Source organism: Haemaphysalis longicornis, unplaced genomic scaffold (genome assembly GCF_048455015.1).
Source record: "Haemaphysalis longicornis isolate Haplotype H1 unplaced genomic scaffold, Haemaphysalis longicornis Haplotype H1 scaffold_13, whole genome shotgun sequence".
In the NCBI taxonomy this organism is placed as follows: Eukaryota; Metazoa; Arthropoda; class Arachnida; order Ixodida; family Ixodidae; genus Haemaphysalis; species Haemaphysalis longicornis.
The window spans coordinates 55,417,008-55,489,096 of NW_027526233.1; positions in this window are offsets into that span (position 1 = coordinate 55,417,008).

Below are 72,089 nucleotides of genomic sequence, written 5' to 3' on the forward strand. Positions count from 1 at the left end.
ACAACACGTAAACACGAGCACCTCCTCGTTATGAACAGTGTTAAAGACCCTGTCTTCGCTTCCTCTTGCTATTTTGTGTTACCTTCTCCCCCTCACCATGTAGTGCATTCATCTCACAGGGCGTTTGCAATGATCTGAGCTTTTTAATCATTTTTTTAAAGGCTGTATGCTCCTCCTGCAGAGGCCATGAATCTAAACAGTATTTAGTTCTCCGTAAGGTTCCCACTGCAACGTTGTTTTTCTATTTGACTTGGGTGAACTCACTTGATCGTTTTTTCTCTGCAAATTCTGTGGCTAATAATGCAACCTAGAAGTTGCACCTTCGCTTTCAAGATCCCTGGCTTCGTTTTGTATGGGATCACTCCCTCAAAGCATACCCAGCAAATGGTTTATGGACATTGGTCTATAAACATCCCTGATCTTTCGTACAGCTAGCTTGCTGTAGAGCACTGGTATTCGACAGAAGTCAAAGGGCACTGAAATGGAGGAAGACTGTGGGACCCATAGAGTTTGCCACATTTTATTACAGAGGAAATCATATGACGAACGCAGTTTACTGCCTTCGGGATATGAAGGGAGCCATACAAAGGTTCTACACAGTCTTTCTCTGGCATCTAGACTGGACGAATGGAGCGCGGAAACACCAAGGACACCGAAGACAGAAGAAAACCGATGGCCAAATTTAATACAATGGACGCACACAGCAATAACATGGTAATAAGAGTTTTATGAAAATCGAACCGAAATTATTTGATTCGGCCGTGCAGTATGCGCTAACCTTGCGAATGACTGAAACTCGCAATGAAATAAAATCGTTATGCGTACACACCCCGTAACAGGACAAGACAGTCACATGAGTCACGAGACTTTGCAGAAATATGGCAATACCCAACGGTATGCTTTTTCATATTTATTTAGATGTGAGGGAATGCCAAGTTTACAAAACAAAAGAAAACGCCTTCACTTGGCGGTAGAATACACCGTGCACAGTTAGTTTAGATATATTTTGAGCTCTTTCTCGATGGCCTCAGTCGTCGAATGAGCCCAGACCAAAAACGTTTCAGGTACCTAAACCTCTCACCACTGTGTGTAATGCTTTCTGAGTGGAGAAGGCGTCCTGGCAATGTAACAATAACGTCAAAAGTTCGTTACACACCACTCTGTATGTCACCGCAATGCAACTGCAACGTCATATTTCTTCCTTTGTAGCTGTAAAGAAACATAAATAATGATAGGTATTTCTGAGGCAAGTGAATGGCGACAAAATTAGCTTCCACTTGTAAAAGTTGAAAAAAAATCGTGAAAACAGTTTTTATATTGATTCTCAAATTAGAGAAAAACGCACGGCTTATCTAAAAAACTGTGGTTCACAAGTTTACCATTATTTTTCGTTGGAACAACGAATGTAAAATGAAAACGCATCATAGAAAAAATGGAACTCCCTAGACTACTTAGATACAGAAAAACGGGATTTTTGAAGATGTGTCGTGTTTGTGTGATTTTATCAGAAAGAGATCGTTATGAAAACCGCGAACAAATGCTTGAAATTGTTTAAAATAAGTCCTGTCTCTTAGAAATGATTTTGGGTAGCGCAGCTATCTCTGGATATGCAAAGCCACAGCTTGGCGCAATCTGGTTAAGTCTTGGTTCCACTTGTTTAAACTTTGATATTTAGCCGGAAATATGATAATATTGGTCGAAAGCACGCCTTTGAGTATGGTTGTCCTCCTACTACTGGCATTTTTCTAGCCGAACGGGTTGCTGTTTCGCAGCTTCCAACGCTAGCTGCGCATGTTTGGCATTCTTTCAGTGTGGTATCTTGCCCGCCTATTGGCCGCGAGGCCCACCACTGGAGAGGCTGGCGCTGCGATCGTTTTGACGTCACTTGTAGGATCACCGCTCCTACCTTGCTGCACAGTTGGCTTGCAGCGCGTGACACTTAGCTTAGGACGCGCGTTCTAAAAGTATTTTCGTGTTAATTTCCGTCGTTTGAAGTTAATTCTCAGTGCGTCAAGCGCAGTTTGACGTCATGGGGATTTCGTAACCGTATCAACTGTGGTACATTCTCCGCAAACAACTTGAGCGTGGTGGCGTACGTGTCCGAGCGAAGCGTAAGCTGCGGCTCGTTTCCCCGATCAACAATGTAGACTACGATGATTGCCAAGCTAAGTTTCTAGATTTCTCTTGTTTGCAACAAATGTTTAAAGCCAGAAATCATGAAGCGTTTACTGCTCGCAGAAACGCTCCGCGCACACACCGCCGTGCCTGCCCGCACGGCCGACGGAGCAGCTCGAACGGGCGCAGGTCGCGGCAGCAACAACTTGTCGCCGCTTTTTAAAATCAAGGTTAGTTGTGGAAACGTAATTCGACAGCGGTGAATGTGGATGTTAGAGTGGTGAAAAACTGTGCTAGGTAGTGTCATCAGCTGTGGTTTTCAAAGCGATGCTCAAATATCTGCCGCGATCTACGCCGACCGTCCCCGAAGGTCAGTCCCGGCACCGCCGGCCCGTTCACGCGCGGTGCGGCGAGCGGCCGAAGGATATGTGCCTGCGCGCAAGCATCGGCCGGGGCCGTGGCAGGCTCTTGATCATCCATCGCTTAAACAGACGCGGATACAAAGTTACACATACAAGAAAGAGGGTGACAGTGAAGTGAAAAGTTGTATTAGGGACTCTCATTCGCAACTGTAACGATAGCGGCGAAGAAATACCTGCTGCGACGTTTAGCCTAAAGTTCCCAACATTCGATTACGTCCATCCGAAGCCGGCGGCGAGTGGTTCGAGAAGACCCTTTCGTCGCGCGCGCTCGTGTTGCGTTTAGGTTCCCCCATCACTTTGGGGGGCCCCCGATGCTCGGTTCTCCTATTTTAAAACTCCCAATTACCCTAATTAATTAACGACGTGTTTCGCCTCGTACACAGCCTCGCCTTCTGTGAGCAATCGTGTTTCATTGATGCTAGAGGAAGGCAGGCTCACTCTAAACAGGCTCTTAAGAGCCCACGTTACAATTGTACATTCCTACGCCGAAGTCCTAATGAAAGCTAAATATAGCCATGTCTAACCCCGCTCGCAGGCGTTGAAAACTCGCGTTCGTATACCAGTTTTACATTGCGGACAAGTTGTCGCGAAAAGTAAACATATCAGCCGTGCAGAGTACAGGGTACGGCAGTGATCGTTAGTCAAATCCGGGAATAACTATGAAAAACATTGTAGGGGCAATAGGCACTGCAGCCAAACTGCGCATCTTAGCAGTACTTTTAAGCATGCGCAGCGAAGCAATCCGATCACCGTTCTCACGTAGTCATTCATTTACCACGCAAGGCGAGCAGTAGGCGCGGTGAGATCACAAGTGAGCGACGCGCTTCCGTCGCTGTTATAAGGTGTTTCCTTGCACACACAGTCTCGTACTTGTCACGTCGCAAGTATTTCATAATGAATTTACAGTGTACTTTTCTTGGCATCAGTTGCATCGTCCTTGGCGTTAGCTGGCTGCGTACGAGCTGTGGGGCGCGGCGGTGTCACCGGGAAAAAGCGAGTCGCTGATTGCTCGCCCGGATTATTCGGGTTGCAGACAACTTTTTTGGGTAATTTGCATCAAATTTACAATTGGGTACGGTGGCCACAGACATACACACCCACACACACACAAAAACACGCGGCCGCATACGCACAGGAAATGGGTTGTTGCAGACGACAACCCGACCCGTCGTCCAACAAGTGACGTCATTCGTAGGTGGCGCCACGGTATGTCCTCGGGGCCAATATCCCAATGGTGGTCAGACGGCACCTACCGACGTTAGCTGAATGCCTGAATCTCCCGCGCGATGCTCAGAAAAAACCAACGACCAGCATAGGAGAGCGCATGCGCCAATCCTGCACATGCGGCTTCATCAGTGTCCAGGGGAAGCGGGTTTGTGGCGGACCTCATCTCGGCGAGTCACGCTCAGCGGAGCCGCGGTTATGGAAGCCCAAATCCCCCGCGATTGCAAAACCGCTGCCAATGATTAGTACAGCTTTTAGATGCAACGCATCTCATGCTCGCCCCTTTGTTCCTTCCTGCATCTGTCCGGCGTTGTCCATACAGTTGCGCCTCTCCTCCTCTCCTCTCTCTGATAGCTAACACTCTCTCCCAAACAGCTGCGGGTTGGCGCAGCGCGCTCTCACTCTTTTGCTGGGCGCCTGTGGGTGGCGCTGTGCATGTGCATTACTCTCTCTCTCCGCGCTCTCCTCTCCTTTGGGTGCTGTGAATATAAAGCGGCATGCCGCGCTCCGACGGTCTCAGCCAACGGTCGTCCGCGTTACGCTTGCACTCTCTCGCAGTACGCCCACCACCCGCGAGGGGAGGTGGGCGTAATTTTTATTTAAACAACAACCGGAGTAACTCTAATAGCGTGTGCTCTACAGAGGTAATTTTTTTCGAATTCACAACGATATTTCAACATGTCTGTATTACGAGTCGGTTCGGGATTGTTTTTAGAAGGTAAGGTTTTTAGCGCGGTCAAAGTTGTATCTATCTCGCTGTGCCATACAGGTATCCATCCCTATTTACTAAAACAAATCTCAACTCACGAAACTTTCACCATCTCTTGAAAAAACACCTCAACTGTAAAGTTAATGGGGAATCATCGCCACTTCGTCCGTTTTCCAAATTGTGTGGTCAACTGGTATTTCCTCAAAGATGTCTCAGAAACTGCAGGGTTGAAATTCGTAATTATTGCCTCCGGGATCTCAATGAACTGCTAAATATTTTTATGTCTTTTTGCTGGTAATTTAACTCCCTGAATCGTTTAGGTATGGGATTTAGTTTAATCACAATTAAGCATGAATGAAGAAAGAAATGCATTTACCAGGCCGGAACCATATCCGAAACTGCACTTTTTGTTCGAAAGAGTGTTCTAGAATTCGTACGCAAAATAAAAGCCGTTAGAGCGCGAATTAACTTCGCAACACTGCTCCTAGCATCTTCAACCCTCACTTTGTCTCTAAGCCATGGGCACGGTAAAAGAACGGGGGGGCATCTTTATGATCGCTTTTCTTTTATGGGACCGCGAGAAAGGGTAAGGTAAGAAGCAAGCATTTAAGATGAAGCTTCGGGATCCAGTTAGTAAATCAAACCGTTTTGATATTGTTGACTGTAAAGTTTTAACTTTTGCGTAGTTCTGGGCGGACAATGACTGCATAGCTTGTGGTACTCGTTGAAGGGGGCTGGTTTCACCATGTATCACGGTCTTGAAAGGGTCATTGTATTCATTGCGACGATGTGTTTCCTTGCTCGAGCATGTCTTTTGCGGAAATTCAGAATGTCCGCCGAACCTTTATCTGGACACGATATTCTATTGGTACCTTGTGAAAATTCCAAGGAGCAAAGAGGGATCAAACGGACAACAACACGCATCGCAACAAGAACATTGTATCGAGAACTTGTCCTTTGATTGTTTTATTTATTAAAACGTAGCCATTGCGTAGCTGAGTCGTTTCCTTTTGGACGTTTTGGCTGGCGCCTCGTAGGTGTTGTGAAATCCACCCCCCCCCCTCGCTACCCCGAGACGGCCGCCGCGAGAGCAGACGGTTTTGATTTTGCCTAACCGGCCAAACCGATTCCGCTCACTGACTAGCCAGAGTCACTGTTACTTATTGATAGTGACGCTGGCTAGTCAGTCAGCGGAAGCGGTTTTGCCGGTTAGGTAAATTCAAGACATACTGATCACTTGCAGTTGGGAAACGACACCAGTTAGGATTGCTGTACTGGATGGGAGCAGTCTGTCTTGATTTTACCTAACCCGCCAAACCGCTTCCGCTCACTGACTAGCCAGCGTCACTATCAATAATTAACAGTGCCTCGGGCTAGTCGGTGAGCCGAAGCGATTTGGCCAGTTAGGTAAAATCAAGACAGACGGCTGTCGCGGCGGCCATTATCCGGTAGGGGGGGAGATTTCACAACACCTACGAGGCGCCAGCCGAAGTTTTGAGCATTTCTAAACACTAAAACTTGTAATGGTTTAGAACAGAAAAGAGCTGTATATTTTTCGACATAATAACTGGAAGCCGTGCAATTACGCATCAACATAGACGCCCCCCCCCCCCCTCCAAATCCTACAAACTGCTACGTGTTCGTTCGCCCCACTCAAGAAAATATCCGAAGTCTATGCACCTATCAAAAAGCGGATACCGTCGCCCAGGGGACACAGGGGGGATCCCATCGGTGGAAATATTTTTCTTCTTTTTCTGTCACCCTCAACGTTTGGACTGCCCCCCCTACAGCTAAGACACACCCAGCCGCAATCTACCGCCGCAACGTCAGCGGACAGGCGCGGCTGCAGTTGTGTGTTCGTTAGTACTTTTCAACTCCTTCACGAATTGGCAACTCACCATTAGTATACGTCTTGTCCTGAAAAAAAATTATTGTTGTCATTGTCACTTACAGGTATAACACAATTACGATGTCACCAGAGATTTTTACATTAGTTTGAGAGACATAGACAGCATAAATTGTTGGTAAGCTACGAGAGCTTTGGCTAACCTATGAGTGCATGATATAACATTGCGGAGCATTCACGCAGATCAACAATGAAATACTGATTTTACATTGCCTTTTCACGGTGCCCAAAAAAGGAATTTTTTTTCTCCTGTTACAAAGGCAGGTACAAAACACTCGTGGTTGTACTTTTCCGCGTACACATACTCGGTCCGTCCGTTACATTCCAGGACGACATCGCTCCTTGCTGTTAACAATGCAGATACTTTCCACAAAAAGAGGCAAGAACTACCACAGTATGAACACAAATACAAATGACGTACATTTCTTAGTGAATGAATTTTGAACTGAGAAGACAGCCATTGTCCTGGGGGGGGGGACCACTCCGTTCTCTCACGCACCCGCTCCTTTTTAACAAGATGTTTCATTTAAACAGGGCCCACCTTGCTCCTTACAAATACCGAGCATTCGTGGTTTGTTAGCTGTACCACATGCACTGATTTAACCCACCTTGTCTGCCCAAACAGAAGACATCATAGGTGAACGTGTGATGCAGTAAGTGATCCCAAAGAAATCAGTTTAAACAATGTTGAAGTATCACCATCGCAGAATAACCTAAAAAGCTAAAACAAAAGCATTGTAAGTATTTCTTTAAACCGGTTGCAAAAAGCTGTCATTGTTTATTTTGTTTTCTCCTGCGGCACATTTCAGCCGTTATTTTTATACGCATTTCGTGTGGACGAATACCTTTCTGTAAAATAGCAATGTTAGATACACACAAAGGCGTATGCCTTTATAAAAAAAACATGTAGTTCTGTTCGTATGCCTGTGGTGCACTGCAGACGATGCCAACAACACATACAAAATATCGACAACATTGTCTTTGCGATTATTAAAGAATATTCTCCACTTTTAGTGCACTACGGCTGCGCACAACTAGCTTTCATTTGGTTGGGATTGTCTAGGCCCCTTTATTAATTAACACAGAATGGCCATATACTCACTCTTACTATAATTGTGCAGTCAGCCGCATTTTAGAGAACCTTCAGCTGTGTCACCACTGTGAAGGTTCCGGACTGGGGTTCCTCGACGCACATCCACGACTGGCAGTAGTAACAAACTACTTTCGCTACAAGGTAAGCTTGCGTTCAGACTGCCGTATCGTCTGTGAACAGAACAGGTCCTGCCCAACCGGTTATTAATAGTAAATACCAAATCAAATAATTCAAACATCCTAGGGAGCTTAGGGGCACGGACAAAAAGCCCAAAAAAGGATTGACAGGGGTGCGTGCCCCCCACAAGGCATACAGTAAAAGCGGAGCAAAAAAAAAACACTTAGTAGATTTGAATTTGCAGACGCAGCTGCTTGGGGACACAAATGTGCACACAAAGATTGCTATATAAATAACAGAGTTAAACAGTATCAGCATGACAGAACAAGAATAATCTGATGTGCATAATATGCGTAAGATTAAAAGAAGAATAAAAGAAAACGCTAGAACAATGCGCGTCATACCAAACCACTGTATGCGCGAGTACAAAATGTGCGCGATAAGCAGCCCTGGCATGATACACATGACGCAAAACAGAAAACGAACTCAGGATCTTGATACCTGCACTTCGTTTCGGTTTGCAGAAATATTTTGCGTAAATCTTTAAATGATTTATTCATCACACCTGGAGTATGGTTTTCGTATAGTTCTTTCAGGGTTGACGGCGAGCAAAATTTTAACATACGTTTTCCGTAATTATTGCGGCAAACATTAACTTTCCATTTTTGGGGATTTCTTGCACAATACGAAGGATTGTGCGTCGTAAGCCCGGCTAATTCAGCTAGTGAATTGTCGTGCTTAATTATTTCCGACTTGTAATAACGGGTCAGTCTATAGGTGTATAAAGAGTGCACGCGCATAATGTTAAATTTTAGTGTTAATGTAATTGTTAATGTTAACGTTATTGTTTCAATGTAGATGTTAATGTTAAACCGACCGCCTTGTCCGAGCACCTCTGGGGTTGGTCAAGTACCCCCCGACTCTGACATCTTCCATGCGCGTTTCTTGCAGCATGATTAAATGTGGTTTTCTCGGTAGTTGTAGGTGCTCTTGTAGTACCGCTATCTTCGCGGCAAAGTCAGGGCAGTTCCAGGGCGAGAACAGGTGGCTCCTCGTCGTTACTGCTGTGGCTGTTGTTGCTTTGGGTATTCCTTCCATGGTTGCTGGAGGTTGGCCATTTGAGTCGCTACATTCTGTACTGCCGTAGCCAGCTGTTGGGACATTCTCTCAAGAGGTGACCCGGTCGTCCACTCGGAGGCGACGTTCACACGGAATATTTGAGCGCGGTAAACCGGTCGTCCTTCGACTTGGTTGACCTCTTTCAGCCGTACTCTTGGAAGTTGTCGGGCCTCTGTCCATGCGGTAGAGCCTGTCTTCGAGGTTGTCTATCCTCTCGCTTAGTGCACGATCTTTAGGGTTCTCCATTGCATTCTCTAGGGCACTGTGCCAGCTGCTACCACTTTCGACTTGGTTTCTCCTTCCGGTTCCGTCTCTACCTGTTGCCCGATGTTGCTGTGGCGGCATCTGTACGTGCTTCATTATGGCCGCAATTGTCTTCTTGATTTCCTCTGCTTCTCTGCTGGTTAGGTCGACCGTCGCTTCCAGCTCCATACATCTCCGCCTAGTTTCTCGGTCGCCTCTCTAAGCCCTTCGTGGATTCGCTTTCTTCCTTGGTTTTCCGGGAGCTTCTCTTTGGTGATTCCATTCTCTGCCGTTTCTATTGTTGTTGGTATTGCTTCTGCCCTACCTTGGCCCAGCTGACTCAGTCTCTGGTTTGAGATGTGTTCGGCGTGAACGGCTAGCCGTTTCGCTTCGGTTCCTGTTTACGCTACGCGTGCGGGACTGATGGAGGCGGCTGCCGCCAGATGCACCGGCAAGTGGCGGAAACTCCCGGGCGCCATCTGCTGCCGCGCCTGCTGCTCTGCAATCTTGCCCTCCTATTACCTTTTCGTCAATAAGTACAGTGTCTGGTGCCTGTTTTTGCAGGTGCGGCTGCCAGTGGGGGGCTACTTCCGCATTGTTCCCTTGTATTTGCACACTTTTTCGCGTCCCACCGTCTGGTTATTGGCCCCACAATCGAAGCACACCCTCCCTTTGACCATCGGGCAAACGTCTCTTCTGTAGCCTACCACACCGCACCATTTGCACACGTCAAAGTGCTAGCGGTATATCGTGCGCTTTGCGACCATCGGGCCATAGAATACGTAGTTTGGTAACTTTTGGCCTTCCAAGACCACTATGACGGCCCCCCAACTACCAATTCTCTGCATTGTTCTGGGAAGTTCATTTCTTGGGTTTGCGATGTACTCGTCGATTTGTGCCCAGGGGTCTACGACTGGTATGCGTTTGTATGGGGTTCGGTACGCTCCCACTTCGTGCGACCTGTATTCGATATGCGTGTACTGAATCTTGTCGTAATACCCGGCTCGCCCTACCTCCGGATTCCTCGTTACCATCATGTTTAGCTGCACGTTGGGGAAGTAGGTATTCGACTTTCCAGCAGCCGTCAAAATTCTCGGCGCCGTCATGATTGCCGAGACTACGATCGACGATTGCTTTCTTGCGAGGTTTTGGCCTCCTCTCGGCCTCACGATCAGTTTGATTTACTCCTTGCCAAGTGTGTTGGCATCCTGGCTGCATTCGCTGCCGCTGCCTTTGCCTTTCTGACCGCGTGTTTTCTCTTTGCAGGTCTCGACTGGTGCGCCCTGACTGGTTCTTGCTCTCCGTCTGTCATTGCTTGTGTGGTCAGCCGATGTGTGTGCAACAGTGGATCTCTTTTTGTTCTTCCGAGCAAACCTTATCTTCTTGTATCCAGATGTACATCTGGCCGCTGCTGTGGTGGCGTTTACAGCGTTTCCGGTAGTGACGTTGACATGTTAATCTCGGTGGCCACCTTGTTCTGCTGCATTGTCACGCCTGCTGGCCTTGTCCTTGCGGCTGTACTCCATAGCCGCCCGGCTAAGCTTGGCGACGGGTCGCCACCGACGCGGGAATAACGTTCTTGTAAATCGTCAAAGGAACATAAGGGTTGATGCCTGACCTGCAGAGACACATTGGTACCAATAACACTTCGGTAATTGTTGATGGCACTGGCGATAGTTACCCTAAAAGTAGGAGCCGCAATGAGCCAATCCGCTCTTCTACACGATCGCAGCACCCTGCCGTTCACCGGAACGAAACAGTTATACATGTCTTGTCGTTCGCCAACTTTACTTGTCATTGCAGCTTACTGTTTCAATGCAATTGCAAGATCATCAAAGTTGCATTACAATGGACAAGATTGCAATACCAGCTCAATAAAACAACGTTACCTTGAGAGTCACAGGGAGTCATATTATTAGAGAAGCCACTCTCGACTGTGACAGCACTATCGAAGCACACTAGCATCTGCAATTGGCTATAATTGAACCTTTATGTTACCATTCCGGTATATCCCACAGTAACCTCTGCAGTTGGCTATATTTGAACGTTCAAGGTTCATTCTGCTTTATTTCACATGCTAGAAATATACTGACTTGGGAGAACTTTAATCATAATTTGTAAGCGAACGGTGGTATTTGCATAATTTAGGTTTAGAAGTTTCTCCAGAAAGAAAAAAAGGAGAGAAAAACAGTAAATATTTATTTTTTGTTCATTTAAAGCATAAGGTTTTTCCACAGCATTTGCAAAGGAAACTCTACACTTTGTTTTAAGCGCATTTTTGAAAAACTAGGAAAATGTACTAAAGTTTTACTTATGTGTACCTGTGAGACATTTTCTTATAATTAAAATACCACAATCCTACTAAGCATTTGGGGCACTGCGAACGATGGCAACGACACATATAGGTGATGTTGTTTTAGCGAGTGTTAAATAGTTTTGTTTTTGTCCACTAGGGCTGCGAGCAAGAAAAAATAAGGGTAAAGGCGGTAGTGATCAGCTATAGCCTCTTTATTTTCTGTGCCTGCACTTTGCCGCCGCGATCCAAGGGAGCCAGCCGTCGCGCTCAGTTCCCGCAAATACCACCAAGCTGTGCTGCCTTCCCACAACCGGCAGAGCCGGTTCACTGACTCCGTGCTACCAGCGGCACTTACGGGTGCTTGGTTGGGCGTTAGTCAACGTGGCGAGCTTAATAAAAAAAAGTGTAATACTTCAGTTTTTAAGAGAGAAAGAATAAGTACGCAAGATAGCACACTGAAGAGAACATCATACATTCGAGTTAACGACAAAGAATCTTGTTTATTGCGTATTAATTCTCTCACAACCTGCGGAAACGAACAAGAGGGTGGCGATCGATATGTTCCTCGCACGTACTCAGTCTGAAGAGTTTTAGTACCCTCGTTGACGCTGTTCACAACCAGTAATAACAATTTTAGTACTTTTGCGAAAGTTCCTTCCCTTCGAAGACCCTCAAAAAGTCATGCTGGTCTGTCACTTTCATTGCTAAATTCATGGAAATGTGACGGAAGAACTTTGTGAGCAGACCATCCAGGAGCTTTGCATGGTACCCCAGCATTATACGCACAAGAAGATTGCGCTCACGAAGTACATTACCAGCGTTGTCCACGCCTCCTGGAGCGTGTGCTTCAGGTGTCTTTCTCTCATTTCATGACTGATCAGCGAACACGTTCTACTCTGGGACGTAGTGTGGGAAGTCAGCTCCGCAAACAGCCTCTGCTTCACTTGGTCTGTCACTCCTACTTGCCCCCTTATGACCCCATGAAACGTTCCAACGTGCTTCGACATGGAAGGCGAAGTATGCCTTCGGTCCTCACATGCACGTACACTAGCGTTGAGAGACTACGCAGTATAACGTCGTGGTGTACTGTCAATTCCGAAGAAGTAGATTGATCTCCTCAAAATTTTCGATTTGCTCAAACAAGATTGATGGTTGCACGTCCTTTTCGTTTGCCTTTTCGCGGATATGAAGAAAGGCCGGGACGTAGCATTCTTCTTTCAGCTTTTGAAGTTCTTGCTTACATTTGTCCAGTCTTTCTCAGACGGCGAAACTGCGACTTGAGGTCGCGCTCTTTCCGTGGCCACTTCATTCGCTCGACGGCAGGGACAAATGTAGGTACCGATACTTGTGCCGATCGATCGCTTCGTTGCCTTGTAGCAGGGATGCCGACCTCACACGTGCCAGTTCATGCGGCAGCCACATATCGCACCCGTCCGCATTGGTGGGGATATCATCACCATTCCACGTAGAGAAGTTCGGCTTGCTACAACGGACGGCTGGCCTTTTCGTTGCTGTGGGACATTCCGACACACTGGCTCTTTTTCTGATTGCCGTGGCATTCCTCGGGGCTTTTGTCGAAGGCTGCCAGTAGCAACGATATTCTTCGAATGCACTAGGTACCACACCTTTTATGAGTATTCGTGTTTTACATTTCCTTAAAATCAGGAGCAGCGAAATGACGACTACACACAGTTGAGTAGCAAGAAATGGTGTTCACCGTCCAGTTGTCTCTCCACGTTTTCCGCAGCTCTTCGTCGTTTGGAAATTCGTGGGATGAAATTCCTGCTTCCTTCTTTTTGCTTGAGGATTTACAACCAGGCAAGCAACAGCAAGCCATCGCTCCTGACGCGGGTCATCACCGCAATGTTGACCGGCTGAACCACGACGACTTGTTTGCGTAGGCCGCTGCACAGACAGAAACGAGAGAAACGGTAAACTAACTTTCTTGATTATTTATTAGGGAAATGCGCTGATATGTGCGCGGAAAAGTCACTCAAGAAAGCAGCGTAAAAAATGATAGCCGCGCATGATACCGGCACTGCTAACACGGGGTACAAACAACGTTGTTTGTTTACATGCACTCAATTATTGCCGCTTGTCATCTGTTCACGCAACACAATGAGGCAACAGTTACATATTATACTTGCTGAAAGTACCGTTTTGGTCGTAAATAATCAGTGTTGCAAACGTTGGAGACACTTTACAAAAGTTTCCTGGAGATGTGTCGCCGCCGCCGCCACTGCACGGTGCTGACGGCGCCGACCCTATTCTGGGATGTGAGCGCCCCTCGCGGGTAGCCGACGTAAAAAGAGAGGAGGATATGGAAGGCGACCTGGTGGGCCCGGCGGACTGACTGCGCGGGCACAGAAAATAAAGGAGGCTATGGCTCCGCCAAATAATTTGACCAACTTCTTCTTAACTTTTGACATGCAAGAACTAAGGACACAGCGAATCTTGTGATGCTTGCTAGCTTTCACTTCAATTCTGTTACCTATGCCTCTTTATTGATAGAAAGTTGGTTTAAAACACAGTGCTTTGTCGTCGCTTACACATTTAAATCAAAGTCAACAATCTACCCTCATAACTTCCGAATTCCAAACTGCTGATTTTTTTTGTGAAGGCAAAGTTCACTTCAATTCAGGCAAAGTCCTAAGCGAACGTCCACGCAACGTACCCGCCCAAAAAGCTGTGCTGCGAGAAACCGATAGTAGCTGCTTTCGGAATACGTAAGGAAAATATACCGGTATATTTTAAATGCCGGATTCGCAACGTGAGTGTCTCCGAGTAGGTTCAAACACCGGTCAGGGATTTCTCCTTGGACCGCACTGTCTTTGCACGTGTAACTGGGCTCCTTATATTCACCACTTTCCCTCCGCGTTCTTGACTTAGCCCTTTTCCATGCTCTACGTAGCCGAGGTTAAATTCCTCTTAGCAATCCCTACGAACAGGATAAAAACTTTAAACGGCCATCTGTTAAAAATATTTGTCGAGAGCAGAAAACGATTTTATTATCCTCAAGTGATCCCGCGTGTTCAAAATGAAGGTTCACCGACTTGGTTGGGGGGTGACGTCCCTAGGCGGTAGTTTCTGCAGATCGAGCATTGCACAATGCGACGAAATCGCGTAGAGACAGCTTCGGCGGATGTCATAAAACTTCTTCACCACAGTAAGTTAGCCAGTTAGTCAGTTAGAGAATTTGGTCAACCAATCTGTGAGGCCTATTATTGGAAGGAGAAATCCCGCACAATCAAAACCTTGAGTATAACGTATGCCTTTGTGGATGGCGTCGGGCACAGTATTGCGCGCGCTCATAGGATAGCCCATCTGCTCCAGATAAGTAGAGGCCTGTCGTTTAAAAATTCACCTCTTGCGATTAGATATAACTCGGGCATTTCAATCAATAGTTGTTTGGCGATACTGAAATTTCTGAAATATTACTGAAATTTCTAAATAGAGGGAAATGTCTTCTCACCTCTTACAACGTATGCCATCATAAATTCCTCGCTATGAGGTGAGAACTACGTGTACAATGCTAGCGATTACGGTGGGCATGAAATTAAAACTCTAAATCCTCTCGACGATGTTTTGTTTCTTGACTTGCCCAACCTTATTCCTGTATCTGGTAACCCAAAAAATAGTTTTCTTTATTGTGCTATTGATGACTGATTTTCAAAGCTATTTTTATATTCTTCAGGTAACTTCACTTTTACGAGTATGAATAAAGAAGAAATTATAAAAACCTTTCCCTAAGCATTAAAAAACTTTTTGTTCGCTTCAGAACTTGAAAGCATTTAGTTAAAAGATATATTTCAGTCACGAAGCATACTTTACCCCAAGTTCACATTTGGCAAAGAATGCTGCGTAACTGAGGTCGTGTAAAGTACTTGCTGCATGATGATTTGTCTTTAGTTGCAATTGAAATATCCTATTAAGAATAAAAGAGGTATTGCTAAAATTTCTTCCATATGACGGAAGCTAGAGCTCAAGAACCCTCGTCTAAACATAGACATAGGCTTCAGAGGTGAAACCTTTTCAAACTATGCTCTCACACATCACCAGGTTAGCACCATACCACAATTCTTCGCCAAATCGAAACATCACTCAAAATTATATCCCCCATAATTAGGATGCCTTCAATCTGACTAGGATGATTGCTGTAATCTCAATTAGGTTAAATGCCTATTAGTAGCGCTTATTCACCAACCCTGTCTGCTTGCACCATTGTGGTTCCGGCACATCCGCAAAAAAAACCGAATAACGAAAATTGCTCGAAAACGTGGCGTTTGTGGTAAATACGACAATTAAACGAATTCCACCCTTTACTCGCAATTACGCACCCATATGGCCAGATGAAGTTATTTTTAGATGAGATTTTAACGAGCCCAACTGGTTTAGTAAGTTAGGTAACATATCAAAAGAGCGTACAGTAAAAGTCGTGTGCCTATTTTACTTACTTTCCGATAAAAGCATTTGCTACATAACAAATACTGAAACAAGTATCCCTTTACTGAAATGGTTAACCATCTCCTTCTCCTCGGATACAGTTTTTTTTCCAAAAAATTAAACGCATAAAATCACGGTGATATTTCATTAGCACTAACCTACCTAGTAACAACAATGACCCAACCCAATTTTTATATATACGGGCTATTTCTACGTATGCAATAATATGCATATGTAAAAGACTGTGTAAATATCGCACTTTGTTAGAATTGCACATAGAAAGGTGACCTATATGGTCCGGTAACGCAATGTGCCTGCAAATTAAGTCTATTCCGCGTATAACTGAAATAATTTCCCCGTATTGTCTGCCTAGAAACAGCAGTAGAGCGGAAGGTTTAAATCATACACTCAATAATTAGGAGTTTGTGTTTGTAGCCAGTATTTGAAGGGTCGTTTTTGCTATGGTCAGCATACTTGAAATTATTATTAATGTGCTCTGCAGAATAAACCCAACTTCGCAATAGCTCCAAGTTCAGCAGGTCCTCTACTGATTCATGTCGAAATTTATTGCACACTTTCCCTTCGAGGAGAGAACGCGGCTAAAGGCAAAATATTTTTTATAGCATGCATATTGTGATGTGATTCCCACTGAGAGTCCAAGAAGTAGTTGGGAATATAAAATTTCTTGTGTACATTGTTATGTTAAATTATGACAACACGTTTGTCAAGATGCTATATACACTCTTATAACGAGTGTTCATTGCATGTTTTGTTGTAATAAATCTAACTTCGCGTCACGTAAAGAAGGATTCAATATTTTATTGCAGCATGGTGAGCTCGCGCGTTTTTTTTTAAAAACGCGCTACCAGAGGGGAGTAGGATAATTTATTGTACTTCCCGAGACGCTTATCTGAATGTTTCAACGCGAACTTTTCTACCTCTACTAGCCAACTATTCGTTCGCAACATGCAGGCCAAAAAACTCCGAATGCGGATAAGGAGGGGGTGGGGCGGTTTTCCCTCCCGGAGCACGCTCGTAGATGGCGCGGCGATAGGGTGCTATTACCCAGCGTTCCCCGCGCGGAGCCGCCTGCTAGCATCGGCGGGCGCGTTGGAGGGACGGCGTTGTGTCTGCTTTAGCGACAATTGTCATGGGTCTGTTATAACATGCTTCGCGTGCATTGCGCGCTTCCTTCGCACGCCTCGATTAACTTCTTCGACGGGACCTCCTCGGCAACCCGCACCCGACAGAATTAAGTGGTCGTACGGCAAAGATACGTTGAGGATTGGTTCTAACGGCGGGGAAACAAAATGTAGAGACCACATACCAGCATCTGGCCACTAGAGAAACGGTACCTTTTGCGCACTGCTTGAGACGATTGGGTCTCCATTTTATAAATTGCTGAATATCAATTCGGGTGTGTTTTAACCGGTATTACCAAAGGCGAAAGGAGCAACTGGTTCTGCTAAATATTGATTATCAAAGTTCCCTCAGATTTCTCGCAATTCCCAATCTTATTGAAGTAGTTCCCGTCGGTATAAATGTGAAAAACAAAGTTCACATGCCGAATTGTTTCGGTGTCTGCGCTTGTGTCGCGCGGGGGTCTAAACCCTAGCTAGCACACCAGGACGGCTAGGTTGGGCTGTTTCACCCTTCGAAAGACACTCCTCTCTATTTTCTCGCACTTCCCACTCCCGGCCAGGCTACAGTGGCGGCGTGGTCCGCTAGCCCCGCAGTGGCCGACGCTCCTGCGTTCGGGACGTCGCCCCCGCGGATTCCAGCTAACGACTGGCAGAATCTGTTCTTTCGCTCTTTGTAGAGCCACGTGGGCGAAGTCAAGTGACGTCGCATGGGCAATTGTTGTGGGCATCGTTTCAAGCTTTGCTTTCCAACCATCTTCACAACGTGAATTGGAACGCATTTTTTAAAATAAAATTATTTGTATTTCTACCTGGAGTGGCGAATGTTCTTACAAAGCGTTTAAAGGAAAACTTCTTCTTAGGCATATGGCGACTTGTCAAAACACTAACGCATTTCACCATAAATCGGTTGGTCGGCCAAAAAAATTCAAAATTTCTGGACGTATGGCGAGTACGCAACATAGGGACTGCAGTGTTTCAAAATGTTCACACCAAAATCCCTATAAAAGGTGATATTACATAAAACTATACGCGCATCCATCATGCAGAACAAGTGAAGAAATGAGTATACATTTATATAATTATGACTTATCGGTGTAAATTTAAATGCTTGTAGATGCGTTTACCCAGTGCTTCAGAAGTCCATCGGTTGCGCTCGTTGTTCATTTCTGATTTGAGGCTCTGATGTTTTGATGACTGATTGGAGGGTCTTTCAGCTAAGTTTGGAGGCCCTTTGTGAGAAGGCTCTCATGTACTTGTGACGCATTTTTTTTATATTGAAGCGCATGTGAACAAACACGCATGTGCATGCAGAGTGTGCGCCCGCATTCTGTCGCCCTTTCTCTCTGTTCAAGTCTACAAAGATGGGCGTGCAATACACCGGGCGCCATTCTTCGCTGGGAGCAAGTTTGCGTCGGTTCTCGAAAAGGATGGAGCAATGCAGAAACATGAAGGCACACGTGGGGTCGGGATAGTGTCATCATTTAAAAGGGCCCATCTCCCCGCGAGGGGGACTCGAGTAAATGCTACGCATAGGGGGTGGGTGTATTGCGTTAACGTATAGTGTTTGGGGAGTTGGTGGTAGTGAATGCGTTGTATCAGCAGCGTCTTAGTTTGAATGAGTCAAGGATATAAGGCGCGTTCGTAGCCTTTCATTCTGTGTTGGTTTTGTGGCGCAGCAGGAAAAGCACCATGTACCTCACGTTACGCCCACAGGTTGTCAATGCGTTGTATCAGCAGCTTCTTGACGTAGTTTGAATGAGTCAAGGATATCAGGCGCGTTCGTAGCCTTCCATTCTGTGTCGGCTTTGTGGCGCAGTGGGTAGAGCACCATGTACATTGCTTCCGCCGGCAGGGTCGTCGGATCGAAACCAGGCGCCGTTACGTATTATTTTTTTATATAGTGTAGGGGGAGGGGTGCGGACATGTTGTTGAGAGCGAGGAGGGTAGCGTGATGCCAGAGAGGAGGATTGGGGAAGAGGGCGCGCCTGCGCCCTGAATTGTTGCGGACGCACGGCGGACGCTACATGTGAGTTAAAGAAATGCTCTGCATTTAAAACAGTACCTATTTTCTTAAGCCACCTGACGCACTGTGGCCCATCAGTGGTATGGGCGACGTTAATGGGCCGCGTTAATAGAAACATTTCAGCTGTCTTTGCTTCACCACCAGAACCACACAAGGAGACGCCAACGCCAGGCCCCACCATGGTTGCACTTCTCAGCACTGTGGGCGATGACAGACTTAAAGTGTACAACTGCTTCACCTTTGACCACGGTGAAAACTAAGAAGATAACCCCACATTTACCCATAAATTGAACGAGTAGTTTTCCTAGCACATCAGTGCAGCCCAAATGTACTACGTGTTTCACAAACACGTTCACGATGTATGCAAGTCAACGATGCTTTTTAAAGGGGCCCTGAAAGGCATTTTGAGCACACTAAATGAACTAGCGCAACCGTTAGATTGGGTCGTCAACGTCCTCTGTGCCAAGTATTACTCTTTTACGCGTAAGCGGAAAGCTCACACTTTAGTTGCAAAGTTTGTCGCTTTTTTCTCACCCTTTCCTTCGTGTCTTTGGACGCCGCCATCTTCACATGTCTACATCATCGATTCCCAGATGTTCGTCATGAGCTAGACATCCTGCTATTGGGCGGCTTTTTCACGCACTTCCGGCAAAGAGATGAGTCGTCTGCTCAGCGTCGGCTCGCCGGCTGATCTGCCAGCGGAGTGCCGGAGTGCTTGGACATTTTACGACAAACGAAACAAGTGTAAACAAACGCTTAACCGTTCGTATTGAATGCAACACGGCCATAACACGACATGGATATTCTCTTACCTGAGTACGTTCCGTAAAGAAAGCGTTGAAGCCCCGTGGCACTTCTTTCGTGCAATCGCAGAGAACGCCCTGAGCCGAAAGCCCGGGTCTGACGGATACATTTTATTCCACTTCAAAACAATCCAGAGAGGCGTTTATAACGAACACAACGTCACAACATGCGTTGAAAGTCTGAACCCCGATTGACGGAGGATGGGTTGCCTCCTGCCCGTCGTAAATTCGGTACTCACCTCGCGCGCGGTTTGCGGGGACGAACAGCAAGTCACTTAACTCTGGCGCACAAGCCGATGGCTTTTAGCCACGCACACTGCACATACCCCATGCGAGGTTGAGTCGTACGCCGCTCGAGAAAGATAATTCAGACCATGGGAAGCACTATCCACCCGCAGAAGCACAACGTCGCATTTCATCGCGAAACAAAGGCGTCCACAACACACACACCATCGCCTCCTGTAATGCCAAACGCATCTCGCACTTCCCAATGGGAGTGAGAGGTACGCCTGCAGTGCCCACATGTCGCGAAGTGGGGCCCCAAGCTGAACCGGGATCACGCAACCGTAACTGACTCCTGGAGCGGTTTGTGCCTTGTTGCCAAGGCAACCCATGTTTGAGATTGTCAAAGAAATGGCGGTCGCTCCAGCGCTAGAAAGCTCAGAGCCGCGACGGAGCATGTTTTGCCAACGTTGCCGCTCTCGACCACGCGTCGCCCCAAGCTGAACTGGTCACATGATTGAAGCGTTTTGTGCACGGGTGCTGTAGCCTTGGCAAGGGGGCAAGGGACCGACGAGGTCAATGTGCACGACGGCGAAGCGCTCATCAGGTAAAGCATTCAATCCAAGCCAATGATGAAACTAAGGCACCTGCACGGTTAGTGGCGGCCCATGACGACACAGACGACCTTGATGTGAGCCGCAGAGACGCTAGCGCCAGACTCCTCTCTAGTGTATGTAGTAAGAAAGTCTATGGCTACATCGGTTTAATATGACTTTTTCACATGCCGCCGGCAGGAATTACCACCGCCGCAAAATAAGAACCGGCAGCAACGGGGCCACGTCGGATACGGCGCTTTTTGGATAAACAGTGCGCGGTGCATCAAGGGAACGAGCGCACGACGTTTTAGTTCACTCTAGCACGACCCTCCCCGTGCGGCTGCGAGTTCGCCGCCAATAAAAAGGGCACCGCGAAAGGGCAAGGCCAGGCCGCCGCATACATGCGGCCAAGTTTTTCGTTCGCTTTTCCAGCCTTTAGCGGAGTGCGGGATTCATGGTGTCAACAAAGCTTGCCCGTAGCAGACGACAGTCTGAGCAGCACAATAGCGGAAGTACGTCACCGCTGCGGAGCGCAGCATCATGGGAGGCAAGGCTCGCGCGCCGTCAACAGCGGAGAGTAAGCCGAAAGGAGGAGGAAACGCGGAGCGACGATAATGCGCGGTTTTTGATTTACGATTTCTCAGCTAATACTCATCACTTTAACATAATTCTTGCGGGAGGAGATTGCAAATACATTGCTTTCTTTGGGTACATGTACATCCATACATCGGCGGAAGGTATTTCAGGACCCCTTTAAGAAATTTAAGAATGTGGGCGCAGCCCTGTACACTCTGTACGAAGACTCGATTGATGTTTCCGGATATGCTCGTTTTCGTATCATAATGTGAAAGAATACGGTAGAGGCTTTTCATTGACAAGTTTACACTGGTGATACCTTAACAGCTATTCAAAGCCGCTAATTAACTGCCACCTTAAGGCACATGTGCACTCCAAAGCGCAGGTCGACTTAGTAAAGCGAGCTAAAATGATGGTAAACAGCCTTCTGAGTTTCAGCGCCTATGGTGTAAACGAGTTCGTGCATGTAAGAGGTCTCAAGTACTCGGCTTGTATGTAAGAAATGACGAAGAAACTCGTTATTCAGGTCACAAAACAGTTGCCATACCATTACGCTCCTCGCTTAAGTTAAACGCACTCGCCAAGAGATGCATATTTTTGAAGTATCGATAAATTATCTTCTCTGGCAAAAAATACTGTATCGCACCAGCCCAAATTGTAATTATGTACCTCACCTAAAGGTCGTCACTTGGACCCAAGCAAATATTTTGTCATACACACCTACCAGCAACTTGATGATGATGGTTTCAGTTTATTGGCGCAAGACCGACAAGGGTCTCTACACCGAGCGCCAGAGATAAAGTTATTTGGTGAGGGCGGATGCGCAATTAAATACTAAATTGTCGACTAAAAACAAAAGTGAGGCGAATGCATGAAGATGGCTGGTGTAATAGGCCAGTTTGATTATACATCATAATAAAGAAGCTGTAAAATCTTGACATCTGATAGAATCTGAAAAACGCGCTTGTTAAAAAACATTGGGTTGTCGGCCAAGAAGTGTGATGGGTGTAGCGGGGTGTGTTGTCTGTACAGTTCAGGAAAATGTTTGCATCAGGTTGTGTCAAGCGCCTTCCACTGAATGAGTACCTGGACAACTTATAGGGTCTCTCCGCACCTGCTTCACTGGGGTCTTAAAGATCCCGTGAGCAGGCACGAGTGCATTGCATGGGTGCGCCCCATCCGTAGCCTAGCCAAAGCGGCTTCCGTGTATCTGTTTTGTGAGTCAGCTGCGTATCGTCCAAAGTGTGGCTTTATTACATGTAGTTTGTTGTCTGTGTGTTCATTGCATTGTGTTTGCCATGTTCTGCGCAAGAGTTGTCTTATGTGTAGCTTGAGGTCTGTATATGGTACCGTTGTAATGTCTACAGTGTTCCCGAGTGCAGCAGCAGCGGCCCTCTCGTCTGCCAACTCGTTATCAGCGATCCCAAGTGTTCTGGGTCCCAGCAGAGTAGCAGCTGATGCTTTTGTGCATACACAGACATGATAGTGTTTAACACAAGATTAACTATGTGGTTTTTGGGGAGCTTGTGCGATGATAGTGCGCGAACACTCAAGGAATCTGTATAGATGACGGAATTGGGAATTTGTTTTTCAAGAATGTGCTGTACAATGAGTAAAATTCCGCATGCTTCTGATGAAAAATTGGTTGTGTGTACGCTGATGGTTCTTGCTGCATTGAAATTCTGACCATTAGCAGTGCTGGACACCATAGTGAATGTTTTAGAAGCGTCACTGTAAAATTCTGCACATGGGTATTTAAACTGTAGAGACAGAAACTGCTGCAATATTGCAGCTCGTGGTACCCGATTTTTGTCAAGTTTCATAAAAGAAAGGTCACAGGACACACTTGCGAAGGTGGTAGTATGTTTGAAAAGGATGACCTGTACATATCTAAAAACGAAGCACTTAGGTCCGAGGCTCGCTTTCTCACTTTGAGCGAAAATGGCAGAGGAACGGATGGGCGATTTACAAAGAGCACAGATGTGGATGTATTGTTAAAAATAGGATTAAAAGGATGGTTGTTAAGCAAGGAAATTTTAAAGCATAAAGCAAGTCGATGTACGTCCGTTGGTTCTCAAGAGACCACTTGTTGCACTCGACATACAGACTTTTGAATGGGCTACTGCGAAAAGAACCCGACGCAAGACGTAGTCCCACGTGTAGCACTGGGTCAAGCATTCGCAGCAACGCTGTTTTAGTCGCCGACCCATATTCCACACTCCATAGTCTAAACGAGACCCAACTAAAGCAGTATAGAGCAGTAGCAGGAGTTCTTTGTCAGCCCCATAAGATTGGCGGGAAAGAACCTTAAGGATAGTCATTGTTTTCGGACATTTATGCTTACGTTTTTTATATGTGGGATGAATGTGAGTTTATGGTCAAACACAACACCTAACAACTTGTGCTCCTTGTTCACAGGAAGTGACACGCCATTAGGAGTAATGTCTGGGTCCATATGGACCCCGCGCTTTCTAGAGACCACAACGGAGGAGCTTTTTTGCAGGATTCAATTTAAAACCATTCTTGTCTGCCCAGCTGGCAAGTTTCGTGACGCGGAGCTGGACTTAACGTTCACTTATAGACATATTACATGATTTAAAAGATATCTGCACGTTGTCTACGTACACGGAGTAAGAAATTTTAGGTGGCAATGCCTTCCCAAGGGAGTTCATCTTTGCTATGAACAGAGTGCAGCTTAGAACTCTACCTTGCGGCACGCCATTTTCTTGCACGTGAACCTTTGAGACGGCACTACCGACTCTCACGCGAAAGGTTCTCTCCAAAAACTAACTAATAAGGGTATTTAAAATGTTACCCGAGAGACCAAACCAAAACGGAATATCAGAATGAAAGGTTAGGGTAACTGATTTACCAGACCCTCGAAATCTGAGCTCGAGAGCTGGACGTCAGGAGGGATGTAAAGAGAACATAGTGTTATAAGCCTATTGAAAATTATCATTCGAGTGGCAAGAGCCTCTAGGATGGTCTGTAGTTGGACAGTGTGGCACGCCAAGGATTTCCGGGAAATGATGGCCACACCACCTGAGGATGTGCCACCACCATCTCTGTCTATCCTAAATACCATATAACGTTTCGAAAAAATTGTGTGCGTGGAGTTTAAATGGGTTTCTTAGAGACACATCACACTTGGCTGTTTGGAATGAAATATTTCATAGACATCATCAAGATTTTTAAGGAGGCCTCTGCAGTTTAATTACAAGAGGTTTTCTCTTCTCATCGTTGAAGCTTAGAGCAACTGGAATATGTGCGTCTTTACGTGTCGGCTTTCGGGGCTTGAACTTTTGGAAGGGATTTTTTGATTTTTTCTACTGACCTGGACGCTGGAGCTCATTCCTTCCGCTGTGGTGCATGCCGTAACGGCTCGCCGTTCATGCCTTCATCTGAAGGCAAGGGGGTGCCCAGCGGACTGGGCCCCCTAGACTTGTACTTGGCACCCTTCCCCGTGCCCTTCGTTGGAGCCGCGACCGACGAGGGCGTTAGGAGCGCCCCAGGTGGCAGAGGCGGTGCGGCAGGATATGACCTGCTGCGGTTTACTCCATCTTCATTTTCTCCGGGCCCTCGCGTGTGCTTCGGCCTAGTGGGGAGGAGGAAACAGTGGGTGCAACAGCATCCCCAACGGACGTGGATGCCACCATAGCCGCTGCTGACTCAGCGAGCGGTGCGGAGGCGGGTTGGGCTGCCCGAGGCAACCCGGGGGGGGAGGTGCGTGGGGTGGGACCAGGTGCGACTCGCGGTACTGGGTTCCCACCGAAACGAGATGCCGCTCCGCCCCCGGCGAGCCGTGACGGCATACCTCCCCAGGGGGAAAGAGGAGAACCTCTTCGCGCCTCTGGGAAGGTGATGGTTTCCGTGTTTTCCTGTTGATTTTGTTTTCTCAAGTTCAACAGCTCGCAGGTCCGCGAATATGCAGCGTGAGGGCCTTGCCAACTGGCACAGAGCAATTGATCAGATTGTACAGTAACCAGGAAGATGGTGTTGGGCACATTCGCCACAGGTTGGCTGGCCCCGACAAGAGTTAGTACCGTGTCCGAACCGCTGGCACTTCTAGCAGGGACGTGGATTCGGAATGTACGCTCGGACGGAGCACGAGATGGAAGCCTGCTTTAATGGATTCAGGTAGTGTGGAGCGGTTGAAAGTGAAGAATATATGCTTTGTGGAGATTTCCTGCTTATCTCGTCTGACGGTGATACACCTCACTGTAGATACAACCTGATCTTTCAGGCCTTCCAACACATCAGCTTCGGTCTCATTCAATAAATTGCTCTCAGAAATCACATCCTGAGAGCTGTTGAGGCTACGATGGGCAGTGACTCTGATGGCCAGATCTGCTATGCGGGTTTTGGTCAGGAGGTTAGTGGCTTGTTGCTGCGTCTTGACATTGACTAAGACTTCACTGGTACGGAGTTTCTTAGCCTCGAAGGATTTTCCGAGGATGCCTTCCAGGAACTTAGTGATGAGGAATACGGACTTGGAAGAAGCAGGGTTTGTTTTGTCAACTGCCTCGATAACCAAGAATCGAGGATAGTTGTCAGGTTTCGGAATGTGGATTGTTAGAAGGGGTGGAAAGAAAACTTCGGTGTGGCCCCTTATCGGTGGCCGATCACTTTTTTGGGGGTTGGGTGTGTTGAAATATTCATATGGCATAGGACAAAGCAGGGAACGGGGGTACCTTCTTCGTCAGCCTTACCCTGATAGCTGAATAGTTCCCGGAGCTCCCTGCCTGGTAAACAGACAGGGAGCCCACCCACCGGAGCTTGACCTGGGCTCCGACGGCCACCGTTTGTGGTTTCTAACCCTCCACATTAAAACACATCGCCACGGTTGGATCCAGCTTATGTTTGGGGGCTCGGGGTCCGCGGTGTCGCCAACACTGTCACCAATATTACTCAAGGTGCCCTGAGCGGGGACCTACCAGCAACTTCCGGACAGTTTTGAATAAGAGCCAGAATATCTGTTCTATTCACGTACCATAGAGCCTTTATGAAACACGTGGAAAAAGATCCTATGAAACTGGAACTCAGTCCCAACATTGCAGGCGTCGATTTCTTGTTTGTATGAAAAGCCCACCAAGCGCTGTTGGTATTACTAACAAGTGAGCTGCTCAATTGCTTTCCCGCCTCATAAACGGAGCGTCAACGAATACAAGCTAGCAAGAGGTCAAGTAGTTCGAAAAGAGTTGTGCGACGCGGGGTGTCTTCAACGCCAAAATCATACGGTGTTTCAGAACGACGCCGATACCGCCATCCATACAGCTCCACGAATGCTCCGTGCCCTACAATAGCCCCTAAAACAGCAACGGTACCCCATGTAAAAGCCTGCTGTTGTGGTGAATGTAGAAGAGCCTCCAAAATGCGGGAATCAATTATTTATTTTTATGGAATAAGATGGCCAGTAGAACTTTGCATGTACTCCATAAAAAAATAAACGCCTGAAAAGAGATCATTTCAAAACGCTACATAGTCAAGACATCGAGTGGGAGCTAGCGGGAACAACCAGTTTTTGGTTCTTAGAAGCAACTTCTGGGTTGCATAAAATGCGCTACATGAAAACACGTCTACAATATTCACTTTCGCAACTTCTTCCGGCACCACTGCTTCCGTCCATTGTTTGCTATAAGGCAAAATGACAAAGGTGAGATGCCACCGAGGTTGCAGCACTTGTTCTTAAGTTTGCCACAATACCGTCTCTAAATGCACTTTTTCGCAGAAAAAAACTGGTTTTCGCACAACTGCTGTCGAGGGATTCCGGTGGCCCACTAGAAGGCGAGGTGGATGGTGACGTGCACATTCAAAGCGGCACAACTGTGCTTGCACTGATCAGCGATGCAAAGGAAGCACGACTGCCAAGAAATACAAAAGCAACCGGTATTTGAGAAGTGTCTTTGAATGCCTGCAAAATTGGTTACCCGAGAACTGAAAACTCACATAATTTGCAGACGATAAATCGGTTGTTAACGGCGCAGGTTTGAAAGCATGCAAAGTTGTTATAAAGTATAACATGTGGAGTGAGATGCTGGATATGATTCACGATACACATATACAAATGAAGAAATGGAAAGCTCCAGCCCGCCGTTTAGGGTTCGGGCCGCAAGTAAGCGTAGACATCGAATAGGTTGTCAAACTTTGTGCAACCTACAGACGACTTGCTTTGAAAGAAGAAAGTGAGCATCTCGTTATGACGACAGTGCGGGAGCATGTGTCTTTAAGAGTTGTCGTCGACCGTGTTCATTTTGCCGTCGGAACATTTGTGGGTTGCTACAACATGCAATAAAATATTTTTCTAGGTATACGTACTGTAGGAAATCGTGTTTAGGACACTAAACTCTGTTAGTTGTATAACACTTACACTCTCTTTATAATATTACAAGAGGACGCAGAAGCGAGAAGTGAGACATGCGACATCGGTACCAGTCCGCAAGAATGATCAACATCACTGCTCATGAAGCCTGCACAGACTGTGGGATGACTGCAATGCCGCATAGTTTATACACATCATTGGCATTTTCAGTCGTTCTTGTTCTTTGTACTGCTTCAACAGAACAATATAACGGTATATTGACAAGCAGTTTCAACCACCGCACGCGTGCATGCAGTGCCATACATCATGTTTCCCGAGGATAACGCACACAATTAGGTCATGGGCGACCAATGATCTTTCATATCTCTTGATATCATTTTAATCGCCGCAAAATGTTCGTAATAGGAGACAACAGAGAGTTTTAGTACAGCGTTTGTTTCCTTTGAGTACGCTAAACGCTAAATTTTTGTGTCCGGCTACGTAAACACCGCGAGAGGAGTTTTAGTAGAGCGTCTCATCAGTTTTGCGTAGCGGCACGCTAATTTCATACGGCGCCATCTGTCTAATGTTTTTGCGAAATGACTCGCCGGCTGATTGGCGAGCGGAGTGCCAGAGTGCTTGGAGATTTTACGACTATCCAAACAATTGTAAACAAACGCTTTCCTTTTAGTATTGAATGCAACATGGTAACAGCACGGCATGAATATTCTCTTACCTGAGTACGTTCCTTAAAGACACCGTTAAGTCCGCCGGAACTTCCTTCGTGCAATCGCACAGAACGCCCTGAACCGAATGCCCGTGTTTGACGCATACATTTTATTCAACTTCAAAACAATCCAGAGGCGTCTCCAACGGACACAACGTCACGACATGCGTTGCAAGTCTGAACTGCGATCGACCGGTGATCGGTTGCCTCCTCCTGCCCGTCGAAAATTCGGCACTCACCTCGCGTGCGGTTAGCGGGATGGAACAGCAAGTCACTTAACGCTGGCGCCCAAGCCGAGAGAGCTTTTAGCCACGCACACTGTACATACGCGATGCGAGGTTGAGTCGTATGTCCCTCGAGAAAGATAATCCAGAGCATGGGAAGCACTGCCCACCCACAGAAACACAACGTCGCATTTCATCGCGAACGCGCCCGCGACACACACACACACACACACGCACACAACTTCGGTCGCTGGCCTGGCTACAAAGCTTCGTTCGGGCAGTCAGCGATGTCACGACGATACGGAGCTGCGCGAGGGTCGATGTGCTAAGCACTCGATGTATTTAAAAACACAGGGACAAAGAACTTGGTTCATCGGGAGCAAATTACTGTCGACAGAAAAGCGGAATTGTGGATGCTTGCCGGGCTACTGGCCGCCATGTTGGAAAGTAAGACGGCTTCGCGGATGCACGATAAATCCGGAAAATAGCGTGCGTACGTTGCGCCCACGCAAAACGTAAGGTCCGCCTTACGTATGACGCATGCGCAGTGCGGGGCACGCAAGCCTCTTACGTACGCTAGGCATTTGCGTGTTCTAGCGTACGCTGTACTAAAACTCTCTAATGCCACCACTACACTTACCGCAGTGTAACACATTTAAATACAAGTAAAACGTGAATGGTTCAAAACGTTAGGATTTCGGCCTGGAAGAATTCAAAATGGTATTGACAGTATTACTAACCCTGTACAGAATTTTGAATTGGAAGAATCACACCAAGTATTCCATGCCTTTCCGATGTAACGAAGAATAGGCACCGAAGATGACATAGTCGATGTATTGCGCGAAACAAAGCACGTTCGTTTAGATGTTCCGATTGAGCGTCCCTCGATTTATTAGCTAAATAAAATATGAAAGTTCCGGAGCTGACATTTAAGCTGGCAAGCATGACGTTGTCGTTTCCCTTCTGCGTCGTAAGAATATTGTCAGAAGTAAGAGACGATGTGCCCATCCCGCCATGTTTTCCCACCTTCGAAGAAGATGGAGCACATCGTGTGATATATCTGTGCCCGCGCCAAGATGGCTTACGCTCATTAAATAATCACCTGATTCATTATAGTTCGTGTCATCGTTATTCCGCCACGTACATTTTGGTCGACTGAGCGGGGTACCCCATCCTGGCCCCAGCTTCACAACTTCTCGGCCAGACCACGGTCGTCGATGGTAAGCGTGCCATGTCGGACCGCCCCAGACCCGCTGCGACCAACACTGGAACGACCACGTCCTCCGACTCGTGTCCCCTTCCAGTGAGCCGCTCATGAAGACCAGCTGTGACGAGTTGAGAGACCAGACAAGACGAGCCTATGACGCTGTGTCCCCAGCCCTCTCGTCCGATGTGGTTCCGAGTACGCATGATGCTTCGTCGCTGCCTTCAGGATATCGGTATAGGTGGGCCAGGAATCATCCATAAAATCACCGTCCAGCGTGGCGGCAACTATCTCACTGTTCACTGAATCAAATCGCCTGTCTTCATCGCATTCTTCACGTCAACGCGGCCTCGACCGGGACGGTTGCCCTTTCTTTTTGTTGTTTTGTTTTTTTGTTTCCTACGTCTTGTTTGTTTCTGCTATGGCCAAGCATATATATTTGCCGTCTTGTGAGTAAAGAATCAGTTGGAAGTGAGCGCTCGTCCGAGTGCATTCTTTCTGTCCCTTGGGTTTCTGCTGTGCTATATTTGTTCGCTTGACCGGGGGACACGTCACAAGGAAGAGACCAAGTGGATAATTGCCCATGCTGTCATGTTTGCCCTTCTTCGAGGAAGATGAAGCTCATCGTGCCACGATGGCTTATGCCCATTAAATCATCCCCTCATCAATCATGGTTCGTCTGATGGTTATTCCGCGACGTAACAATATCATGCTCTGTGTAACAGACCAACCGAAACCACTTGACGATGCACGTTCACATTCCACCGTGAGCCATTAACTTTAACCTTTCATCAGCACAACTGGCGTTGTATTAGTGAGCTCGTGTAGGCCAGTAGGGCCAGCACCCCCTACCCGCTGCAAAATTAAAGGCGTGACCAGTGACGTGCGTGCGCACATTACCGGCCAGTACGTTGCTCCAGAAAGCTTCCAAGCTGCTCCTGTCAGCCCGAAGAACCAGACAATCCAGAATGTCTCCCCGTGTGCCCTTTAAGCAAACATCACTATACACCACCTTTGCATATAAAAAAAGTATTCTTCGCTATTTCACTGAAAAACATGATATGTGGATACTAGACCCTAAGGGCTCAGCTAGAAAATTTATCATCCAATTTTATCGGTTAATGTGGCCGCAAAGCTGCTTTGCCTCACATGACATGGCTTGTACACCGACTTTACGCATGCAATTGCACATGGTTCAACCAGGGTAAAGCAGTCATCAAGTGTAGCTCTTTGTTCGCGGAAACAGTGTGCTGTAAGCGTGCACAGAATTGTGGTGGAAAAAAAGCACACGTAACTCGCTGCAAACTGCGCAGTAAACGGACACGTGCCGTATTCCTGAATGAAGCTACAACCTATTTCTCTACTTTTCGGGTGGCAGGGATTTTTTATCTATCCCCTTCTCCATAGCCGTGCCCTATAAACGTGCGAGCGATTTGAAGTATTGGACACCTTCACAGCGCAAACTGAAGCTCCACCTTATACCATTGTCCAAAAAGCACACCAGGTCGTTTTTCTCATACAATGATCAATAAGGCACTTTCACAGAGAAACCACCAGAGGTGGTAAAGGCCTCCCTATTTCATTTTGTCACCGTTGCTGTGTAGTTTAAGGAAAAGAGAAAGTTCAGTGTGTGTATTACTGAGCTCAGTAGGGAGCTCACATGCAGAAAACTCGGTTATGGAAGCGTGAAAAGGGTAGTTAAGCAATAGCACATAGCCTTATGGGAATAGCACCTGTGTTTACACTGTTTGCTCCCTGTCTCGAAACTAACTTTCAGTTAAAGCCTTTCACTGCGCTACCGCACGAGGCGCTGATCCTGAATGGCAAATTAATGCTACCAAACCAAAAAGAACCTATTTTCCGTTTCTTACCCATGGTAATACGATTAGGATAAAAGCCTTTGCGAAGCATTTCTCCCTTGACCCTGACGGTATCACCTGAACCACTGCCTTCCGCTTGGAGTAGTGCGACCCAGCACAGCTTTTTTTGGTAACTAGTTTAGAAGTTCTCCTAAATGCCCGAGCATGGCAGATTTATAACCTTGCGACAAAAAGGTTTTCGAAAGTTTTCTCCGGAAGCCAACACATCTATCCAAACCCATGCGCAGGAATTTTAAAATACGGTTAGTAGGATCAGTTTTTAAGTTTTTAAATAGATCTTTCCATCAGACAACAACAACTTTGTTGTATTTTTTTACTAAATAACGCAAAAAGTTCACAGTTCGTAGTCTATAGATGTGAAAAATAGATTATACTATTATCTAAGCAAATATAAAAGAGAACTCTTCGCTTTCATTGAGCCTCCGCAAAAGCAATAATATCCGTCTCTGCCACACCATGCAACTTCTTTTCGTCCAAAATGCATTTTAAGAGCAGTAAACAACCACACGGTTAAAAAGCGGGAAGTATAGGCACCGGTTTTTCATGCAGGGGTATTTCAGACCTCAGTTAAGCATATTGACAAGGTAGACATGAAAATAAATTGTTTCCTCTCAGGTGCGTGTACACGATCCTTTTTTACACACAATGGTAAGTTTGGGTTAGTTCTAAAAAAGTAACGTTTTTTAGATTGGGGAGGCGTGCCACGAAAAATTTTGGAATTGTTTCGTCAATGTCTGCAGTTAGAAATCTCCGAGTTCTTGGGTAACTCGTAGATTTTTTATGATTTCTTGTGGTCTCAATTTTCTGGTTGCTTTTTTTCCTTCGTTTTGTGAGTCATTGGTTTTTTTTAAACGATCTATAGGGGTAGCAGGGCTTTTTTGTACAAATTTTCTCTGAGCTTGCTAGTTGTGGCAATACTATCAACTGTGTTACAAAGTTGGCAGAAATGGCACTCGCAAAATATGGGGCTGATTTCCGGTATAGTTTTTGATTTACATAAACTACATGGTTCAAGCTTGGCACAAATTTAACTTTCACTTTACAACTTCCAGTCAGTTTCTTCAGAATGTCGCTAGTTTTTAGGAGAATTAGTGAATATGTAATAACCCCTTATTAAAGCTCCGTATAAAATCTTTAGAAGGTTTTTAACAAGCCCAAGCTACTAATAATATTAGTCCCGCAATGGTGGAAGATTTTTGAAACCAAAGCATCGTTAGCGTGGGCGGAAGTAGCAATACATGCTTTTTTTCTTCTTGCGTCTACCAACAAAACTCCTACCATGGACATAAGCGATCAAGCATTCTTGGGCTCAGTAGCACAACCCCACTGAGCCACGCGCTACTGGTAGCTGCAGAGAATTTTCTACGGTAGTCCATTCACGTTCGAGTGACTGATGTTTGATTTTATCATTTTGTAATGTATTTCTCAGTGTTGTGTAGTGTCTATTGCGTATTTGTTTTCGACCAATGTGTTTCACTATCACGCGATTTGTTTTTCACCGCAAATATTTGCTGGTTCTGGTTTCAAAGGTGTGTGTCTTGGTGATTTTTTTGTGCACCTTCGCGGCTGAATACCGGCAAAGAAAAAATAACCTGTTGTGTTTTGCTTGTTTGTGCTTCGTGAACGCGGGGAGCCTGTCTACTTTCGTTTCTCGGCGATTTAGTTAGCCTCGGCTAAGTCAGGAAATTCTCCAAGGAATAGATGCAGTAGGGGTCGCAACACGTGCACTACGTAGGAACTGTTTGATAAGTGTTATGGTAAGCAGTTTCGACCAGAAATCTAAAAGGAAATTTACAAACTTTGAGGAGCACCTTCTAGAGGATTGTTTTTGAGAGCAAGCTTTTTTGGAGGCTCTCAATGGTTGTTTCTTTATTTTGTAAAGTGCAATATAGGAATCTAACATACCGCCTGTTATATATACCGTCATTGGTAGTTTTAATTTCTGCATTTGGCTAAGTAGAAGAGTTATATGCATTATTTGTTATTCTGGACAATATTAGATGCAGCTGGCTTGTGTTTTTCTAGTTGTTTAATTACGCAGTTGTAGTTGCAACTTATTGCAATACCAGGGGGGCCGAGGGGGGAGGCAAGTAGAGTGCGGAGTTTTTTGTTCTCATCGGGTGTTTAGAATTCGGTGCCGAGTGCCATTCAGTTCACAAAGGACGAAATGCGCGGTATCCTAATTAGTAAGGGTTCGTTTCCCTAGATGGCGTATCTCGCTAGGTTGCAGTTACCGGTTCTGGTAATTCTATTGGCGGTGATATGTTTGAGTGGCGCCCCCAGGCTTTGACGTCGGCTTAAGGACTCGCGCCGATGTCGTCTGCTACAGTCCACTTGTGAGGGGCAGCAGTGTCTGTGCTAGAAATCACCCTTGTTGCTTTAGTGCATTAAAATCATAGTTGTGGAAACTCACTTATCTCCCACAAGATTGCAACACACTAGGAGATAGGCAACATCTTTCTTCAGAGCATCGGTCAGACGATAGTGTGTAGCTCATCTTTTTTACTTATTCGCAAGGATCAGCGCTCAGAGCTCCCCCATAAGTATTCAAAATGCGTATGCTTTGCAGCAGTAGTTTGAGATCCTCTTATGAAAACTCAACAGTCTTATGCTGAATACCTTGCACTGGGCCCCCACACGCGCATCGCACAGCACAAAATAAAACAGAGGTCTTCTATTTCTTTCGTTCTTGTTGACTTGTATCAGATGAATGTTTTTTTTTGTGCCCAATGCATTATTTTTTCTTCACAATCACAAACATCTTATTAGGAGGTTTGTGGAGGTTTGGAAGGCTCACAGAGATACTCTGGATATTTCCTTCAGGTTGTGCATATGCAAGATATGCAAGATATGCAAGAACGTGCATAACCGCAGCGTGCGTTGTTTATTCACATGAAATACAATGAGAACGTTTGTGCTACGCCGCCGCAATCACGCCCTAGACAAAGTTGTCCGGAGTACTCAAAGGAGGCTTTTGTGCTCCAAATTTCTATCGTAACCATTGTTATCATAACTATCTGACTCTCAACCGGAACAATGATAACATGATTACGGTGTTCAAGGTATGAGACACTCGCTAACTAGCCTAATAAATAGTATGCGTGATATATTACATGAATCGAAACTGATGAATAGCTACAAGTAGCTCTTGATTTGTTTCCGACCCTTCGAGGCGCAAACAAATCCTATTATACTCAGGATGGCGTTTTATGAATTGAAGAAAATACACTTACTCTCTTGCCCTGGACTGATGACCCGGCCCTCTAACCAGCTCGATTTCATTGGTAAAAAAACTCTCCTCCACCTCCTACAACTCCTCCTTTTGAGCGTAGTTTTCCAGTGACGCCTATCCGAATTTTGGGAATTATTGATTTGATTGATTGTGGGGTTTAACGCGCCGACGCGACGCAGGCGATGAGGCGCGCCGTAGTGGAGGACTCCGGATTAATTTTGACCAACTGGGGATCTTTAACGTGCGCCGAAATCTCGAACACACGGGCGTTTTTGATTTTTGCCTCCATCAGAAAAGCGGCCGCCGCGGCCGGGAATCGAACCCGCGACCTCGTGCTCAGCAGCGCAACGCCTTAGCCACTGAGCCACCGCTAGAGCTGTGGGAAAGATACCAAAGTATCCCTCCAGGTCTCAACAAACATATCGTTACTTTATCTTTACCTTAGATGTGCCTCGTTCTGCTAAATAAACCTTCATACTGGTCAGAAGCCATATATATATCTAGCCTATTGACGCCGTGGGTTATTTGGAACTCCGCCTACAGTTTTTGCAGCCTATAGTGCATGTCGGCATACTGTCAGGCCATGGGAGCGTAAAGAGATGTGATACAATACTTTCCACCGTTCGGCAAGGTTGCAAAAACTGTTTTACCTTACATATGATTACCGGGAATCATAAGTCCTTCTCTCAAAGCCGACAGCCATGAACACCTACAATTTGTTTTGGTCTTGTATTTTCGCTGTTGTAACTTAAAGTAGCTGGCGATTCCCTTTGTTAGAAAGATTGCTTAATACAGAAGCATACGTCTAGCTCCGAATCTTCACGCTCGGCAAAGTTCCGTCTTCGCAAGAAATGGGGCGACAACGGCATTGTTTATTCCGTAGCACTATCGAAAACAATACTTTAACTCACACCTTGAGCTAGTGTATGCGGGTTTAAGCCTATTATAATGACAAAAAGTTACGCTCCTGCCAATTCAGGTACGGGCAAGCATCAGACGTCGACCGAGCGCTTAGAAACAGCAGGGACAGTGAGCCTGGGGGTAGCAGACGACAAATGGGAGAATCCCTAAACCGACGTCATTGAGGCGTGATTCGCAGCGCCACCCGTGTTCGCGCTCAGCGCCAATAGGGTCCTGCCATGGCCTCCGCGATCACCCCGCGCGCGTTTTGCTGCGGCCGTCCCAATCGGCCGGAGAGAGCGTAAGCTGAAAATGGGGCGTGGCCGCATGTTTCGCCGCACCAGGGCGCTCGCCACCTATGCATCAAATATTCCCCGGCGCGCCTGGAGCAAGCGAGGAAACGCGCGTTTTCGCAGCTTGCCCTCAAGCTGGGTCATGCAGCCAGGTTGAAAATGATAGCTACAAGACAATAACCAGTAACTTTATTATATAGTTAGCTTGATAATGTGAGGCGCGCAAGTGCAAAGAGCAAGCAGCAATCACCCGAACGAAGCACAGTCGGTTTTGACGCTCTCTGCTGCAGTTTCGCGTCCTTATATTTTTATTGTCTTGATTTGTTGATGTGTATTCACCCGCGGTGACCCAGAGAAACCCCGCAAGTCCTCACCTAACATTATCTACCAGAGTGGCGACTTGATTAAGCATCTGTCACATAAATACAATATCAACGTGGTTCTAATTGGTTTGCATGCCACCAAGCTTACTCGCCAAATTTAGCACTTCCGCATCAGAAAAAGTAATTTTCAAAAGGCAGATACGTTTAGCTTGTGTTCAGTCGACCAGTGTAACAAAGAAAACGGTATAAATGTGTGCGCGAAGTCGAAACACTAAAAAAAATCGCAACCTGTGTGCATATATACTCCAAATTTCGGTGAAACCCCTGCTGCCACGTCTTCATAGGTCTCTCTCATTTTTCTTTGTTCAGGTCTTTATCTGTATCTTTTTTAAGGGGGTTAAGAAGGTCAAATGCAACTGCATTTTTCAATGGAGCCAGCCTTTGGTCACCTACTCAACTCCATACCAGCCCTGAAAGACGTTTTGTAACCGAAGAACAATACGAACAATTGTAAAACATTGAAATTTTAGCCTCACGACGACAGCGGTAACGTAATAGAGAAATACCCGGCCTCTTCGGTTCCAGAGCACCAAAGTGCCTTATTGCACACATCCCCATAATACGTTTAATTTACTAATCCCATCTCCCCTTTATGTTTAATTTACTGCAACACACCTGCAGCTCAGTATGCAAGGTACTGACTGAGCACACACTTGCGATTGGTGTCTACGCAGGGTAACGCTAGAGACGCAAGAGCATCATTGTGTCTACATTTGAGCGCGCGTTATAGATCATTAGCCGTCATCAATCAATCAGTACCCTCTACCATGCAAGGCTGTCCGCCAAATACTGGCTGTATATTTTGTTCCGCAATCCCTGTTTTAACACACGTTTATTATTTTCGTAATGGATATCGGGTTAATGGACACCGGTGTCGGATATCACTCTCGGATGGCTCTCGGATGTAGTAACAAAGAACTATAGAGGGATGGAAAACTATACCTGAACTGAAGAAGCGAACAAGAGAGAGAGTGCCATCCGCCGATGCTGCTTGAATGCAATTATTTATTTTTAAAGAGGTTCAGCTGATTTTATGTGGACGTTAATTCTAGTAAACCATTAAGGGTTGCTTCAGGTAACTGGAGAAGATAGCCGACACGTTTTTAAAAAATCAGTTGAGCAGAAGTTCGTTTTTCTAGCTTCAGAGAAATTGGCGAAATTTTGTGATTTCCGGGCCAGTCTCGCGAGCCATTAATCATACGATGGTACTCTGTGCCGTGATCAATCAGATTAGTCTTATAGATTTCAATACTCAAAATCACACTTTTTTGCTTGTTTTGTGGTAGAACTACTTTGAGGAAGTTGGAAGGCCATCCGGTACTGAACGTTCATGTGCCACCCTTTATATTGAGCAAAAGGGAGGCCTGCACACGACTACCTGCAATGTCACAACGCTCATTTTATAAACGTAGTGTAACGTTTGGAACAACACAGTTGAACCTTTCGCTATTTGCTTAATCTTCAAAAAAATGCGGGTCTTAAATGAAACAGTGAGGCCTTAGTATAGTTGAACCCTTCGTCTCAGTGGAACGTTCATCTCGTTGGGCATTCAGGCTCAATTGGACCTTTCGTCTGGTTGGACATTCAGACCACAAGCTTGCATCATAGGTGTCAAGTCCTCGCCTATTCTAATTTAGGACACATCCATAACATGTATTCTGTGTCAGCACCTTCGGAAGGAGCTGTGCAGAAAAGCAGCAACTAGACTCGCAAATACATTCTTGCCAAGGCAAAAAAAAAAAACTGCGGCGTTAATATGCCGCGCAACCCCGCATACAAAGCGGCCCAACGGGCTGAACGATGCATTCGATGCATAGGTGCGCATTGTCGCCTGGCGGAGCGTGGACGAATCAGCGCGCTTACAACTTTTTGCTAGGGCGCGCGGCGAATGGTAGGGCCGGAGCAAAACGCGCGGGGGAATCTCGGAGGCCATGGTCCTCCCCACGGGTTCTCCGCTTGAGAATGAGCGACGCGCCGCCCGTGGTTTGTATGAGAGAATTTAATTAATCCTTGTTTGCTTCTGGGGCAAGATTCAGCCAGTCTAACCTTCAGCATATGACGACCGCGACTTCCAATCACTTACATTCGCCCTACATATTACTTGTAACGATAAATTCGCCATATATTGGCGGCGAGATGTTTGAGTGGCGCCCCCTGGCTCTGACATGAGATTAGGAACGCGGCCTGCTGTCGTCTGCTACACTCGCTCCGCTGCTACACTCGCACCGCTGTCGTTTGCTTGTGAGAGGTAGCAGTGCCTGTGCTAGAAATCGCCCGCTCTGATTCTTGAGTACATTAATAAAGCGCATTTTCCGTAATTCGAATATTTTGCTCGCTTTTGACACCTGTGAATAATTTGGAGCTGTATCGCGCACAAGTTTGCAGTACATGAGGAGCGAGAGACGAAATTTCTTCAGAGCATCGTTCAGATGATCGTGTGTGACTACTCTTTGTTGGAATTTTTACGATGTCCAGTGCTCAGAGCTCCTCGATAAGTATTCAAAATGCGTAGGCTTCCCTAAGGTATGTTTGAGATGATCAGATGAAGACTCAGCAGTGTAATGCTAAGCGCCAGTAAGCGGTAAATGAATGCAGCCGGAAGCAGCAAATGAAAGACGCGCATAGCACTGCAGTATATAAAACGGCTGTCTTCTGTTTCTTTCGTTGTGTTTACTTGTATCAGATGAATGTTTTTTTCTGTAACCAACACAATATTTTTCTGCTCCTTCAGGTTTGGGGATGTTTGACACGCTCACAAAGTTCGTGGGGACACTTCCTTCAGGCTGCAAGGCATACAGTACCTCCTTTAGGTATTGCTGCGTGCAAGAAGGTGCATATTCGCCGCGTGCGTTGTTTATTCACTTGCAAATGCAAGGATAAGGTTTGTGGTATACGCCACAGCTAAACGGCATAGACAACGTTGTGCAGACTACTAAAAGCTTGATTTTGTTCCCATAATTTGTATCGTAACTCTCGTTATCGTAACAAACTGCATCTCAACCTGAACAATTATAACGTGATTACGATGTTGAAGACTTGATATGCTCCCTAACGAACGCAATACATAGTATACGTGCAGGTTTTCAGTATAACAAGAAGCGACACTGATCAATCTTTCCAAGCAGCTCTTTATTGTTTTACAACCCCTTCAGGCGTAAAGAACAAATCCTGGTCTACTACGGGTGGCATTTCATGAATTGATGAAAATTAGTCTTATGTTACTGTCCTGGACTTAAGAGCCCGCCCACTAAAAACCTCGATTTTACTGTTAAAGTTTTGTTTTCGTCCCTTCCTCCGCCTCCTCCTTGAGTGCAGTTTTAGTATAGCGCATATCTGAATATCCGGAAGATATGGCTGCGGGAAATGTACAGAAATATCCCTCTAAGTCTAAACAAACATAGTAATACTGTATTTTTACAGAACACGTGACTCGTTTTGCTGACCTCCATACTAGTTAAATGTCTGTTATAAAACATGCACGCGCCTACGCAGAGTGAGTTATTTCGAACTCTACCAACATTTTTTTCCGGGTCCACATTGCATATCCTCATACTTTCATGCCATGACAACATAAAGTGATGTGATACAATACTTTCGAGCTTTCGGGAAGGTTGCAAAAATGTTTTATCTTATATGCGATTATTGGTTATCGGAGTGCCTTCTGCAGACGCCGATAGCCTCGAAGGCCTAGAATTTGTTTTGCTCTTGCATTTTCGCTGTTGTCACTTATTAGATTCTGGCTGTTCCCTTTGTTCGAAAGATTGCTAAATTAACTGAATGCCCAGCTCCGACTCTGCGCGCTCTGGACAGGACCGCCTTCGCAAGAATGGGGCGACGAAGCAATGTTGTTTTTTTTGAAGCAGTATCAAAAAGTGTAGTTTAATTCATGCCTTTAGATAGTGTATGCGATTTTAAGTCTTTTATTGTGATAAAATGTTGCGCATACGCAAACTCTGGTGCGGACAAGCGACGAAAGTTAACCGAGGGGAAAGCAATAGTCGGGACAGCGAGCCCCAGTAGAGCAGACGATGAATGTCGGAATCCCTATGCCGACGTCACTGCGGCGCGCTTAGCAGCGCCTCCCGTGATCGCACTAACCGCGAACAGCCTTAACGTATGTCGGTTTGGTTGGCGGTTTGGTTGGCCCTAAGTATTTAGCGAGCCAAATGCTGAGTAACGTCACAAAGGCACATTGAATGCGCGGGGTAATATTAAAAGAACTGCGTAATCATTGATATTAATTATGAAACGCACGCACCTTGCCTACGTTTAATACATATCAACACAGGGCACATATACATGCACTTTGCGCGAGGTAGACCCTTGAACTACAAGCCCAATGAGGGTCTTCACTGCTAGTGCCTTTAAACGAACGGTGGTCGCCAGGTGATGTGATAATAAAATCATTGCGTTACAGGAGCAGCAAATACGAGATAAGAAGATACTAGGTCATAATGCTGAGACCCCAACTATACGAGACTGAAAAAAAAAACGGCTTTTAACATGATATATTGCAAATGTTACTGTTTCCTAGTTTCGGTTCCATTTATTCACACGATCTTCTGACCGATGCTGCGAAGAAAGTTGTTCTCTCTCTCCCCGTGCGTTCAAAACTCATCGGGACTACAGCTTGAAATAATTTAGATGTGTCAGAAGCTGGCAAAAGTGACTCAATTACTAGATATACTCTTTTTAATGCATCAAAGCGGGCGATTTCAAGCACAGGCACTGCTGCCCCTCATGAGCGGACCGTAGCAGACGACAGCGGCGCGATTCCCTAACGTTACCTCAGAACCAGGAGGCGCCACTTAAACATCTCACTGCCAATAGTGAAGGTAAGTCTTTAATAATCTAGAAGTGAACCCCGCTTGACTGAACACAGCAGAGCGTATCACTGCACGTCGCCCATGTTTCCTACCATACGTACTGCAGAGCTCACCTACAATAGCATACCGATACTTTGCTCGATTGTTCAAGCAATGCTAATGTTTTCTTAACCTGCTTAAATTTTGATACTCATGAAAATTAGAAAATCTGGGAAGAAATATAGCAATATTTTTCTTTGTTCAATCAATCCAAACTCCGTCAAAGTGTTGTTTAAAGCGGCCAACAAGATTTCTGTTTATATTTAGGGGTTTTTTTTTCTTCTTTTGTAATTTTTGTTTTCTTACTTTTCCTTTAAAAAAGTTGAAGAATGTTTTGACTCCAGAATATTTTGCTGTGACGTCAGGGTAATCAAGCACAAGTTATTATAATTTAAAACATCTGACCAACGCTTTTCCCAACCAAGCGAATCCAAACTGACATTAATAACCGAGTCGACAAGTGGAGGTTTATCGCTGCACCCTTGCGTACTTAGAAAAAAAAGAGTACGGCACATGCTTAGAACTTTTAAAGGTTGTGAAGGAGAGCGGCTACGTTCACTTTTTGTTTATCTGTTGATGAACCTCTGAAGAACATTGGCACCGCCTATGGCTACTTCACCCTCTTCAATAAGAGATGCCTTAAAAGTTCGTTCAGCTAGGTTACCATTGTGGGAGGCCACGTGTTCTGCTTTCGTTGAAGATAGTGTCGAGTTCTTTGGCCGCCGCATTGACTGCTTTAGCAGCCCACTTTGGAACGGGCGGAGGCGGCCTAACGCGTTCGCGCACCTTTTTCAGTTCCCCTATGACCTCGGACTTTCGTCCTGCATGGTCGTGACCCTTTCAATGCGAGTGATCTCGGGCTAACTGTCTTGTGGAAACACTCCTCCTCTCACGTTTTCTCTCCCCGCCTCTTCTCGCCGCGATAGGGGGCACGCATGGGCAATAACCGCCTCCCATGGCGACAGAGAGAGATAAACGTTAAGTTATCTTAAAGGGGAAGGAGTAAGAGCGAAAGCTGTCAGCCTCCAAGTCCAGGAGGCTGCAAGCCCACGCTGATTCCCGTGCCTGTTTGACTGGAGCTTGTTGTTGCTCCGGAGGCGAGCTGGTGAGCGCTCACTCCCACTGCTTAGGTGATGGGTTGAGGAGGGGTTTAGGGCTGCCAGGGCACGAGTGCACCAAGTGGTTGGTAGTGAGAGGGAGGTTGCAAGTGCGGCAGTCGTGTTGGAAGAGTGAGATTTTTTTTTCACTCCATGGCGATAACAACCGCCGCGGCCACCGCTGTTCTAAGGGAAAACGAACGCGCGCCCTCATGTTGTGGGGGTTACTTCATGGGTGCTTTCTGAGACATTGCGGTGTATACAATTAGACGCCAACAATACCAGAGTAAACCGCAGCAACAAGTCTTTTTGTGTTGTGGTAGCGAGAGGTGAGAAACTTCTTGGCATGCTGGGAAGGTGAGCTGAAGGATAAGAACTGTGTCGTGCGATCGCTCTGCTTGACGACAACTCTGTATTGTATTCTTTTAGCGAATAATGTTTTCAAGTGGAATTTGCGCTGGCGTCTTTACTGTGCGATCAGCAATCATTGGCCTGGCTTCGGTGCGTTAGCAGCCCCCCGGTCGGACCCAGCGGAGGCAGCGCGGGTTTGGCGGGGATGGTGGGGACAAGAATGAAAGGCCCAAGAGTGCAAGAACATCACGTCTCCCTTCATCCTGTGCGCCTCCTGGAGTGGTTTTCACGCGAATTATAGCTTCCAAGGTAAACATGGCGGCGGTGTGCTATGGCAACTACTTCGCAGTAATGTCTCCTCAGGATCAACAGGAGAGGTTGCGGCGCTGGTATCGAATAAGCACGGACGCGGGGTTGAAGCCGGAGAGACCACCTCCAAGTCCAAGGGTAACCACCGCAGGTTTACCTTTCATTTACTGTTCATTTATAACGTTCGTCTTAAGCGCAGAAAAATACACGGACACAGAAGACAAGGACAAGCGCTCTTATAACTAAATTTTATTGAATCAGGGTGCAATATATAGCAGCAAAAATACAACAAATACACAAAAGGTTACCATTATACACAGGCTAAATAACAAAATCGCTTGGCAATGTCCCACACGTGTCAGTAATTACCACGACCAGTTCTTTTTTAAGAAGGCTGCCTCCTTATCGGACAAGGCTACCGATGTCGTGCTGACACACTCAAAATCGCCTAGTTGCATTTTAGCTGCCTGCACTATCTCACGCGTGCGGTGATCAGAGTCGTGAAACAATATTACAGAGTTTCTAAAGTATAGCTTACACTTGGGGTATTCACCGCAGTGAGTCCACAGGTTCCCATCCCTTCTTTTGTGTAGGTTATTTTGATGTTCGCGCAACCTGGAGTTAATGCATCGATAATGCAACGATAGAGATTTTAAAGTAAAGTGATTGATTTTCTATTCGGGGTGGTACGGGGTGGTACTTACTACCTTCACTATACCAATTCAACCGAAATTTGGTATTCGCGCAATGACGTTCTAGCGTAGCTGTCTCTGGCTGAGTACCACCACAAGTGTACTGGCGACCTAGCGAGCATAGACCATCTTCATCGTACGAAAAAGTGCATGAAAATTATAACAAATGCGTTGGCCATGAATATTGCAATGTAGGAAGGCTTTCTATGACGGTGCGTGGCGAACGTCTGCGGCAGCGCAGCAAATGGTCCTCCAGCAAGTGTAGTGAAAGAACCCTCCACGTAAGCAGCTGCTGTCTCTACGAGAGCCTTGAACTCAGAGGAGGGTTGTCACGTCGAGATGTCACCATCGCTTTTCCGTCGACTGGAAGGTCGTGTTTTGTGAGGGAGTCAGCCCCAAGAATGGCAGAGTGAGCATACGGAACAGCACAAATCCACCGAAACGTCTTCGGAAGACCCAAAGTCAGGCATCGCTGCGCGAACACAGGAATGCGTGTATCATTCGTTGCCTGCAGGTGAGAAACCCCTCTGGACGTGGGGTTGTGATGTGAAAGGGTTAGCGCTTTGATGCCCAAAACTTTATTATTTTCCTTAACAGTGTGAGAAGTTATTCGTGATCTAAAACGACTTCCGACATCACAAATATGAGGTCAGGAAAACGTTTGGTTTGTTAGGACAGACACAAGGAAGCACTGGGACCTGGCAGCCCATGTATCACTTGAACAAGATAGCTACCTTGATCACCGTGATTTGCGCTACAAGTGAAGACAGTAACGTACGTTTTTGTTGCCAATATTTGTAATAACAATGGAAGTGCACAATTTCGGTAACATATCACTAGACCATTCAGCCACCCGGATTTGGTGCGAGTAAACATTTTTTATGCGCACGTAATTACGCGCTGCCCCCTCTTCTTCAATTTGTGAAGATCCGGGATCCTTTGTCTGGCCACAGATGGTGTTAAATGTTCAAAAAACGCCAAATTACGACAGAAGAAAACACTTTTTGATCTGCTGCTCCTGAGCAACACTGGGCATCAAAGGGTTAAAACGCTTACTTGGGCTCCCGTGTCGGCTCAGTCCCCAGGCAGCACAGGACCGTTTGGCCTAACGTTTGCCGGTGTACGTTTGCCAGAGATTTTCCATTAGGCCTTTTTCCTGCAGACGTGTACGGCCCGTGTCAAATATGGGCGTTTTGGCCGTACACGGCCGTACTCCCGAAACTATACAACGGCCAGCCTCCGTCGGCCAGTCGACCTGAGTATGTTCATACTGCCAGATTCCTACCGTAGGGCTCCGGCCGTTCGAAAGCCACCCGTGTGCGGCCGATATACGGCCACCGGACGTCAGCCGAGATGCGGTCGTCGGACTCCAGCCGGACTAAAGCTGCCGAAAGTTTGGCCATGCTACGGGCATTGGAGTTCAGCCACAGTACGTTAACGGTACTAAGGCCGGTGAACGACCGCTGCATGTAGCGCAAGCAGATGACTTAGTCGCACTGCCAACAGCACAAACTCGCTATTTTGGAAGAGCTCGTTGTTGGGCGAGTTGGCTCATGCTGGTGAATAAAAACGAACTTAGGGCGAAAAAACAACACTTCGAGAAAGGACGGGACAAGCGCAAACTCTCAACTAACTTTCATTGGACAGAGCACACACATATAAGTACACTTGTCTTCTGACCGTTCATGCGTTCTTTCTACAACCATAGCCATCTCTCCCCCAAGTGTAGCTCAGCTCAGCATCACACACCGCATCTAATTTAAAATCCACCCTTCGTCATTTACAAGGCTCTGTTGTTATCGCGACTATAACATAACACTTGTTTTTAAATAGGCAGTCATAAAATCAGATACAAAACAGTGCATGGCACGAAGTTGAGCCTACAAATGCACAAGCTTAGCCTCTGATATGTTTAGTACGAAAAACGGAATGCAACATTGTTTTTTTGCCGCCTTATTACCAGAAGAATTGCCTGTATTTTGCGATTTTGCGCCTCTTGCCTTTCTTTGGTGTGGAGTCCCTGATATGGCACCGGTTGAGCTCCTTCGTGGTGGCCGCTTGCTCGACGCCCTTGAAGGCCAGTTAATTTCGGTGAATCAGGGTCACCCTGAGTCGTACAACAATGCCGCGTCGATGTCTCCAATTCTCTCCATTTCTCGTGGGGGTGAATACCATCGAGCTGACGCGTCGACGATGCCGGCGGGCGAGGCGTGGTAGCGCTGCGACTGGCGGGGCTTAGCTGACCCGTCGGTGTGGCACAGTCTTCTTTTGGCAATAAATGGTATTAAGATGGCCTAAAAGGTCAACTGGTCATCCCCAGTGAGTCCATGCACCTTGCCGGTTCACATAGTACCACTCATTACTGCTTGACAAACGAAGTTCGTTCATTTAAAGCGTAGAAATGCTGAGCGGATGAAAAATGCATCTGCATCGCTCAGCTATCTAACGGCTTTTTCAAAACGCCAGTTTCCAGAAGTGCATGGGTTCTCGCCGCCCAGACGCACGCCGCTGTTCGGCTGTACACTGCTTACCGAAGAAACGACGGGTAACCTGTGACTTTACGTCGGAGGATCTACAGATTAGCACTGGTTGACAATTATTCTGCGGCTTTCTCTGGCCGTGATCCAGCCGGAGGACGCTAACCGAATGAGCAACGTACATTCTGGGGCAGCACGTAGGCTGGTCTCCTTTATTACACCAGTTGACCGAAGAAAACGAATATTCCGCCATAGGACGCACGAATCACCGTGAGAGACCGAATGAACGGCATCTGCACTCAGGCTGGTTTTCTTCCGAACACCAACTGCCACACGAATACGAATATTCTGTGGCAGGTCGCTTGCCGCGCTTCGGCTGAACACCGTTTCCCGAAGGAAAAACGGATGCCCTATGGCCGTCAATCGGGCGTTCTTCTTCTGAACGTCGGCCACCGAAAGTAAACTGGATATCTTGCTGTTAAAGGGGTCCTGAAATACCTTCCGCCGATGCATGGATGTACATGTACCCAAATAAAGGAATGTATTTGCAATCTCCTCCCGCAAGAATTTTGTTAAAGCGATGAGTATTAGCTGAGAAATCGTAAATCAAAAACCGCGCATTATCGTCGCTCCGCGTTTCCTCCTCCTTTCGACTTACTCTCCGTTGTTGACGGCGCGTGAGCTTTGCCTCCCATGATGCTGCGCTCCGCAGCGGTGACGTACTTCCGCTATTGCGCTGCTACGTCGTCTGCTACGGGCAAGCTTTGTTGACACCATGAATCCCGCACTTCGCTCAAGGCTGGAAAACCGAACGAAAAATCTTGCCGCATGTGTGCGGCGGCCTGGCCTTGCCCTTTCGCGGTGTTCGTTGGTGCAGTTGCTATCGGTGGCACGTGACTTTTTATTGGCGGCGAACTCGCAGCCGTACGGGGAAGATCGTGCGCTCGTTCCCTTTGATGCACCGACACTGTTTATCCAAAAAGTGCCGTATCAGATGTGGCCCCGCTGGTGCCGGGTCTTATTTTGCGGCGGTCGTAATTGCTGCCGGCGGCATCTGAAAAAGACATTTTAAATCGATACAGAACCCGTGCACAAAACCCTTCAATCATGTGACCAGTTCAGCTTGGGGCGACGCGTGGTGGAGAGCGGCAACGTTGGCAAAGCATGCTCCACCGCGGCTCTGAGCTTTCTAGCGCTGGAGCGAGCGCCACTTCTTTGAGAATCTCAAACATCGGTTGCCTTGACAACAAGGCACAAACAACTGTAGAACTCAGTTACAGTTGCGTGTTCCCGGTTCAGCTCGGGGCCCCACCTCGCGACATGTGGGCACTGCAGGCGTACCACCCACTCCCATTGGGAAGTGCGAGATGCGTTTGACATTACAGGAGGCGATGGTGTGTGTGTGTTGTGGACGTCTTTGTTTCGCGATGCAATGCGACGTTGTGCTTCTGCGGGTGGATAGTGCTTCCCATGGTATGGGCTATCTTTCTCGAGCGACGTACGACTCAACTTCGCATGGGGTATGTGCAGTGTGCGTGGCTAAAAGCCATCTCGGCTTGTGCGCCGGAGTTAAGTGACTTGCTGTTCGTCCCCGCAAACCGCGCGCGAGGTGAGTGCCGAAGTTACGACGGGCAGGAGGAGGCAACCCATCGTCTTTCAATCGCGGTTCTGACTTGCAACGCATGTTGTGACGTTGTGTTCGTTCGAAACCCATCTCTGGATTGTTTTGAAGTAGAATAAAATGTATGCGTCAAACCCGGGCATTCGGCTCAGGGCGTTCTCTGCGATTGCACGAAAGAAGTGCCACGGGGCTTCAACGCTTTCTTTACGCAACGTACTCAGGTAAGGGAATATCCATGTCGTGTTATGGCCGTGCTGCATTTAATACAAACGGTTAAACGTTTGTTTACACTTGTTTCGTTTGTCGTAAAATGTCCAAGCACTCCGGCACTCCGCCGGCATATCAGCCGGCGAGCCGACGCTGAGCAGACGACTCATCTCTTTGCCGGAAGTGCGTGAAAAAGCCGCCCAATAGCAGGATGTCTAGCTCATGACGAACATCTGGGAATCGATGATGTAGACATGTGAAGATGGCGGCGTCCAAAAACACGAAGGAAAGGGTGAGAAAAAAGCGACAATCTTTGCAACAAAAGTGTGAGCTTTCCGCTGCGCGTAAAAGAGTAATACTTGGCACAGATGACGTTGACGACCCAATCTAACGATTGCGCTAGTTCATTTAGTGTGCTCAAAACGCCTTTCAGGGCCCCTTTAAATACCTGCCGCTGTGTGTGTGAACACGGAGGGCGGGAGAAATACCAAAGTGCTGGTTGCCAAATGTTGGCTGTTTAACGGCTGAACAGTGGCTGCCAGAACTCGGATGCTTGCCGGACATGCCAGAAAGCGGCCATAGGCAAGCCGGTCGTTGGACAGACTTTCTGTGCTGCCTGGGTCGTGCCATCGACAATATAAAACACCGAGGTCCTTACACGAAGCCTGACCCACTGGTCCAGAGGCGCAGGTTAGCGGGGTTATTAGGATATGTAGCCATAGAGACTAGAATTTATTTTGTGCAGATGACAACTGTATCCCCCTGCCCACCTCCAGGCGTGGGATAAGGTGTTGGCACTCCACGCCAGACAGTTTCGGCCCTTCTCCTCCATCTCCCCCTCCGACACCCCCCCCCCCCTTCACAAACCTCAGAGCAGAGAACAGCAGAGCAGAAGGCAACTTACAGCAACCTTGTAGCGGAACGCAATCAAGATGTGCACGCTGTGCCGAATGCGTGGGTGCCACTCTTGGCGAGCTCTCTTCCTTCGCCGTCGTCGCCTGCCGTGAGGCCGCCGGCCGTCCGGACTCGGGATATCGGTGCCCGAGGAATGGCGCTTGTGAACGCAGAGCGGTGGGTGGTTATTCAGTGCAGAAGCACGCGCGGGAAACTTGTAGTCGGTACTGTGCATGGTTTGGTGTGTGGCAGAACGGTGTGGCTGGGTTTACCCGATATGTGAGTAGACTTCTTTTAACCGCAGTGTGTCCAACTCCTTGGCATGCCGTAGAGAGCAAGCCCAGAACGCTTATTTATTATTGAGGCCAAAAGCATTTGGGGCGCCGTTCCTTGAACGCTGTTTTCGTTGTTTTTCCGTCCATAAATCAGCACCTTTCCAATAAAGTAGACAAAAAAATCTAATGTTTTATAGGTTGAGATTCAAACTTGTGTATCCGCAGTAGCAACCCATATTGTAGTACTGCCCTACCTGTGCAAGTTTACTTTTAACCGATGTTTGTAGCACAGACCTACCTGCCAATAAATGTTGGCCATAGATCATAATCACTGAGGGTAAATGTTCCCACTTCGCGAAGTTTCCCAAACAATGAATCCGGAACGTTTGGGAATTCTTCATTTAGAATTTAGAAGTTTTACAATACTGCTGATGCGCGACATCTAAACTTTGTCGCACGTGAGTACAAGCGGTGAACACCAGCTGTGTAGAACCCTCACTCCAGTTGGGTTTGAGAGGGGGGGGGGGGGGGGGGGCTGGCAGTATGTCTCCTGACCCATTTCGCACGTACGGTGAAGAAACGGTCACGGTAAAATCTTGAAAACACTGGAAGAGAAAAGAAGTGAATGGGTATCACCAGATATCCACACTCAAGGCGAATGCAGAACGAGGTGCCCTGATTATTTCTTAGATTATGTGTGTTACTATTTTTCGCGTATTTAATATACCAAAACACACTGCGAAATTGTAAAAAAAGATTTTATCATTTAGAATCACAAGTGCTTCTTATACGGTGAAACCTCTGGCATACTAATAATTGCAGATGCATTGGTTGCATATGTAATTGTGGTTCTTTTCTTGAATCAAATAAATGTGTACGCATTACAAATTCTGTCACCATTGTTTAAAAGTGAGCCTATACTAATTTACAAGTGAGAAATGTATAGCCTTTTCTCTTTCAAATACGTCTCGTGCTGTTACTTTGTGATGAGTGTGAACGCCAATCGTAAGGCTCTGGGTTCCCTAGATAGGTTCCTCCTCTAGGCAAAGTTAGAATGTGCTTTATTCTATTATTCCCTTGGTTGCAGGCAGAAAATATTGGTTTATTTAGGCGACTGTACCTGTCGAGCACCAGTAAATGCCTAAAGATAATTTTGAGATGATGTGCAAGAGTGGGATTTATATGGTACTCTCGACCAGGTAATATAGTGAACCAAATGTAGTTTCGATACTCCCAATGTCCTAGTACGTCTAGCACATATAATCAAGCACTGTGTAATGTAGCTGCGATTTGTTAGGTGACAGGAAGGAGTTCATTCTTAGAATGTTGTGAACGAGGGGGTGAAAATGGCGGGGTTTCTGTCAGTGTGTGTTAGAACACCTGTGCGTTTTCTAAGTGCTATTAGGGTTTGGTTTTTGTACGCAGGGCTCCTATGGATAACCAGGGCGCGTATAAACAGTCGTACGGACGTGTGCAACGTACTTTTCCTTTTTTGGAATTTTTGTTCCATTCGTTCAGGAATTTGTTGCACATGGAAAATATGGAGTGCAGAATTACATTTGCTCGTCGGTGTGAATGCTGCGCCAACAGTCGTAAATTTCATTATGGTGATTTTCTTTGCACGGTTTATTCACACAACCGGTGATAGTTTCTGAGGATAGGTGTTTAAGGGGTTCGAATGGGTATAAATTTCCTCGTTTACGATGGCTGTTTTATGACCCAGGTTGTCTGTCTAACATCATTGTAAAGGGCGATGATCTGTTCGTTGTGTCCACGCTACGTAAAGATTGCTTCTCTGGATAAGAAATGTAAAAAAGGCGCCCTACAGTCTGCCCAAGGGCAGTGTTCTGCTGAAAACTGCATTTGGAATAAAGCCGGTACGTACGATCAGTTCTGTATACATTACCAATAGATTATATTTATATACCCACACTTTTTGGCACACCAAGACCAAAAGTAAGGGTATGCATGAGTACGCAGCTTTCTTGATATATTACCCTTGTGAGCGCTCAAGTGAAATGAAACTGGGCCTCCATTTCATAAAAATGTTATGTAGCCTCAATGGGCTGCCCTAATGCGGTTCACTTGTCATCCGTCTAAAACGAATAAAAGGACTGATATACTTTAGTGTAAAGTGCGAGAAAAGAGTCACAACAATGACATTACAAAAAAAAACGTTTTGGCAAACAAGGAATAAATTACGCTTATTTGGGGCATATTTGGGCTTGGGCAAGCGTATTAGCCATTAGGTAGCTGGGGGGGGGGTGGTTTTGGAGGCGTATGGAAGCTTTCAAACCAGTAGGGCTGCAGAAATAGCACCGCTAAAATCTACAAAGAAGTATATAGATGAGTAGAGGATTCATTACCATGTTTCACAATACTCCTACCGGGAAAACATCTACCCGCGGAATTACAACGGCAACAGGCTGACTCCTGTAGAATCCACCACTAAAATAAGAAAAGAGAACACCAGAGTACATATTGTCCAGGCCATTCTGCGAATAAAAATAAGGATGTTGCCTATAAAGGTTAACAAAAACTAAGGCGTTAAATCCTCAGCGCCTTCCTAGTCCGTTGCCGCCATTTACCGCGGGCGACCATGTATGGGCGAAGCATCTTAACTGCCCGGGAACACTCCTCCTCCCGGGTCAAATGGCTCAATCAATCGTGGTAGAACCACCAAGGGCCGTGTTTAAATTAACCGTGCCAACGTGGTACTGTTCTAGCCTGACGCGATACAGGACTCTGCGGCTCACGTGGGAAGAGAGGGGACGCGGAGACCAGAACTTCTTGGGAAGTTCTTGTTCCTTTTGCGGCGAGGCCTCGCGTGGCTACCGTACTATTAGCGGCCGAGTACATAATTGTTGTAGTCTAAGAATGGAGATGTACGCGCCACTGGCCACCCCGGCACGTGTGCATGAGAGTAGCGGGCGTGGAGCGCGTGCCGCAGTGCTGGCTGGTATAAAAGAGTTCTATTCGTGCTGCGGAACGAGTCGCTGGTCTCTCTCCTGGGATACGAACAGTAGCTTATAAAAGGGTAATTGAGATTTGGGAATACAAATTCGCCAGTAATACCACATATGCGGTGGGCAATTTGGCAAATGACGGTGCCACAACTGCTTCACTCCACCTGCAACTACAAGTGGCCGCGGGACTGGTGCGTGTTTAAGAATTGTAAGGTTAGTTCAACTGTGGCAGTCATATCACGGCAAAAAGAAAAATGTTTAAACAAAATTTATACAATTCAACCCATAGCGCCAAGGTTTTAGCAGAAATATATTGCTCTGGTTGCGCTCTCAGTATATCGGAAGAGCTCACATATGCCACAGATATTATCCCTAAGTAACGCGATCACTCGTGGTCAGGTAGTTCTGGGTACTGGACGAAAGCTCTCCACACAAGTACGATTCAAAAAAGCTCAGTGAAGGCAAAAGAGACTCTCAAATGTAGCAAGCTAACACTGATCTCGAAAGCCCAGAAGGAAGCCTCAAATTAGTACACGGAGCGCTTGAACCTTTCACTGAATCACTACTTTATTAGAAGAATGAGTAGTGTTACTAGCGCATCACACCTCGCGACGGTGCTGCTTTGAATCTCGTACAAAACATTTTACGTTCCGTTATTCGTTTGAACTTCTTCATGGTTTGCGCACAACGTTTCATTTTCGGTATTTTTTTTACGTCAACTTCTATAACGCAAAGTTCCCGCAACTTGCCCTTTTCGCTATTTACACATTTAAATTTAACGACAAAAATTCCTGTCTTTGAAAACACCCGTGAGGTTCCCTCGCCGAGTGTACCGTAGATGAAACTCAATAATAACAATTCGGAATCTATGACAACACCTGCGCCCCGCTCTGGATTTGGCCCTACTTCACAAAACTGCACACAAACACGCTTGGGGGACAATATCAAAGATTCGCCTGAAACAAATTCATACCATTTTGCTGGACATGATGCCATGGTGTTCTATGCGAAAACGAGAAACACCGACCTCCCTAAAGAGCGGATTCATCTCCTTTCACGACGACTGCACCTCCGGCCATTCCACAAAAAGTTCTACCACCGCTTTTCTGATGGTACGGTACGACCTTAATGAGGGGGCATTTCAGGCACGGGTCCAAAATGCATCCTTTTTAGTGGGCGCAAGAGAAGTAGTTCGCGTCTGCTCTCTGTCGAGCAACCTCAACTTTACATGACTAATAAGACAACAGCTTGTTTAGTAGTAGTAGTAGTAGTAAGTATTGTTGAATAAGGCGGACTTAGCCTTGCATAGCTGCCGGCAATTGCTCCGCCTAATCGTCCCCAATACCATATCAAATCTCTCAAAGTCATAACACATCACTTAGTCCTAAAATAACAGACACGCTATGTCACCACACCTCACTTAGTCCTGTGGACTGCAAGAATACAAGTAGGAGATGAGACACATCTCTTCGCACAATCGAGTGGTCCCTAGGAAAAATAATGTCCTCCGATGTAGCATGGGGCACTCCTAACTTCTGGAGATCACGAAAAAAGTTCGTCCGCTCAGGGTTGGTTTTGGAGCAGTTCATATTGAAGTGATCAATGTCACCAGTCACACTGCACGAGGGGCACAAAGGGGATAAAGCCTTATTAGCGTATCTAAGAGACACAAGCCTTTATTAGACTTTGTTAGTGAAAATCATATGCATTCCTCTTCATCATTATAATCATCATTGTCATCGCATTCATCTGGCGTAGGAAGCCAGGCAGCTAAGCTGATCTCTCTCTCTCTCTCTCTGTGTAGTTTTGCACCAAATTAATCCAATTATGACGCCAGTCGATGTCAGCATACAACCTATCTTGTTAACTCGCGCACTCCCCGGTTTATTACTACACTACCAGACGGTTTATAGTTGCCGTTAATACGTTTTATTTGAGAATGTCGAAACAGTTACACCAACCACTACATGCGTAATGAATCATCACATCGTGGAGCAGTTATTTCGCATTTAGGTGGGTGCTGATTCCTACGCATCCAAGCGTCCGGCATTGAATCAACATAGTGGACTTTCTAGTGCGCAGCATTTTCGCACCCTGTACCACGGTTTGGCGGCGGAGGCACCCAACGCAGAAAGAAAACAGAGGTGGATCGTTTGCCGAAACTGTGAGAGGGAGATGGGCAAGCGCTACTATTGCGGAATATTTCACACTACACGCCCCCAGCACATTCGTCATGCGGTAATGCTGAGGATCGCTTTCCTTCTTACCCTTCCGACCGACATTCCTCGTGCAGTCGTGGCTCATCTAAACGGCGCAACGTTTGCGCGGGACGTTCAAACTGTTGTTGACATTTTGCGCAGTAGAGTAAATTTTCACATTCTGTAGCCGAGCTACTAACTACAATTTTTGTAATTTTTACTGTTCTGTGTATCAGGCACGTCGGATTTAAGCATTGCTGTAACATTAAAAAGAGCCATACGCGACACCTAGCCCAATTAGAATTTATCATTTTCGAAAAACTATTATCATTTCGTCCCATTTATGTGCGCGTATTTCGAACTATTCCACTTAGCGTAGTTGGCACTCGCTGTGCAAAGTGGATGACGAGCAGAGCCCACAGTAGACATAGCTTCTCCCAATATTCCCAGTGGTTCGAAGGAAAGGGGGCACTGCCCTTTAAAGGCAGTAAAAATGTTTCGGACGGTACTAAAAAGCAAAGACATTGAAGTATGTACGGCGCTTTATCGAGTATCAATTATCGTCATCTCTTTCGTCATCGTCTGCCGACGGCAAGACGCGTACCACGATTCCTTTTGTAACACATCATCGCCTGGTTAGAAATCCACATCTTCCCTAACTGGCCGAGCAGGAATCTCCCCGTGTGGATTGTGAATGGATCGTTTGACGGATTGGTGGTTATCGTTTTTCGCGCTGCGAGATCTGTGGAGCTCCGGTCGCTAAAATACGATGACGTCGAAGGAGGGAGCTCTTCACGGGACGTAAGCCCACGCACCGATATACAGAGCGCCTGGTGGTCGTTTTCACGCGCGTGCTCACGTGCGTTTAATTTTTGTTTGTGCTAGAGCCACAGCGCGAACGTCGGGCACGGCGCCTCGTGCCTGGTACACCAGCCCGCAGCGAGGCACGCGCGCCCGGGCGCCCGGGGGTTTCTTTCTAGGCCAGACGGCACGTGCAGTTGGAGCATCGCAGCTGTTTGCATATTTCATAGACTGATGTTCCTGTTTATCAAGAACCAGATGGAAGTGGAACGCGGAAAGTAAACTCTAAAAGATACCAACAAATGAAGGTCGGTACTGCACCACCACTTTTTTTATTTTTATTTTTATTACTTACCAGCAAAATTAACATTGCGTAGAAAATACCTAATTGAAACAATTATGGTATGCGGGAAAGCATATTTATAAATTATCATTCGGGTTCACTTTTGCGTGTTTTCATAGGCCGCGGGATTGAAAGCCCTGAGTTTAGTAGCCAGATGGGAAATGTTGGGCCTTTGCGGGAATAAACTAGAAATAGGTTAGCTTATTGAATAGAGAGGTTACGCCAGGATATTTCTAATATTCTACGTTTATTTTTCCTGCGATTTCACAATGACATGTTTTTAGGTGAAATTTTTGTTGGTTTGTTCAGCATCACCCTAACTTAGTCGAACAACAAAAACTACAATAAATTAAAAGGGGACATACACAGCGCAAGTATGTTGCCTCTGTTCTGTCTTTTACCGGGTTTTCGGGTATGAGGTCGTATTCATATTTCTGTCATTTATGGCTGCAATGCCAAAACTGGCCGAATAGAGAAAAGGAAAACCTTCCGGAGAGACAGAATAAAATGCGGTTGAGAACCAATAATTTTTTCTGTGGGAGCCGTGCAGTTCACGGTCGCTCTAAACCAAATTGCAAGTTTTTCCTTTTGAACTCCCGGGTTTCGCTGTGTAATCCTGCTTTCTTAACACGCAGGAGTCGTTGTTAGAGCGGGCTTAGTCTTAATATTTCCGATATATATATCTTTCGATTCACACCTACAAATTGAGAATGCGATAGTAGGTTTTTTCGGCTAGGGAATGAAAAAAGTTAAGGTTTGACTTCACCTCAAGCACAATAATTGGGTTAAGTAAGTTGCATGCAGCAGGTGTAAAGAAGGGACGGCGGAGTATGAACAAATAAAGCTGCGAGCCCTATATGGTACGCTTCAAAGGGCAGTTTCCTGTTTCATTTGCGAGTGCTGCAAAGTAAGACATAAAGGAGTAAATTTTGATAACCATAATCGGCTCGTAACTAGCAGAGGCGTTTAGCATAAATACCTTTTTCTCATAGGAAGACAACATTTGATGATTTCTGCCGTATTCCGAATATGTTACTACAAGTTTGTATTTTAGTACGTACTCAACAAGAATGAATTCAACGGGTGATGTTTTGACATAGCTGCTCCCGTTGTCAGAAACGACTATAGCAACTCTCGGACCTAACTGTACTGATCTACTCAAAATGCAATGCAGCTAAAAATTGATTTTTTGGGGGACTGAAGAGAACTCTGCATTGGGAAGGTCATTTCTGGGGTCAGGCTTAAGAACTAGTTCAGCCACGGGTTTGAAACACGGCTCATTGTGTGCATCCAGGCTGTACTGTACAGTTTACTGTACAGGCTGCACGGTACTGTACAGTGTTATCTAGTTGCATACGTTTAAGGTATATTAGAGGTTGGTTCTTTTTTATTTCTGGTCTTGGTTACGTGTTGTTGACGTCTTTTTTAAAGTAAACTAATTCTGAAAATTATTTTAAAAGAAATCGTAAAGGTTTCTTATGGGCAGGACACACATTTTTTGAACCATGATGTACACTACCACAAAACCTTTCATGTATTGCTTTTTTGAGAAACCGCCTTCTCGAATATACGAGCTGTAAATCTTTTTTAGGTGTCCCAAAATGCCTGCACCAACATTAAGAATAAGCTGCGTCAGGCTATTGCTCTTTTCACACACCGCCACAATCAACAAGGTGGCCACATTGCGTGCAAATACACCAGAAACAAATTAAATGATGAAAGAGCACCTTTTAATATTATTTCTACAAGTACAATCAGTGTTTTACTCTGATGGCACAATAGTGCTTTATGAACTATAATCTACTTTTTGTCGATTACCCATAGCATTCTATATTGCTTGGGGCTGTACATGTTGATTATATTTGTGTTACTCAAACAGTAGATTTTCTAACTTCTCACTTTTGGTCGTTCATTGTACTCTACCAAAGGGGATCGGGCCTCCATCCAAATTTTGTAGCACTTAGTCACCGGTTGCCTCATTGCATATTGGAGTAATTAATATCTTTGAAATGTTTCAACATATTTTAGGGTAAGATAAATAGCCCCAAAATTTGGGGTTGCTAAGTGGCCCGGTGATAAATCGTACTGTAATAGGCAAAAATATTGGAAGGCACTTCACAAGCACCTAAGGCACCGAAGGGTCAACACGAAATGTTGACAAAAAAAGCAAAACAAATTGGCCACGTATCAGCTCCTTTCGTTGTTAAATGTCCTCAAAAGACGATAGTCTTTGTAGACATTTGCAAGGGAAATGCTCACTTTTGCTTTCCCGCTCACCTCTCATGCTGTTCCTGTACCGTCGCGCTCATCCCAAAGTAAACACAACAAGGGTTTGCTCAAGGCCATTTAAATTTACCGCGTTCCACTGCTACAGGCCGGGTCCCTCGATGCCAGCGCTGCAGTACGGTGGGGACGCGCGTGAATCGAGGCGGCCGACTTCAAGGTTTATAAAACGGCGTGGGCGTGCTCCGGGTGCGTTCCAACCACAACGTCGAACATAGCTAGTGGAACAACTGATTTAGCCCTGGCCGATCCCCCCTTTGAGGGTGCGTGTCAAAACCTTTGAGGACATCATGATCATCATCATCATCACCTTTCACTGCTGTTGTTGCGTGATTTTATTATGCCGCCTGGAAGTGGCGCTGGCAACAACACGAGGTGGTTTTCTGGAGTAGATGTAGAATATCATTTCCTATCGAAAAATCAAGCATGCCTGAATTTTTTAATGAAGGAACACTGTAAATATCCCTTGTGTACTAATTTTCCGTCTTAATCTTGCGTAATGTCTTGTTCTTGGTCAACACAGTTTACAATTATGAACATATAAACCGGGCTTAGACGTTTTCCTTTGGCTGTGAGCATATAAAGGAATTGCGCAATATCTACTTTGCTTTGGCCGGGAAGCTGAATCAAGTCACAGACAGACAGACATACAGACAGACCAAAATTTCTGGGTTTAAGTAGCCCAGCAAAGACTATCGTCTTTAAAACGTGCCACAAAGAAGACGCGGCCGAGAGAAGGTACGACAGATACAGGCGCCAACTTCCAACTGTTTATTCAAAGGAAACCAAAATAATTTATGTATGACTAAACTATACGTAAACAACAACAACAAAATAACAACCAGCGAAAAATCATGCTAACAAATGCAGACAGTGGTGACAGTGGCTATCGTGAGCAAGCACAATACTTCTGATAGTTGATTACATATTTTCCCCAGCCTGAAGACAACAAGCGAGTGGGTCGTAATGCGCATGGGCGCAAGCCAGGCGCCGACCAAGCTGCAAAGAGGCAAGAATAACTGCACTAGCAGAACTACAGGCTCTTTTTCAAGAACCACAATTATTTGTCACCTAACGCTTGTGACGGCGTGTGGACGCGCTTGTGGCCTGCTCTTTTAAAGCAAAGCTTTCCACCTCTACCCCCCTGGGGTTCTTTCGCGACCGTTAGTGTCAACAGAAAACTCCCGTGAACGAATAAAATAATTTGCTGGCACCGTTAGGAATGGAACCGGGAACTACTAGCGCAACAAAGTGAGAGCCCTTTGTCTTACCGATTTAGCTACGAGCCCACGCATAGACGGGGAAGACAGGTGGTGCACTCACCAAGGACATCTGCAGGTTTACCCTCTGCATTCTCGCAGAATTCTATGTGATAGATTCACATGACCTCTCGCGCCGCAGTGCGCTCCGCCCACGGCACGTCTAGCGGCCACGTGCGCGCCTTGGGAGTATGGTAGGAATTACAAAAATTAAAGGAAGCTCCCACTAACGCATGACATCTCACTTCTAGTACGCCAATGTGCTAAAGCTGTGGCCTCCAGTGTTCACGTAAAAATCACAGCTCCTTGTCTTCCGCCCTCACGCCAAACGACACTTCATGGAATACATTCAAATACTCCTTGATGGCTAGGCCATCCCTACAAGCCTCAGCATCAAGATCCTGGGCCTACATCTCCAGGCCAACACTAAGAGTGACGCCTCAAACACAGCCTCAATCAAATCATACACCTGATCAGGCGAGTTGCCACCAAGAAGCGAAGCCTCTAGGAATCCGACACCTTTCGATTAATTCAAGCTTTTGACCTCTCGAGAATCAATTACGTCAATCCCCCGTCTTCTTCTCGGCAAAGAGGACAAAATATGCTTGATATAATGATTATAAATGCGGTTGAGCAGGCCATTGGTCTTCCCACGAGTGCGTCCACAAAGCGGCTGCTTAGCACGGGGTTCCACAATACGTTGGAAGAGCTGATATAGGGCCATCTTTCTAACCAGAAGCTCCGAATGAGCAGAAATTCATGGAGCATCCTTCACGAGATTGGCTGGTCAGGATAGAATATCACTGCGCTTGACTTAATCCCGCAATCTTGGTGACAAGAACTAAAGATGCTCCCTTTGCTCAGAAATATAGACCCCTCACGCGACGAGGGTAGCCAACAAGCACGGCCTCAAGCACTCAGTACCACCCTCGGTGGGGATCATGCAGTTATCTCCAGAGACGCCTCCAAACAACGAGGGCAGCAGTACGCCATCATTGTGGCTACATCCAGAACCAACCTCCTTCCGTGTGCCTCACTCATGACCCAAGACATGACGGCAGCAGAAGAGACAGCCATCGTCTTGTTTCTCACTCAACCAGGGGTTCAAAATTCGGTCCCCGATTCCCAACAAGCCTACTGGAATTACCAGTGCGGTTGGGTGTGCCGAACTGCAGTGCGTGTGCTAAAAAACCACTTCCAAATGGCTCCATTTAACTCATCTGAACACCAACTCACGCTTCCATGGAAGGCTATGAATACGCCCACCCAAAAGCCTGCGCTTTTACCTCCCGTGCTATGGAGCTGCACGAAGACAATCACCCGCTTGTCGGGTTCTGGGACATAACCAAGCATTATCCCCGTCAGAGACAGGCCGTACTTTTATCTTACCCTCACCTTTCCAGAGAACATCCAACTACCCTACGGCTCATACAATCCGGCTCCTTCCCACACCCGACGCGTCTTCACTTAATGCACCCGAATCGTATGACGCTGAATGTAAGTTTAGGAACAGTCCACCACGCAATCGGGGGGGGGGGGGGGGGTTCGACTTTAGCCCTGAGCACCCTCCTCTCTTTCCGTCAAATACCCAACAAGAGCAATGGGCATAGCTCGCCAAACCTGAATGCCACTCACTCACACTCACTCAACAAAGTATATTTATCCTAGCATTCACTCGCACTCGCCACTCCGGCCTCACTACGCGCACTCACTAGCATTCACACTCGCCACTCCGCCTTTAATACTTACACTCACTCGCGCTCATGCTGGCCACTCACCCCCACTCGTCCGCACCACTCGCACTCACTCCCATTCACGGTCACCACTTGTCGCCACCATTTGCACTCACTCACACTCACGCTCGCCACTCCGCCCTCATCCTTCGCACTCACTCCCGCTCACGCTCGCCACTCGTCCTCACCACTCGCACTCACTCGCGATCACGCTCACCACGCGTCATCACAACTCGCACTCACTCATGCTCACGCTCACCACTCTTCCCCACCTCTCACACTCGCTCGCGCTCACCATTCGCACTCATCCGCGCTCCCGCTCACCACTCTCATTCGCCGCTTACACTCCCTCGCACTCGCACTCACCACTTGCAAAGGGCACTAACACTCACTCGCAATCACCACTCGCTTCCTCCACTCACACGCACGTACAAATATTTTCGGGCATGAAATACTTACTGATTTGAGCTAAAATGTACCTTTCCCAGGAATGGGGTCTCCCGTTTTCCTAACTATGTATTCGGTTATTATAAGCACATGTCTTGATATGTCACTTTCAAAGCAGTAATCGTCGCTGGAGTGTTTTACGAAATGAAGAAATTGTCGCAAATTTGCCTGAAGCCATTCATAACTTTTTAATATAGTTTACGTTATTTCTCCCAGATTCTACAAAAGAAAAGAAACACTGAAAATTCTTACAGCGGTGGCAAACATAAAAGAAATAGTCCAGTTCTGAAGAAAAGCTTAAAAAAGCTGTTGCCATCTATCAAAATACTGGCTAGCGCGCGGAAGTATTCTAAGCTCGAAGCGCGCTACCCACGCCACAAATATCGCGCCGTCAATTTGCTCTGGACAACCCTCCAAACAGTTTATTTCAAGAGTACTTCCAGCTGAAAAGGGCGCATAGCAAGAGTGACCAGCAAAACACCGCCACGAAAACATTGAAAACGGCAAGCCATGTGGAGGAAGGCTACTGGAGCGCTTGGCCTTGAGGACTTGGCAGAGGCAAGGCGAGGGAGAGAGGCGGCGCCGCGTGGTCGTGCTAAAAATGGCGCCGCCTGACTTAAGCTCGGAAGTCCTCATGCAGACGAGTTGGCTGGCACCCGCCTCAATCTCTTTCCTCCTCCCTAAATGGCGCCAGCCTGCTGGATAGCAAAACCGCAGCTTGATCCTAAACTACACAGTCATGCGCCCGCACCGGGCACCGAGACAAGTTCACGTCGAAAGTTTATACAAAATATTGGAGAGACTAAGTCTTCGGACATACACACGCACACGTACGCACACGTACGCACGCTCGCACGCACACACGCGCACGCATGCACACGCACGCACGCACAGACACAAGCACGAACACGCACGGAACACACACGAGCCCATATACACGCGCAGACGCATACAAACGCACATGCACGCAAACACACACCAACGCACTTGAACACGCGCGCGCACGCACACACATACGAACTCGCCCGCACGCGCGCATGCATGCAGACGCACTGACGTGAACGCGCACACGCAAGTACCCGCGCACTCATTCACTCACTCACCCACTCACAAATTACGCTATCCGACTGCGGAGAATGCTTACTATTCATCACACCCCTCAGGGGTCACAGTACCCTTACGTCATCGGCACGCGGACGACGATCTCCATACGGGGCACAAAGTATAAGGAACACTAGACTGCGAAGCCCTGTTCACAGAATCAGCGCAGCAAGCATGGCGGGGACTACAGTGTTTGGGCTGACCACAATGCTAAATACAAAAATAAAGCAGCAGAAGCAATTTCGCCTTCATAAATACCTGGTTGGCGACCGTGAACGGCCACAATGAAAAAAGCAATATGCGGGAGCCCGGATCCAAATTACAACATTGCCAGACGAATTCACAAGCGTAATGGTAAATGACCGTACATGACAACAGAGCAGCGCGAACAGCGAGCATCTTACCGTTCGCGATCTGAAGATATGAAATATATGTTTCACAAAATGCGCGCAACAGTAATGCCCCAAATTCCGCGATTCGGTAAGGCGAATGAGGAGTCCGACATAACCTACGATTCTTGTGAATCTGCACGAACGGATACATAAATTTCACAGGGAGACAGGGAACAAAACGAAGCGGTGCAGTCAGCGAGTCATCTTGACAAATACCACGTCAGGTGATGCTAAGGCGAGCGTACTTCGTTTTCTTGGGAAGGTACGCGCATCGGCGTATATGAGTCAATGCAACATTTGCGCAGCATGACGAAACATACACATTTTAGTCAAGTTTGTAATAAAACAGCAGCGGTCAAGTTTTCAGGTGTGTCAAATACCCAAAGCGAATCACATGCCTCACGGCACACACACCGTAACTGCCGTAGAAGGATGTGTGACGCCAAGTCCGCGTGAAAGCGAATGTCATAAGAGCGCCGCTGTAACAAGTAATGACAAATACTGATACGTTGATTACGCCAAGGCCTCGAAAATGAGCTACTGCTTCCACAAAACGCAACTAGCCCATCCGAACGGTTTCGTCGATACCTTTTGCGATACCTTTTGAAACGATTACGGGCACTCGCAATTTGCGCTTCAAAACAGCCGGCCATTTGACAGCTGCAGAAACCCGGGCAATTATGCACACCAAGTACTACGGCACTAGACCACGGTGCTTCCTAATGCCTCCAAGGCAGCGCTCAGCGGTAGGGAAGTGCAGTCGCTTTATTGCGACGACGTTACCGACACTAATTTCAACACAAAACGCTGCGAGCCAAAAACATCATTCGGCGAGAGTGCGCGCAACAGCCCCTCAATGAGTCATCACAGTGAGCGTATCAGCGCATTATGGCGTCACACGTACATTCAAATCGTATTCCTCAATAAACAGGTCACTGGAGAGTTGGTTCCACGGTGGCTTAATTATAAAGGGGAGTAGCCACATATTCCAGAAGCTAAAGGTAGTCGTTCTATTAGCTAGTAGCTGTACGTACGAGTGGATATCGCCAGGAGCAATAACCATAGCAAGCGGCTCCTCCGACAAATGCAAACAGCGAGTGATGCTCACAGCGGTTAGCGTCGCACATCGCGCAAGAAGCGCGCGTTCACTCGCCACACATGTGTAGTGAGTGGAGCTCGACGCGAGTCGAACTTGCACTCGCGAGTGGTGAGTGGGGTTCACCGCGAGTGGCTTTCCCAATCTCGAGTGCTGGGCGGAGCTCGCCGCGAGAGGAACTCGCGCTCACGAGTGGCGAGTTCCACTCGCCGCAAGTGGCGCTGGCACTCGCGAGTGCTGAGCGTGGCTCGCCGCGAGTGGAACTCGTACTCGCGTGTGGTAAACGGGGCTCACCGTGAGTGGCGCTCGCTCTCACTTGCACTGCGCACTTACCAGGCCAAAAGGACGGAGTGGTTAGTGGGGGGTGTGTGAGTGCACTCTTGAGTGAGTTTGCCGACTATGGCAATGGGAGATGCTGCTGTCCAGCCCCTCTGCCTATCAGCTTCAGCGGGTGGACAGAGCACAGGCGGCGCGGATTGCATATGTGGTCCAGTGAACAAGGAACCCCTGCCCTGGGCCGCTCTTTGGGCCGTTGAGAAATTTGAATAGAAGTATTTCCTCCTCCCGGCCCTGCTTCTCCTCCAGCTGCTCCTCCTGCTCTGTCTCTGCCGCCGATCTCGTCTGATCCGTCCGCGGCAGCAGAGACGGAGAAGTGAGATTGTCTAACACAGGGTTTGAGCTTCCTTCAATTTTATAAAAAAAAAGTTTCCAATAATGTGCAATACACCAATAGAACTCAACCAACCACCGTTCATGTATTATGCACTGATTTAACCTTACAAAGAATATCTCCTTGAAGTACGTATTTTCCCGATTCTAACGCGCACTCTTTTCAGAAAAAATATGCCGAAAAATCGCATGGGCGTTAGAATCGGATACACAACCGAAACTGCCGAAACAGCGGAAATTTCGTCCTACCCATCGCCATCTCAAGATGGCGCCAAAGCTTTTAGCAACACTTTTTCGGACGCTGCAAGCCTAGGCGTCTAGGCATTTCTATCGGCGTTCACACAAATCGTCAAATCGTTTCACTTGCGCGCTTGATAACAGCAATGGCAGCAGCGGTTCCCACGCCATCAACACTAGCGGTAGGCTGAAGCGTGCACCTCTGGAGAAGCTCTCGGGACGGGCGTGCGAGGCGTGGGCCACAATCCCATCGACCATGGTTGAACGTTCGTTCAGAAGTGTGGCATCGCGAACGCGCTTGAAGGCACCGAGTACGAGATGTTGTGGTCACCGGAGAGCGATGAGGACTGAGATGAGTGAGATTACTTCGGGAAATAAATCGCCCGTTTCTCTTGCATTCGTTTGTCTGGGTCACAAAGTCCCGTGCATGTTGGAATGGGAGGTGCAAGTTTTTTCGTTTTTTTTTCTAGGAAAATCGGATGCGCTTTAGAACCGGGGGCGCATTAAAATCGGGTAAATACGGTAATAAGGGGTGTGGTTAAGTACATTTCTTTTCTCTTGAGTTCACTATTTGTAGAGCGACATGAGTGAATTTAAGTGACGTCGCATGGGTAATCGTTGTTGTTGCCGTTTACAGCTTTGCTTTCCAACCACATTCACAGGTTGGATTGGCGCGAATTTTTTATATCGTCTCATTTTCTTTTTTTTGTAAACATGTACTAACTAGCTCTGCAGTAAGTATTGTTAAGAAATGTTGCCAGAGGAACAGACTAGTATTGAAACCGATCCTATTATATGATGTATCATTTTGCAACTGTCACGGCTGAGAAGTTTGTTTCAGTACGTTATGATGTACTGTAATCCTCCGTACAAGGCCGTGATAATTCGGCACAGTATCGTAATGAGTGTATAGCCATATCCGGTGGGGGGAGGCAGTTTACGCTGCCGAATGCTAGTGAGTTCGGTAATCAGGCTGTAAACGGCGTTATCCGTACTTCTGCAAAGCCATCGAGCATAATCGAACTGCTTATTCTCCAGTCTCAGCCGTATCCAGGCTCCCTTGGCATGCACAACTTTTACAAATGGTTCTTGTTGACTCTTTTATTTCCGATGTTTGCCAAACACGGATCTCTCCCTCTATCTTTCCCCGTATGGAATACGAAGTGCAACTTGCATCATCTCTGCATATGTTTCCACCTTTTTTTACCAGCACGTCTATTCCTCCTCAATTGTTGCATCACAAAAGCGAAACAAATCTATATTTTCCAACCAATAATAGGCACTTTAGTCATCGACGTGGTTGATTGTCCCTGGGGTTATCACGACAATAACACCGTAATCCTCGGTTTAGAGTCGCTTCGGCAGATGGCTCAGCCTAACGAAAGTCTTTTACGAACATGGCAGCCGCACTGAAGAGTTCTGGCTGTGATTTCAGCGGCGCAACATGACGAACTGCAGACACTATTATACAAAACTTCAGAGTAGAGGGGTGATACCAGAAACGCTTTGTTCCCCAAAGCCTGGTAATAATCGCGCTTGTTAAAGCCTAGGTGTTAGCACAGTGGAGACAACTACCGATGTCTTCTCACGTCCCTGTTAGATGATTCAAACGCAGGGCTGGGACATCTGTTCTTCATAATCACCTTCGAGCATCTAACAGCTTTATTTCGCACGGGGGAGAACCACCTCACTCGTGATCACGACAGTGTTCTCAAATCCGCTATACTTGGCAACTCGCACGACACCACAAGAGCTTCCAAAATACAAACGTCGGCAGTATAGGGTAGTTTATGCACATTAAAATGAATTCAAACCGTTTATTGCCGGTTATAACAGAATCGGTGTTTGCTTAGATGTTTTGAAAAATTCATCCTCTTAATTAGGGTTTCCTTGATTTATTGAGGTTTTACCGAACGAATAGTAAGTAGCCCGTAAAGTCTGCCGCCGTCAATAAATTGCTTATCTTAGATTAACCCTTGATTCCCAGCGTTGGTGAGGAGCAAGAACCCAAAGAACACGTTTTTTGCTCCCGCAATTTTTGGTGTTTTGGACATTTAACGTCATATGCCGACGTGATAAAATGCCTTCTCCCTCAAAATGTCTGAAAGGTTGGGCAGCACGTACTTTCCCATGCGGAAAAATAAAACTTCTTTACACGTGTCGACTCGCATTCAGCCAATCGGCTCAATGGGCTGACAACACGTAACCAAAGTGTGCGATTTCGTGGTAATTAGAAGCGATAGCAGTGTAACAATGAATCCAAATCAAAAGTACTTAATACGCGATATTGAATTCCTTCAAAACGTTGCTGTTCGTGTAATTTTTTCTGATTATTTACCAACGCAAGCGTCACTGCTCCAAAAAAAGGGCCTACTTGGTCTCATCATCGCTTCGCCCATTTACACTTTTTTATAAATTATATCACCTTGAGTTCCTTCGCGATGACTTCTTTCACTTACCCGCTGTTTCATTTCTACGGCGCGAGCATTATTGCAAAGTTAAGCCTATCACTTGCCATTCAGTTGAATTTGCACAGTCATTTATTCCACACCAAATACTAGAAAACCTACCACACCATATTACCACTGAACCTAATATAACAAAATTTCAAGACTTGTAACGGACGAAGCGACCTGATTGTTTTTTTTGGTTGCCTATTCATGCTTTACTTTTTCTGTTTTGTAGGATTTTGTAGTTATGCGTTTTTGTAGTTATGTATTTTGTAGGTATTTGTCTGAAAAGCTGTTATTGCTTGTGTTTTCTGATATTTGTACTTTGTGATTTTGTTAGTACCCATATGTTTTGTTTACTTGATGTAAACGAACGAAGGGCCTTTAGCGGTACCTGAATAAAAAAATAAACAAAAACATAAAAAACAGTAATAAATAGATAAATAAATAATAAGAAACTCTACGTTTATGGTCTCCCCTTCCAGATAAACCATGACAAACTATCAACTCATAAACTATAATCTATGCTGATTAGGTAGCTTTCTCGTTCAGCTCATGTATGAAGCTCGAAATGCCCGGTGTTTCTCATCAGTATGGCGTCCTTGCGCCTGCCCTAATGAATCTATTTTACACTTCCCAGTCTCCCCTCGCAGATAAACCATGACAAACTATCAACTGATAAACTATTATCCACGCTGATTAGGTAGCTTTCTCGTTCAGCTCATGTATGAAGCTCCAAATGCCCGGTGTTTCTCATCAGTATGACGTCCTTGCGCCCATCCTAATGAATCTATTTTACACTTCCCAGTCTCCCCTTGCAGATAAACCATGACAAACTATCAACTGATAAACTATAATCCATGCTGATTTGGTAGCTTTCTCGTTCAGCTCGTGTATGACGCTCCAAATGCCCGGCGTTTCTCATCAGTATGACGTCCTTTCGCCCGTCCTAATGAATGTATTTTACACTTCCCAGTCTCCCCTTGCAGATAAACCATGACAAACTATCAACTGATAAACAATAATCCACTCTGATTACGTAGCTTTCATCGTTCAGCTCATGTATGAAGCTCCAGATGCCCGGTGTTTCTCATCAGTATGACGTCCTTGCGCCCGCCCTAATGAATCTATTTTACACTTCCCAGTCTCCCCTTGCAGATAAAACATGACAATCTATCAACTGATAAACTATAATGCACTCTGATTGGGTAGCTTTCTCGTTCAGCTCATGTATGAAGCTCCAAATGCCCGGTGTTTCTCATCAGTATGACGTCCTTGCGCCCGTCCTAATGAATCTATTTTACACTCCCCAGTCTCCCCTTGGAGATAAACCATGACAAACTATCAACTGATAAACTATTATCCACGCTGATTAGGTAGCTTTCTCGTTCAGCTAGTGTCTCCAAATGTGCGGTGTTTCGCATCAGTATGACATCTTTGCGCCCATCCTAATGAATCTATTTTACACTTCCCAGTCTCCCCTTGCAGATAAACCATGACAAACTATCAACTGATAAACTATAATCCACTCTGATTAAGTAGCTTTCTCGTTCAGCTCGTGTATGAAGCTCCAGATGCCCGGTGTTTTGCATCAGTATGACGTCCTTGCGCCCGTCCTAAAGAATCTATTTTACACTTCCCAGTCTCCCCTTGCAGATAAACCATGACAAACTATCAACTGATAAACTATAATTCACTCTGATTAGGTAGCTTTCTCGTTCAGCTGGTGTATGAAGCTCCAAATGCCCGGTGTTTCTCATCAGTATGACGTCCATTCGCCCGTCCTAATAAATCTATTTTACACTTCTCAGTCTCCCCTTGCAGATAAACCATGACAAACTATCAACTGATAAACTATAATCCACGCTGATTAGGTAGCTTTCTCGTTCAGCTCGTGTATGAAGCTCCAAATGCCCGGTGTTTCGCATCAGTATGACGTCCTTGCGCCCGTCCTAATGAATTTATTTTACACTTCCCAGTCTCCCCTTGCACATAAACCATGACAAACTATCAACTGATAAACTATATTCCACTCTGATTACGTAGCTTTCATCGTTCAACTCATGTATGAAGCTCCAGATGCCCGGTGTTTCTCATCAGTATGACGTCCTTGCGCCCGTCCTAATGAATATATTTTACACTTCCCAGTCTCCCCTTGCAGATAAACCATGACAAACTATCAACTGATAAACTATAATCCATGCTGATTAGGTAGCTTTCTCGTTCAGCTCGTGTATGAAGCTCCAAATGCCCGGTGTTTCGCTTCAGTATGACGTCCTTGCGCCCATCCTAATGAATCTATTTTACACTTCCCAGTCTCCCCTTGCAGATAAACCATGACAAACTATCAACTGATAAACTATAATCCACTCTGATTAGGTAGCTTTCTCGTTCAGCTCATGTATGAAGCTCCAAAAGCCCGGTGTTTCTCATTAGTATGACGTCCTTGCGCCCGTCCTAATGAATCTATTTTACACTTCCCAGTCTCCCCTCGCAGATAAACCATGACAAACTATCAAGTGATAATCTATAATCCACTCTGATTAGGTAGCTTTCTCGTTCAGCTCATGTATGAAGCTCCAAATGCCCGGTGTTTCTCATCAGTAGACGTCCTTGCGCCCATCCTAATGAATCTATTTTACACTTCCCAGTCTCCCCTTGCAGATAAACTATGACAAACTATCAACTTATAAACTATAATCCATGCTGATTAGGTAGCTTTCTCGTTCAGCTCGTGTATGACGCTCCAAATGCCCGGTGTTTCTCATCAGTATGACGTCCTTGCGCCCGTCTTAATGAATCTATTTTACACTTCCCAGTCTCCCCTTGCAGATAAACCATGACAAACTATCAACTGATAAACTATAATCCACGCTGATTAGGTAGCTTTCTCGTTCAGCTCGTGTATGAAGCTCCAAATGCCCGGTGTTTCTCATCAGTATGACGTCCTTGCGCCCGTCCTAATAAATCTATTTTACACTTCTCAGCCTCCCCTTGCAGATAAACCATGACAAACTATCAACTGATAAACTATACTCCACGCTGATTAGGTAGCTTTCTCGTTCAGCTCGTGTATGAAGCTCCAAATGCCCGGTGTTTCGCATCAGGATGACGTCCTTGCGCCCGTCCTAATGAATTTATTTTACACTTCCCAGTCTCCCCTTGCACATAAACCATGACAAACTATCAACTGATAAACTATATTGCACTCTGATTACGTAGCTTTCATCGTTCAACTCATGTATGAAGCTCCAGATGCCCGGTGTTTCTCATCAGTATGACGTCCTTGCGCCCGTCCTAATGAATATATTTTACACTTCCCAGTCTCACCTTGCAGATAAACCATGACAAACTATCAACTGATAAACTATAATCCATGCTGAATAGGTAGCTTTCTCGTTCAGCTCGTGTATGAAGCTCCAAATGCCCGGTGTTTCGCTTCAGTATGACGTCCTTGCGCCCATCCTAATGAATCTATTTTACACGTCCCAGTCTCCCCTTGCACATAAACCATGACAAACTATCAACTGATAAACTATAATTCACTCTGATTAGGTAGCTTTCTCGTTCAGCTCATGTATGAAGCTCCAAAAGCCCGGTGTTTCTCATTAATATGACGTCCTTGCGCCCGTCGTAATGAATCTATTTTACACTTCCCAGTCTCCCCTCGCAGATAAACCATGACAAACTATCAACTGATAATCTATAATCCATTCTGATTAGGTAGCTTTCTCGTTCAGCTTATGTATGAAGCTCCACATGCCCGGTGTTTCTCATCAGTATGACGTCCTTGCGCCCGTCCTAATGAATCTATTTTACACTTCCCAGTCTCCCCTTGCAGATAAACCATGACAAACTATCAACTGATAAATTATAATCCATGCTGATTAGGTAGCTTTCTCGTTCAGCTCGTGTATGAAGCTCCAAATGCCCGGTGTTTTGCATCATTATGACGTCCTTGCGCCCGTCCTAATGAATCTATTTCACACTTGCCAGTCTCCCCTTGCAGATAAACCATGACAAACTATCAACTGATAAACAATAATGCACTCTGATTGGGTAGCTTTCTCGTTCAGCTCATGTATGAAGCTTCAAATGCCCGCTGTTTCTCGTCAGTATGACGTCCTTGCGCCCGTCCTAATGAATCTATTTTACACTTCCCAGTCTCCCCTTGCAGATAAACCATGACAAACTATCAACTGATAAACTATAATCCACGCTGATTAGGTAGCTTTCTCGTTCAGCTCATGTATGAAGCTCCAAAAGCCCGGTGTTTCTCATTAATATGACGTCCTTGCGCCCGTCCTAATGAATCTATTTTACACTTCCCAGTCTCCCCTCGCAGATAAACCATGACAAACTATCAACTGATAATCTATAATCCACTCTGATTAGGTAGCTTTCTCGTTCAGCTTATGTATGAAGCTCCACATGCCCGGTGTTTCTCATCAGTATGACGTCCTTGCGCCCGTCCTAATGAATCTATTTTACACTTCCCAGTCTCCCCTTGCAGATAAACCATGACAAACTATCAACTGATAAATTATAATCCATGCTGATTAGGTAGCTTTCTCGTTCAGCTCGTGTATGAAGCTCCAAATGCCCGGTGTTTTGCATCATTATGACGTCCTTGTGCCCGTCCTAATGAATCTATTTCACACTTGCCAGTCTCCCCTTGCAGATAAACCATGACAAACTATCAACTGATAAACAATAATGCACTCTGATTGGGTAGCTTTCTCGTTCAGCTCATGTATGAAGCTTCAAATGCCCGGTGTTTCTCGTCAGTATGACGTCCTTGCGCCCGTCCTAATGAATCTATTTTACACTTCCCAGTCTCCCCTTGCAGATAAACCATGACAAACTATCAACTGATAAACTATAATCCACGCTGATTAGGTAGCTTTCTCGTTCAGCTAGTGTCTCCAAATGTCCGGTGTTTCGCATCAGTATGACTTCCCACGCCCGTCTTAAGGAATCTATTTTACACTTCCCAGACTCCCCTTGCAGATAAACCATGACAAACTATCAACTGATAAACTATAATGCTCTCTGATTAGGTAGCTTTCTCGTTCAGCTCATGTATGAAGCTCCAAATGCCCGGTGTTTCTCATCAGTATGACGTCCTTGCGCCCA